We start from the raw sequence: 72,089 nt of genomic DNA, 5'->3' as shown, positions 1-72,089 counted from the left end.
TCTCTCCACCATTCAAAACCTCAAAATTTCATTCTTTCAAATCTCTAGGTTCAAGACTCATCTCCATAAAGGCTGCCCAGTCTAACCCCATCTCTCAGCAATCATTCCCTTACTTGAAACACCTACAGTGCAAATATGGACTTCTGTATCAAATGATTTCCACACTTATTTTAATGTCCTCAAGTATATGATTTGCTTCCATAATTAGATTAAGCAAAGGACCCTTTCGTCTTACTTAACACAGTGTTCAAGATCCAATCGTTTCTTTACAAATGTTTGTTGCAATAACAACAAATATATATGTGTGTTAATATTAATAATCAATAAATAGAAACCTGTGTTGGTTTTAAGACAATTTAGAGTTTATTTGACATGGAAACACAGGCACATTCAAACTTTATATTCTCTATATAGTTACATAACTATTTTAAAATGTCTAAATCCCTTTACTTGCTTCATTTTTCTACGTTGAACTCACTTTCAATTTACTTTCTTTAAAAAAACACAAAAACACCTGTTCCTGTTCTTCATGTCTAAGGACATGAGCAACCAACAGGCCTTAAATATTCCAATTGAGGTACTGCAATTTAACCGTTACACGTATCTGTAGCTTAGTAACCTAGACTGATGAAAGAGGAAGATCTATCCCACCAGGAGGCCTCAAGAAAAAGATTTTGTTCTTTAGACTTGAGTTTCACAGTGATAGTCACTTTCTCTCCCACTTGGATATAAGCACTCTGTGGAGCCTGGAGGATGATTTCATGACTCAAAACAGATGGATTTTTTTCTTTTATGTATTATTCTTTACTTTGACAGGTAAAGAACAGCTGCTTTAATTCCCTTTTTTTTTAACCAAGTATTTTTCTAAACCACACTATTTCTTTTTATCTCTTCTGGGTATTTGGAATTTTAATCAAAGGGAATGATTATTTTATATTCTTTAAAACTACGTTCTTTTTTGTCTCTTTTAAACAGAATACAGCAGGAAGAATTTAAAATCTGCTAGGGCAGTGAGTTGACATGGCAGACAGAGTCCATGATGGTATGACATTTTAAGGGCAGGAAAACTTTCTAGATACTCCTCAGTTTAAATCTAATCTACTTGCCTATACCATAAATTCTGCTTTCTATTGTCTTGTTCCCTTTGGGCATCCTGCTATAAAATTTAAATGTCCCTGAGAGCAATAAGTGAGTCAAGTACATTGTAGTTTAGATTGGTTTATCAAATTTCCCTCTTAACTGATAACTAGCTGTACATTGTGAGAATGGAAATGTAATGGTATGTTCTCCTAATTAACTACTCTGGAAAGCTCAGAATCTGCTCTGATTAGCTATATTAGCTTTATCATCCACATCTTTCAATACATTGACATTATTTGTTATCATCAAAACCAACCATGTATTTTTTTTAAAACCATGTGACTCTATGCCTTTGCCCATGCAATTTCCTCCTTCATAGAGTCCCTTTTATACTTTTATTCCATCATACTTTTTTTTCATGGCCCAGGTCATGTGCTACATTCTTCCAGAAACCTCTGCATGTTTTGTCTGGTATCATCCCTTGTTCATCCTTCCATCATTCATTTTAAATGCTACCTCCTCTACGAAGCATTCTATGACTTTTCAGGCAAGTACAGACACAATTTTCCTGTATGCTCCCACACTGTACCTTGAATTCCACCCCAGCATTTATCACATTATATTGAAATTATCTCATTATGTATCTGTCCTTTAAAACTGTGAGCTCCTTAATGGTATGAATTGTGCCTTATTCAGCTTTACTTCCCAGCATATTTGCTTCTCCAAATAGTCAATATTAGCTGAAAAAATGAATCACAAGATTAGCCTACATAGAAAATTAAACAGGATCCTAATTCACCTCTACAGGTATCAGATGGTTACTTCATCTTAAATCATAAGAACTGCCTCACCACAAGCACATGCTTTATCAGCTTTATCAGAAAAGCAGAGCAGTTAACTGTGCAGGGAAACATCAAAATTTTAAAAAGTTGTTATTGTTATACTGAAAGTGAGTTTCAAATATATATCTTCTGTTTCACTTTTAAAGGCAATCTAGGTCATCTTTTCCTTATCTTAACTTTTAGAGCTAAACAAAAGAGCTAAATGGAGAGCAGTGGTTGTGAGATCAAATTCATTAATTTGTTCATTGAACACATATTTATCAAACATCTACCATGTATAAGACTGCGATAGTAAGCAAAAGAGATATAGTCCCTGTTTTCATGAAACTTACCAACTAGTGAGGGTAAAAGATAATCAATTACAGAGAAGGAGGGGCTAGTGATAAGTGTATAAAGACTCATAAAGATTAAAGTATAACAAGTAATGGGGCATAGATGTAGCTATTTTAGACAGAGAAATCTTGGAGAAGATGAAAAGATGACATGTGAGAAAAATGTAAAGACAGTGAATGAGTAATGTCACTACGAGGGTGAAGAGTGGCAGGATCAGCAAGTGCAAAATCCCAGAATGGAGGTAGAACTTGGTAACCTAGAAATAGCAAAGAAGCCAGAGTTGCTGGAATGGAGCAGGCCAGGCGGACCCTGGTAAAAGATGAAGTCAGAGAAGATGCAGAGATCCAGATCATATAAAATTTTGTAGGTCACGGCAGGCTCTTTGGCCTTTATTCTAGCTATGCTAGAAACCCATTTGATAGTATTGAACAGGGAAATTATATGACTTAATTTATATATTTTTATGAAGTGTCATACCTCAGGCTGCCATAACAAAATACTATAGACTGAGTGTTTTAAGCAACAGGAATCTATTTCTCACAGTTCTAGAGACTAGAAGTCCTAGATCAATGTGCCAGCAAGGTCAGTGTTTGGTGAGGGCTCTCTTCTTAGGTTGCAGACAGCCACCTTCTCACTCTGTCCTTACATGACCTTTCCTTAGTGTATGCAGATAGACAGGAAGAGGAAGACAGCTCTCTGGTGTCCTAAGATCACTAATCCCATTAAAAAGGCCCTCTCTCATGGCCTCATCTAAACCAAATTACTTCCCAAAGACCCCATCCCCAAACACCATCACATCGGAGGTTAGCCCTTTAATATATGAATAGGGGGTGAAATACACAATTCAGTCCATAGCTGAAAACAGTCTGAATATTGTATGGAGAGTAGACTATCGGGGACAAGAGTGGAAACAGGAGAGCTAGCCAGAAATCTATTCCAATAATCCAGGTGAGGGTGATAGTATGTTGGACAAGGGTAATAGTATTGATAGTGGTGAAAGGTGGTGATGTTTGAGGCATATTTTGAAGGAAAAACCCATAGGAATTGCTAATACAACCTGTAGGGTATGAGAGGAAATAGTCAAGAATGACTTCAAGGATTCTGGCCCGAACAACTGGTGAATGGTAGTTCCACTTACAACTCTGGGAAACACTGGGAAAAGAGCAGTTTATGTGGGAGGGGGTGGTTTCAGGAGCTCAATGTTGAGCATGTTAGGTTTGAGCTGCCAAGTAGGCAGTAGAATATATCAGCCTAGAGCTAATGGAACAGGTGTGTGACGGAGATTGAAATTTGGGAACCAATAGTGTTTACATGATATTTAAGGCCAAGAAATGATTTAACCTGTGGAAAACTGTAGATAAAGAAAATAGGTCTATGAACAAAGGCCTAGGGCACCCCAACATTTGGGGAGTAGAGATAAAGAAGCAAAATCCAGAAAATAAGACTGAGAAGGAATGGCTAGTGAGGTAATAGGATAAAAACAAACAAACAAAAGATAACAACGACAACAACAGCAGTAATAACAACAACAACAACAAAAACCCCAAAGGCAGAATAATGTACTATACTAGAAGCCAAGTGAAGAAAGGATAACAACTTGGAAGGAATGGTTGTCTGTGCCAGTGTTGCTGAGAAAACAAGTAAATGAGAGCTGAAAATTGACCATTGGAGTTGAAAACATAAGCTTCATGCCCTTTATTAATAACAATTATAAAAATGTGAATAAACTTGATGAGCAATAGCCACCTTCAGAGGGAATTTAAATGAAAATAGGCTAAAAAGGCAGGTTAAATAGAAAAAAGAATTTTGTACTTACAGTAGCTTATGGAACATTAAACACTAACATTGCAAGGTTGTCTCAAAAGTCTTCTCTGGAGATCTATAAAATATGATGGATAATGATTTAGGGCTGCTGGGGTGGGGGATTATTCAAAGGTAATCCTGCAGGGAGGTGTAGGCTAGATTGTCTACAGATCATTTTCAGCTTTCGTGAAACTTTACCATCCTTTGTACAAACCGATGGTTTTTACAGAGCTGCCAATTAAGACTGGTAGTTCACTTTTATAGATCTCTTTGTGCATGGAAATGTTCCTGGGGTGTACCTCACATTTATAAAAAAAAAAAAAACCCAGGGAGGTTTAGTTAGAAGGAAATGAAAGACTGAGCAGTGGTGTGCAGAGAAAGAAGAGAAGTAATGAAAATACTGGGAAGTCTATTCCTGATAATTGCTCATAATAAGATGCTGCCAAGAGTTCTACTTTTGACTCCTAAATGCATTTGCAATTTCTTGGCTCAGAGATGAAAATAGATTTGACAAAATTTTTTAATGAAAGTAAAAATCTATTATACTTGACTAAATGTTAGTCAAATCTATTGCTTTGGGTCAGTGTAACAACATAATTGGTGTTAGACAAAAAAACAGATTGCTTTACTCATATATCAAGGATGACAGAAATCTAAGGTCATAAAGTCATAGAATGTGTTTATAGTTGGATGTCTTCTTACTGGGAGACAAAGCACCAGAGGAACTACTCAAGTAAAACTTGTTTAAATAAATGCCCATGATTTTTTAAAAATTTAAGTGGTATTTTTTCTGGTGAAATGAAATTCCCTTAATTGCAAAGTTTCTGTGCTGATCATGTCTTCCACCCAAGCATGAATTTTGTCCAAAAAATGTGCTGTCACATCCATCAGTTTTTGTAAAGAAAATAAAAATTTATTAAAGAGTTTTACTTAATGTGAGATATCTAGATTTTATGTGTGTCTCCTATGAAATCTTAGGTTTTGGCTAGATGATTCACCAAATAAGAAATGTAAATGACTAACAAAGACTTGTGTTAAAAAAAAAAGTTAAACATCATTTTTAAAATAGCTAAGATACAAACACTGACAGTACCAAATGCTAGCAAGTATATGATGCAACAGGGTGGGAAAGCAAAAATGGTACAGCTATTTGTTAGTTTGTTACAAAACTAAATGTAGTTTTGTTATATGATCCAGAATTTGTGTTCCTTGGTATTTGAAAACGCGTCCACAAAAAAACCCTGCACATATGAATGTTTATAGCAGCTTTATTCATAATTGTCAAAATTTGGAAACAAGCAAGATATACTTCAACAGGTGAATGGATAAAAAAACCATCGTACATCCATACAATGGAATATTATTAAGAGATTAGTCAGCCATTAGAAAAGTAATAACTGAGTTTTCCATCCATGAAAAGATGTGGAGGAGCCTTAATTGTATATTCCTAAATGAAAGAAGCAACTCTGAAAAGGCTACATAGTATACGATTCCAAATATGTGACATTCTGGAAAAGACAAAACTATGATCAGTGGTTACAAGAGATTCAGAAGGAAGGGATGAATAGGTGAAAAAAGGGGGATTTTTAGGACTGTGAAATTATTCTGTATGATACTTTAATGGTGGACCTATGTCATTATACATTTGTCAAAACTCAGAATGTACAACATAAAGAGTGAACCCTAATGTAAACAATGGACTTTAGTTGATATTAAAGTATCAGTATTGGCTCATCAATTGTAACCAATATGCTACACTAATGTAAGATGTTAATAATATGGGAAACTATCCAGGGGAGGTGAGGGGATATATGGGAATTTTCTGTATTTTCCACTTAATTTTTCTGTAAACATAAAACTGTTCTAAAAATAATCTATTAATTAAAAAATCTCACAAACCTCTAAAACTGACTCAGTAAGAAATAGAAAATCTGAATAGACTTATACCAAATGAAGAGATGAAATTATTAATTTAAAAAGTTGCACAAAGAAAAGTCCAAGTTCAATGTCTTCACTGCTGAATTCTACTAAATATTTAAAGAAGAAATAACACCCATCTTTCACAAACTCTTTCCAAAATAGAGGAGCTGGGTGCGGTGGTGTTCACCTGTAATTTTAGCTGTTGGGAGGATGGGGCAGGGGGAGGAGTGCTTAAGCCCAGCAGTTTGAGGCTACCCTGGGCAATATAGGGAGACTCACATCTCTAAAAAAGAAAAACTAGAAGAGGACACTCCCCATCTCAATCTATAAGGTCCTAATATCAAAGTTATGACAAGAAAATAAACTACTAACCAATATCTCCTATGAATATAGACACATAAATCCTCAACAAAATTAGGGCAAGGCAAATCTAGCAACATATAAATGCCATTGGGTTTCTAATTTTTATTTTTCTAATTCTTATTTCTTATATTCTAATTTTTATTTTTAATAAAAATAAATTCTAATTTTTATTCTAATCTTTATTTTTTGCTATATAGGAAAGTAATTATTATATATTAACCTTACATCCTACAACATCTTTTCTTATTGTGAAGACGAGAGTGATAACTTCCAAACTCCTTACTGCACCAAAAATTGAAAGTAGTATTTTTTGTTTTCTAGGAATTTGTACATTTCATCCTGGGTAGCTACTTTGTTGGCATAAAATTGTACACAGCATGCTCTTATAATCTTTTTTATTGCTGTAAGGTCAATAGTGATGTCCTCTCTTTTATTTCTGATTTTGACTCTTCTCTCAAACTCTTCTCTCAAAAACTTTTTAATTTGATCAGCCTAGATGTGAGTTTGTCAATTTTGTTTATCTTCTCAAAGGACAAACTTCGGTTTTTCTTGATTATCTCAATTGTTTTTCTACTTACTATTTCATTAATTACTGCCCGAATCTTCATTATTTTCTTCATTTTGCTTTCTTTGGATTTACCTTATATTTACTCTCTGTTTTACATTTCATTACTCTCTGCTTTTTGCTCTCATTTTCACAGTGTCTTAGAAGGAATATACAGTTATTGATTTGGGTTCCTTCCTGTTTTTTAATATGGGTGTTTATAGTTACAAATTTCCCTGTAGCCACAACTGCAGCTACGTTTTTATGTTTTTCCAGATAAGTTTTTATATGTTGTGTTTTTATGTTAATTCCTCTGAAAAGATTTTCTAATTGCTTTTGTGATATTTTCTTTGATCCAATGGTTATTTAGGACTGTGTTTTTTAATTTCTACATAGTCATGACGTTCCAAAATTTCTTTCTCTTGTTGATTTCAAATATTATTTCCTTCTGAACAGCAATCATATGCTGTATTATTTTAATCTTCCTAATGTATGGATGTCTATTTTACTACATGGCATATGGTCTATCCTGGAAATCTTCCACATGTGCTGAAGAAGAGTGTGTATTCTGCCCTTCAGAGTATTCTATAGATGTCTGTTAGGTTTATTCGATTTATAGTGTTCATCTCCATTTCCTTCCTGATCTTCTGCCTAGCTGTTCTACCCACTGTGGAAAGTGAGACATTGAAGTCTACAACTATTATTGAATTGTCTACTTCTCCCTTCAATCCTCTGAGTATTTGCTTCATGTATTTTAAGAGTCTCTTGTTAGGTGAAAATAGGTGTCTTAGTCTGCCAGAGCTACCATAACAAAATAACACAAATGATGTGGCTTAAACAACAGAAATTTTATTATCTCACAATTCTGAAAGGTGGAATTCCAAGATCAAAGTCCCAGCATGATTGGTTTCTACTGAGGCTTCTATCCTTGACTACAATACAGGCTCCTTCTCACTGTGTCCTCACATGGCCTTTTCTCTGCACATGTACATCACTGGTGTCTCTTTCTCTTCTAATATGGACACGAATCAGATTTTGGATTAGAGGCCCACACTTATGACTCATTTAATATTTCTTCTTGAGAGACTTTGAATGTTATATTTTATTAAGACTCTTCCATGTCATGTAAGTTATCAAATGTACTGGCATAAAATTGTTAATTACTTCCTCTTATAGTATTTTTAATAAAAGCTGCATTTTTGTTATATATTCTTTTGCATCTCTAATAGTGTGCATCTCTACCATATCTCTTACTTTTATATTCCTTGCTTACTTTTGCCAGTGATTTGTCAATTATCTTTTTTCCTAAAAAACAAACTCTTGGCTGTGTTAGTCCTCTCTATTATATGTTTGTTTTACATTTCACTAATCTACTCTTTTTTTCTTTTCTTACTTATCCTTTCATTGTATTTGTTTTTCTATTTTTTTCTAAATTATTTTATTTTTTATTTTTATTTTTTTTTATTTCAGCATATTATGGGGGTATAAACGTTAAGGTTATGTATATTGCCCATGCCTCCCCTCCCCCCTCCCACCCGCCTAACACCCGATAAATGTTATTCCTATATGTCCACTTAAGTGTTGATCCGTTAATACCAATTTGCTGATGAGTACATGTGGTGCTAGTTTTTCCATTCTTGAGATACATCACTTAGTAGAATAGGTTCCAGCTCTATCCAGGAAAATACAAGAGGTGCTATATCACCATTGTTTCTTAAAGCTGAATAGTACTCCATGGTATATATATACCACATTTTATTAATCCACTCATGTATTGATGGGCACCTGGGTTGTTTCCACACCTTTGCGATTGTGAACCATGCTGCTATAAACATTCTAGTGCTAAGATGTGTGTGTATGCCATTAGTTTCCAGCCTTTCTTCCTTTTAACGTAAACACTTATGAGTATTAATTTCCTTCTAATTACTTCCTTAGCTGGATCAAAGTTTTTTTATATTGCATTTTCATTCTTTATTTCCAAGTATTTCATAATTTCCATTTTTATTTCTCCTTTGATTTGTTCGTTATTGAAAGGTGTATCTTAATTTCCAAGCATATGGCATCTTTGTAGTTACTTATTGATATCTAACTTAATCACATGAGGTCAGGGACTATTGCCTGCATAACATCAATCCTTTGAAATTCTAAAGTTAATCAGTATATTTATTCTCCTACTGAATAATATAAGAGCCTTAGTACACTTTAAGTCTTATCCAATCTGATCTAATCTTCTCTTAACTTGTATGCTATTATTCAGTATTTCGTTTTATCTCTTCTTATTACACATCATCATTATTGCTTATTCCTTATTTATGTTTACCTATGTATTTATCATTTTATTTCTTCATTATTCCTTCTTGTTTTTCAAGCCTTCCATCTTGGATCACTTTTGTTCTGCCTGAAGACATCTTTGTTGGATAGAGAATTCTAGGTTGACAGTTATTTTCAGATCTCTTTGTATTTGTTCTTCTGTAATTTCTAATAATGTTTCTAATAATTTGTAATAATGTTTTTATGTTTTCTAATAATGTTTCTAATAATTTATAGTAATGTTTCTTGCTTATCATTTCCTTGTTATAGTGGTGAGTAACCCCGCCTGTCAACATAATGTTTCTAGGTGTTGATTTCTTTTTTAAAATCTTGCTTAAGATTAACTAGGCTTCTGGAATGCATGTATTGGTGTCTTAGTAGTTGTCTTAGTCTTAGTAGTGTCTTAGGTTGAGCTGCTATACCAAAGTACCATATACTGAGTGGCTTATAAACAACAGAAATTTATTCCTCACAGTTGCAGAGGCTAGATGTCTAAGATCACGGGACCAGCATGTTCTGCTTCTGTGAGGACCCTCTTCCAGGTTGCAGGTTGTATCTTCAGATGGAAGAAAGAGGACAAGAGAGCTCTGTGGGGTCTCTTTTGTAAAGGCACTAATCCAATTCATGAGTGCTCCACCTTCATGACCTAAGTTACCTCCCTAAGGCCTCATTGCCTAATGTCATCATATTGGGGGTTAGAATTTCAACATATGAACTTGTGGGGACGTAAACATTCAATTAATAACAAATAGTTTTATAAAACAATTAAATTGTTATATCTTCAAATACTTTCTCTGTTCCATTTTCACTTTCTTCTCCTTTTGGGTCTCTGTATGTTAGAAACAAAAGTGATTGCCATTTTTCCACTGTGGTAATAGTCAGTTCTGGTGAGAATACAGTGAGACAGATACTCTCATATATTATATTGGTTGCTGTAGAGATAGGTATAATCTCACTGGATACTAAAGTATATGAAGAGCCTTATCTATATTCATATATTTGGGCCCAATCATTGCAAATCCAGGTTTATAACCTAGGGATATAATCCAAAATGCAGGAAATCAAATTTTGTTTATGGCAGAATGATGGACAACATCCCATACATGAAAACACTTAAATATCCTATAGAAGAATTGTAAAATAAAGCATGCTGCATCTATATGACATAACATTAATATAGCAACTATAATATAATTACATTTTAGAAACATATTAGGGGACATGTGAAAAGGAACAAGATATAATGTTAGATAATAATTAGGATATAAAATTATATAAAAAGTATTATTCTATACATAGAAAAAGTTCCAATGAAATAATTACTTGGCATTGTGTTGTGTGACTTTGTTGTGCAAATACAGGTGCTTTAGTTAACTTTTGAAAAATTTTCTGTACCTTCAAAGTACTTTTCACTATGAACTATACTGTTTTTATAAAAGAAAAAAATAAAGGTATTATTTTTCTTTGTTTTTATTTTTCTCTCTGTTTTTAAACAGAAGTCTTAGATTATAAAATGGTTTAAAAAGTTGGTACTCTGAAAAATTGACCTTCCCTAGTGTTTCAATAACACACTTCATTTTGCCAGTGTTTAATGATTAATAATATACTTTGCGTAAAAGATAGCACTTTTAATGAATGATTTGAAAAATTATACCTGACTAAAGGTGATTAAGAAACAGCCTGAAAAATAGTCAGTTTGGTATTTTCAGACATTTTAACAAGCAGAAAGAATTTACTACAAAGGTGATCCCATTGATTATGCAAAACTACAATTATTAAGAAGTCTGAAAACAACAACTTGACCTAAAAACGCTCTCTTCTCTAGCTACCAGTAAATTTGGACCAACTTTGCATGATTTTACCATTCTCCTCTCTCTGTTTCTCTCTCTCTCCCTCTCTTTCCCCCGTTTCTTACTATCTTTTCCTCCCCACTCTCTTTCTTTTTTTAAAACAAAGCTGTTAATATTCTGAAATTAAAAAAATAAAATAAAATAAAAACAAAGCTCAAAACCTTGATATAACGATTGCCATGGCATGGTTTCAAGTACCACTAAATCTTGATGGATCTGTCACATGCAGTGCAACTTGAAAGTGTTTGAAACTAGAGCACGCAAAGTTCACACTAGAAAGTGATAAGAAGTAAGCATGTCCAATCTATTCAGGGAATGAGTTTTGATGGTGATCAAGGTCAATGACAGACAGTAGGCCACAAGAGCCACGGAGGGGGTCCCGAAAGGGGTAGTTTAGTGCAAAATGCAAGGAAGAAGGAGATACAAATCTCAGAAAATAATGAAGGCGTGTTCAAACTAATTCTACATATTTATTGTCAGGGGGATCACTTTTAGTGTCACAACTTTATGTGGCCGTCTTTTGCCCCATGATACTTTAGCACCAAACATATGTTTGTTTACAAATCTAAATTCCATTAAGAGACACAGACTGCTTTATTCTTATATTCAATCAGTAAGCACCGGTACAACCTACTGGACTTCACAGGTTCTAATTGATGGAATCTAGGATGCCCATGTTGTACCAATTGCTAAATATCTGTATATTACCAGTTGCTTTATCTTTTTTTTTTCCTTTCCTTCGATGCCTATTTTTTTTATATTTCCGCATATTATGGGGGTACAGATTTTAAGGTTTCAATAAATGCCCATTTCCCCCCCTCCCCCCAAAAGTCTGAGTCTCCATCATGACCATCCCCCAGATGGTGCACATCTCACTCATTATGTATGTATATACCTGCACCCTCCCCCCTCCCCCCTGCCCAATACCCTATTACTGTAGTACCTATGTGTCCACTTAGGTGCTACTCAGTTAATACCAGTTTGCTGGAGAATATATCTGGTGCTTGTTTTTCCATTCTTGGGATACTTCACTTAGTAGTATGGGTTCCAGCTCTAACCAGGAAAATATAAGATGTGCTATATCCCCATTGTTTCTTAGAGCTGAATAGTACTCCATGGTATGCATATACCACATTTTATTAATCCATTCTTGGATTGATGGGCACTTGGGCTGTTTCCACAGCCTTGTGATTATGAATTGTGCTGCTATAAACATTCGAGTGCAGGTGTCTTTTTTGAAGAGTGTCATTGGATCATTTGGGTAGATGCCCAGCAATGGGATTGCTGGATCAAATGGTAGATTCACTTGTATCGCTTTAAGGTATCTCCATATTGCTTTCCACAGAGGTTGAACTAGTTTGCAGTCCCACCAGCAGTGTAGGAGTGTTCCTCTCTCTCCGCAACCACGCCAGCATTTATTGCTTGGAGATTTTTGATAAAGGCCATTCTCACTGGGGTTAAGTGATATCTCATTGTGGTTTTGATTTGCATTTCCCTGATGATTAGAGATGTTGAGCATTTCTTCATATGTTTGTTGGCCATTCTTCTGTCTTCTTTAGAAAAGTTTCTGTTCAAGTCCTTTGCCCACTTTTTAATGGGGTTATTTGATTCTTTTCTTCCTGATTTTCGTGAGTTCTAAGTATATTCTAGTTATCAGTCCCTTATCGGATGCATAGGATGCAAAAATTTTCTCCCATTCTGTAGGTTGTCTGTTTACTTTCATGACTATTTCTTTGGCTGTGCAGAAGCTTTGTAGTTTGATCATGTCCCATTTATTTATTTTTGTTGCTGCTGTGATTGCCTTTCGGGACTTCTTCATAAACTCTTTGCCCAGGCCGATGTCTAGGAGAGTGTTTCCAAATTTTTCCTCTAGAGTTCTAATAGTTTCATACCTTAGGTTTAAGTCTGTTATCCAGCGTGAGTTGGTTTTTGTGAGAGGTGAAAGGTGTGGGTTCTGTTTTAGACTTCTACAGGTGGCTATCCAGTATTCCCAGCACCATTTATTGAAAAGGGATTCTTTTCCCCAGCGTATGTTTTTGTCTGCTTTGTCAAAGATTAGATGGCTATATGAGGATGGTTTTATATCAGGCTTCTCACATCTGTTCCACTGGTCAATATTCCTATTTTTGTGCCAATACCATATTGATTTAATTACTATAGCTTTGTAGTATAGTTTGATATCTGGCATATTAATGCCTCCCATTTTGTTTTTGTTGCCTAGAATTGCTCTTGATATTCGGGGTCTTCTTTGGTTCCATACAAAGCGTAAAATTATTTTTTCTATATCTGTGAAGAATGCTGATGGGATTTTAATAGGTATTGCATTGAATCTGTAGATCAGTTTGGGTAGTATAGACATTTTGATGATATTGAGTCTGCCGATCCACAAGCATGGTGTGGATTTCCATCTGTTTACATCCTCTGCTATTTCCTTCCTCAGTGTTTCATAGTTCTCCCTGTAGAGGTATTTTACGTCCTTGGTTAAGTATATTCCTAGGTACTTTAATTTCTTTGTTGCTATTGTGAAGGGAATTGAGTCTTTGATTTGGTTCTCCATTAGATTGTTGTTGGCATATATGAATGCCTCTGATTTCTGTGTATTGATTTTGTATCCTGAGACTTTGCTAAATTCATTGATCAGTTCCAGGAGTTTCTTGGTTGAATCTTTGGGGTTTTCTAGATACAATATCATATCATCAGCAAACAGTGAAAGTTTGATCCCTTCTGCCCCTATTTGGATACCTTTGATTCCATTTTCCTGTCTGATTGCTGTAGCCAAGACTTCCAGCACTATGTTGAACAGAAGTGGAGATAGTGGGCAGCCTTGTCTGGTTCCAGTTCTAAGTGAGAATGATTTCAATTTTTCCCCATTGAGTATGATGTTGTCTATGGGTCTGTCATATATGGCTTGTATCATTTTTAGGTATGTCCCTTCTATGCCTATTTTCTTAAGTGTTCGTATCATGAAAGGGTGTTGAATTTTGTCAAAAGCTTTTTCTGCATCTATTGAAAGAATCATGTGGTCTTTGTTTTTGCTTCTGTTTATGTGGTGAATTGCATTTATAGATTTACGTATGTTGAACCATCCCTGAATCCCTGGGATGAAGCCCACTTGGTCGTGGTGGATTATTTTTTTGATAAGTGTCTGGATTCGGTTAGCTAAGATTTTGTTGAAAATTTTTGCATCTATATTCATTAGGGATATTGGTCTGTAATTTTCTTTTTTTGTTGCATCCTTTCCTGGTTTTGGTATCAGAGTAATATTCACTTCATAAAAGTTGTCGGAGAGGTTTCCGTTCTTCTCGATGTTGTGGAATAGTTTCTGCAAGATAGGTACTAGTTCTTCTTTGTAAGTGTGGTAAAATTCAGGTGTGAAGCCATCTGGACCGGGACTTTTCTTTTTAGGGAGATTTTTAATTGCTGTTTCTATTTCAGCTGTTGAGATTGATCTGTTCAGGGAATCTATTTCTTCCTGGTTGAGCCTAGGGAGGCTGTGTGTATCTAGAAATTTGTCCATTTCCTCCACATTTTCCAGTTTGTGTGCATAAAGATTTTTGTAGTATTCATAAATTGTATCTTGTATCTCTTTGGGACTAGTTGTGATATCTCCTTTTTTGTTCCTGATGGAGCTTATTAGAGATTTCTCTTTTCTGCTTTTCGTTAGCTTAGCCAATGGTGTGTCAATTTTGTTTATTTTTTCAAAGAACCAACTTTTTGTTTTATTAATCTCCTGAATAGCTTCCATGTTTTCAATTTCGTTTAGTTCTGATTTGATCTTTTTGATTTCACTTCTTCTGCTGGGTTTGGGGTTGGTCTGCTCTTCTCTTTCCAGCTCTTTGAGTCATTTCATTAGATTGTCTATTTGTGATCTTCTTGTCTTTTGGTTATAGGCATTTATGGAGATAAACTTTCCTCTCAGAACTGCTTTAGCTGTGTCCCCAAGGAGTTGATAACTTGTCTCTCCATTGTCCTTTTCTTCATAGAATTTTTTTATTTCCATCTTGATTTCTTCATTTATGAAGTAATCATTTAGTAGGAGGTTGTTTAATTTCCACGTTTTTGTGTAGAAATGTGAGTTTCTGTTAGGGTTGATTTCTAGTTTTATTCCACTGTGATCTGAAAAGGTACATGGTATGATTTCTATTTTTTTAAATTTCTTCAGATTTTCCTTGTGTCCTAGGATATGGTCAATCTTAGAGAATGTCCCGTGAGCTGATGAGAAGAACGTATATTCAGTCTATTTTGGGTACAATGTTCTGTAAATGTCAGTCAGACCCAATTGTTCTAGAGTTTTGTTTAAGTCCATTATTTCTTTATTAATTTTCTGTTTGGAGGATCTGTCTCGTGTCGTCAGTGGGGTGTTGAAATCTCTGGCGATTATGGAGTTGCTATTAATCCATTTGCTTAGCTCCAGTAAGGTTTGCTTTATGAATCTGGGTGCACCTAAGTTGGGTGCATATATATTTAAAATTGTTATCTCTTCTTGTTGAACTGTGCCCTTCACCATTATATAATGACCCTCTTTGTCTTTCACTACTTTTGTTGGTTTAAAAACGAAATCGTCTGAAATTAGAACTGCCACACCAGCCTTCTTTTGGCTTCTATTTGCTTGGAATATTGATCTCCACCCTTTTATTTTTAGTCTATATGCATCCTTGCAGGTTAGATGTGTTTCCTGAAGACAGCATGTACTTGGCCTGTATTTTCTTATCCATTCAGCCAGCCTATGTCTCTTGAGTGGAGAGTTTAAGCCATTCACATTTATTGAGAGAACTGATATGTAAGGTAGATTACTGATCATTCTGTTGGGTTGGATGTTGTTGCTATGATTTCTGTCTTGAGCCATTGTAATATCTGGCCTTTAATATCATTGGGTCTTGCTTGTTTTTATATTCGTGGGTTATTATTATGATGTTCCATGCGTAACGCTGTTTTAAGTACTTCTTGTAGGGCTGGTTTTGTCTTGGTGAATTCTCTGAGCCTTTGCTTCTCTGAGAATGTTTTTATTTCTCCTTCATATATGAAGCTTAGTTTTGCAGGGAATAATATTCTAGGCTGGGCATTGTTTTGTTTCAAAAGCGTGAGAATGGGGCCCCAGTCTCTCCTTGCTTGTAAAGTCTCATTAGAGAAGTCTGATGTTATTCGAATTGGCTTTCCCTCGTATGTTACTTGCTTCTTTTGTCTTACAGCTCTTAGAAGGGCCTCTTTAGTTGATACTTTGGTCAGTCTGATGACTGGATGTCGTGACGTCTTCCTGTTTGCATTGAATCTCCCAGTGGTCCTCTGAGCTTCTTGAACTTGTATATTGAGATTTTGAGCAATGCCTGGGAAATTTTCCTCTATTATATCTTCAAACAGCTTGTCCAACCCTTGAGTGTTGTCTTCTTCCACTTGTGGTAAGCCTATGACCCTCACATTAGGTTTCTTCACATAATCCCACAGCTCTTGTAGGCTTTGCTCTTTTCTCTTGTTTCTCTGCTCTATTTCTGTGACTGATTTATTTAATTGGAGGGTGTTATCTTCAAGCTCTGAGATTCTTTCTTCTGTTTGATCTACCCTGTTCTTGAGACTTTCCACTGTATTTTGTAGTTCTTTGAATTGATTCTTCATTTCCAGGAGTTCAGTTAAACTTTTCTTCATTGTGTCCATTTCTTTTTCCATATCCTGGAGGCTTTTTGTGGTTTCTTTGTGTTGGTTATTGAGTTGTTGTTGTAGCTGGGTGAGTGTTCTTATGATCCACATACGAAATTCCTCTTCTGTCATATTGGTTGCCTGATTTTGGTCGGTGTCTGTTTCTAAGGGGCTGGTGCTCCTCTTTGGGGGTGTGTTTTCCATTTGGTTCTTCATATTTCCTGAGTTCTTTCGCTTATTTCTTCCAATGTCAATCAGTTGTTGTTTCTTTCCTTAAGTTATTGTTTGTATATTCACACACCTTGTTTAGTTTCTGAGGTGTTAGGTGGTGTCTGTGGGTGAAATTGGACCACTCCCTGTATATTGAGTCAGTGGGTGCCGCGGAAAGGCTGTGCGAGATGCCGTCCCTGTCAGTAGGTGGCGTTTGCTTGGAGGAACAGGCTATGCTGTTGATTCTGTGTCCTGTTATCAGCTCTTGTTCTGGGCAGAGCTGGGTTGGGTAAGCCTGCCCTCAGGCAGTTAGCAGGGGTCAAAGTTCTGTTGTCTGCTTCCAGGGAAAGCTGTCAGGGCGGGGCTGGAATGGTCCAGCTCAGCCACAAAGTCTGGGTGTGGGGGTGGGGCTGTCTGTGACCCGCAGTCTGGAGCGGGCCTCGCTTCTTTCCACCCTCCCCAACACCACAGCTACTCCTGGGCCTCTGCCAGCAGGCCAGACCACAAGCCACCAGGCCTCCCTGGACTGTGATGCCGGGGATGGTGGAGGTTCCCTGCACAGAAACGCCACCTGGGTTGGGCGCACGGCCTCCTCCTGGGAGGAGGGTTACCCTCTAGGAGGCCGATCTGCCCCTGGAGGCACACACACCTCAGTAGGCTGTTCACGTATAACCCTTCTGTGCCCTGGGCAATGCTAGCCCTCAGTACAGGGGATCTGGTCTGCAGGTCCGACCTCTGAGTCCCAGAGTTCAAACTGTATCCCCACCAGGGAGAGGATTTCCGGTCCCAATTCACCCACAGGGAGCCCAAGCTGGGTCTATGTCTCTCAGCCTCTGAGTCGGCACCGTTCTCCTGGGAACACTGTGCCAGCAGCACCTGGGAGGGCAGGCGGGTAGGGAGCTCACAGTCTGAGTTCCCCTGAGTCAGCCGTAGGGTTCCAAAAGGGAAGGTCCCATTCCCTGGAGGTGCCTCTGGCTAGTGGCTGTATTGTCTCTCTGGGCAGCCACGGGTAGGGTCGGCGGAGGGGAGGAGGAGGCAATATGGCGCCTGCCGCGCGGCTCGGGTCTGTGCACATGGAGGTGCCTGGAGGAAGTTGGGAACCTGGTGCCACGTCTGCTACAGGCTCACTGCTGGCTGGCAGCGGCGGTCTCTGGGCTGGTGTCCGCAGGTCTCTCCACCCGCTGGGGAGCCCACCAGCAGTCCCAAATGCAGGGGAGGGGAAACAGCAAATCCACCTACCCTTGCCGCTGGTCTCTGGGCTGCTCCGGTGGTCTCAACCTCCAGTTCTCCTCCGCAGCCTCCTCCCGTGGAGTCTCCCAGGGTCTCAGGTACCCCTCCTTCTGGCCCTCGTCCACTGTATGCTCATCTTCTTGCTTCTTTCCTCTAATTTCTGCTAGAATCTGTCTTTTCTGCAGAGACACTCTGTCTGGCGGTGTTATTCATCCGCCATCTTCAATGCCTCCAGTTGCTTTATCTTCAATGTCAAGTACATTGCCCAGTGCATAGTAAGAATTCAGTAATTTTTTTTCCTTTTGTAGTTTTTTACAAATTCTCTGTTGTTTTCTTTCTGTTCTCACTGCTGCCACAGGATAATTCCATGCATGACTTTCAATGGCTTCATACTTTTTCCAGCTGTCATCTATGCCAACCTCCCTCTACCTCTTGCTAGGTATACTATCACCAGAATAATATGCTGTTTTTGTCATATCTGTCCCCTACTAAAAACCATCAAACCCTGAAGCACAGCAATGACTATCATTCATTAAGCTAAAATTTAAAAGTTCAAGCACTGTAATTTGCATACCAGACTCTCCCAATTCTAGCTGAAACCCATCTTTTCAATTTTACTTACCAAAATTCCTCTGCATCTTTGCTCACAGTGTTCTTCCTTGTTGGAGTATTCTCCTTATTTCATCCATCAGATCAAGTTTCAGTTTCTCTATGAAATCTTGCCTGGTTACTCCAACTCTTTGTAAACTCTTCCTCTTATGAAATCCAACATCACTTAAGTTCCATATTTTTGATGCAAAGCATAACCTACCTTGCATTTTAATATACATATCTTGTCTCAAAATTATAAATTCTTGGAGTATAGGAACTTGCTGTTTCTTTGCTTCTTTGCTTATAATCCTAGAATAATATTTGAAAACGGTAGATAAAATCACAATCCGATGGCCTATCACAATCCTATCTGTGCCACTGGCCACATACAGACCAATCCTGCTGTCACCCTGTTAGGCTTTTAGGAATGCAAAGCTTTAAATTGCTCATTTTATATGTTTACAAATAATTTATGTTGATTTTTCTACTATCACATACTGTTTAATGAGCTTTGAACACTTTTATAAAGGGGAGTAAATAAAATTTAACCTACACAACAACAAAACAGAACACAATCCTAGAATAGTATTTAAAAACAGTAGATAAGAACACAAATACCTACTGTTTAATTGGCTTTCTTTTTTCTTCTTTCTTTCTTTCTTTCTTTCTTTTCTTTTTTTCTTTCTTTCTTTCTTTCTTTCTTTCTTTCTTTCTTTCTTTATTTCTTCAGACAAATACTTTTGAGTGTTTATTCTGTGTCTGAAAGTGAGGACATAAAAATGACAAGACACAGTCCCCTATCTCAAGGAGTTTTCTGTCCAGCTTTCTATCACCAAAGAATTAAATATTCAGTAGATATTGAATAATCAATAATTGATATTAAATAATCAGTAGATAGTCCAATGGAAGAGATCCAAATTATAATTTATTGACCTGATAACCACTACTGCTTTTCCAAATTCAATTTTTGTCTGAAAAATAAAATTTTTGTTGTACTTATTATTGTTGCATTTTTTAATGATGCATCTGCTAATAAACAGAGGTTAAAGCAAGATAAGAGCCACTTAGAAAACTCTAAGCCAGGCCAGGCACAGTGGCTCATGCCTGTAATCCTAGCACTTTGGGAGGCTGAGGGTGAAGGATTATTTAAGGTCAGGAATTCAAGACCAGCCTGGGAAACATAGTGAGATCCTGTCTCTGCAAAAAATAAAAAGAGAAATTTAGCCAGGTCTGATGGTGGGTGCCTGTAGTCCCAGCTACTCAGGAGGCTGAGGCAGGAGATCACTTGAGCCTCAGAGTTCACAGTTACAGTGAGCTATGATCATGTCACTGTGCTCTAGCCTGGGCAACAGAGTGAGACACCATTTTTTTAAAACAAAACAAACAAACAAAAAACCTCTAGGCTGGTAAAGGGTTCAATGGTGTAATGGTTAGCACTATGGACTCTGAAAACTCTAGGCCAGTGGGTCTCAAGCCTGGCCACACTTAACAATCCCTTGGAGGGCTTTTAAAAGATACACAATGCTTGTGTCCAGTAGAAACCAGAATGCACATCTAGACATCTGTGGGTTTTTTGTTTTGTTTTGTTTTGTTTTTTCTTCTTTTTTTTGACAGAGTCTCATGCTGTCATCCCAGGTAGAGTGCCGTGGCATCAGCCTAGCTCACAGCAACCTTAAACTCCTAAGCTCAAGCAATCCTCCTGCCTCAGCCTCCCAAGAAGCTGGGACTACTAGCGTGCACCACCACACCTGGCTATTTTTTTCTATTTTTGGTAGAAATGGGGTCTCACTCTTGCTCAGGCTGGTCTCAAATTCCTGACCTCAAGTGATCCTCCCACCTTGGCCTCCAAGAGTGGTAGAATTATGGGCATGAGCCACAGCTCCTGGCCATAGGCATCTACTTTTTAAAAGCCCTTCCAGAGCTTCTAATATTCAACAAAGGTTAAAAATCACAGCTCTAGTCTGAAATAAAATTGTATTTCCATATATTAATTACATTTACCTTGAAAATAGTAACAAATATGTATAATTTACATATTAATCTGAAAATAAAATCACTCTATCTTACCCATTGTTTAAACAACAAAATTAGTAATGTCTTCTAAGGAAACAGTTTCAAAATTCTTTGCTATTTTTACCAGTGTGGATAAAGAAATCATCCCTATACTAGATAAACTCTCTATTTTGTTTCACTAAATTACAAGGTAAATCTCTCTATATACTTGTTTTAAAATTCTGGTTTGAACTAAAAGGATCTAATAGCCAATGTAGAAGCCAACTATATTACACAAAGCCCTTACTAGTCTAGAACAGTGGTTCTCAAACTTCTCAGGCATTAGAATCCCCTGGAAGTTTTGTCCAAACTCAGATCACTGGACCCCAACTCCAGAGTTTCTGACTCAGTAGGTCTAGGAGGAAGCCCCATAAGTTGCATTTCTGGCAGATTCTTACATGATGCTGATAGTGTTGGTCTAGAGACCACACTTTGAGAATCATTGTTCTATATGGAATAACAACTCATACTCAACATTCAACAAATACTTGATCAATTTAATTGAATCAAAATGGTATATTTTAGGGTATAGGAACCCGTGAGGATAGACTATATATATATATATATATATATATATATATATATATATATATATAGTCTCTTTCTCTCTCTCTCTCATATATATATATATATATATATATATTTAGTTTACTGTTTTTCAAGGTTCTATCTATAAGTCACTATATAAAAATCATCCAAAGGACTTGTTAAAAATAAAGATTCTGGGTTCTATTCTGGACTAATCTAATAAGAATCTCTGTTAGTGTGTTAATCTTCTGTTAAAAATCTCAGAAATTTTAATTTTAAATAAAATCCCCAGGTGTTTCTTGTGCACACTAAAGTTCAAGAACTAATGCTCCCCGCTCTTAAGCATTTGCTTACACCTTTGCTTCTTTCTAGAATACCTTTTTTCTCCATCTTTGTGGAAATCCTAACCCATTCTTCAAAGCCCAGCCTAAATGCAGCTTCCTCCAACAAGTCTCCTTTGATTTCATGATTCTCACACAGAATAGATGGGGTGCAAGGAAATGCTGGGTGCTCTGGTATGGGGCAGCTGAGACAGCTGGATGGGAGCTATGGAGTGGCCTCTGAATTTTGTACATGAGGTTATCATACACCTGTGCTTGTGACACATATGGGAAAACTACAAGAGTTTTAAAGATGGCAAATTGAAAAAGTATTTAACACTGAACCATTTGATAAAAGCAACTATGGTTTGTCAGAGGTGTGGTAGCTATACCTGGATGGGAGAAGCAAAATGGAGGCGGGAAAGGAGACAGATGGCTGCACATGGGATCACTCCAACTGTGCAGTGAGGGAAATGGATACTAACATTTACTGAGGGGCCTTCCCTTACTCAAAGGGAGAACAAAACAGGCAACTACTTCAATGAGTTGGTCTTGGGCCTGTGATGGTGGATGTGAGACATGGAAATGATAGATCAGGTAGTTCACAGTGACATCTGAGAGGGTTGAGGGCTAAGGGCTATGTGTGTAGTTAATAAGTGACAAAGTTAGAAATTGTCTAATTTGTCTAACATCTACAAGAGTATTTCTCTAAGTGTAGTACCTGTCCTACTGATCAGAATTTGCATTTCTAGCAAGGTCTCCAGATGATTTTGGTGAAGACAAAAGTTTAAGAATTATTGACTTACTATGCAGGAAATATGTGTGTGGTGATTATTTACACTTAGACAAATCTTATAGCTACGTCCCATTCAGAAGCTATTAGAAATCACACAGACCAATGCCATATAGAGGAACAGATGATATATATTTGGAAGAACAGAAAGGACCCCATGAAAATTTAGGCAATTTCTTGTACTTTTATTATCAACACTTTACATAAGATCATCAGTCAGCCCATCAATAAGTACAGTTGACTTTGAACAACATGGGTGTGAACTATGAAGGTCCATTTATATACAGATTTTTTTTCAATAAATATGTTGGAAAATATTTTGAATATTTGCAATAATTTGAAAAAAAATTTGCAGATGAATCACATAGCCTAGAAATAGCAAGAAAATTAAGAAAAAGTTAGATATGTCATGAGTGCATAAAATATACATAGATACGTGTCTATTTATTTGTTAATCAACTATGTTAACTGTAAGACTTCCCATCAACAGCAGGATATTAGTAGTTAAGGTATTGGGAAGTCAAAAGCTATGCATGGATTGTTGACTGCACGAGAGAGTTGGCAACCCTAATCTCCATGTCGTTCAAGGTTCAACTGTACTTACTGAATGCTTTCGATATATTTGCTACCTGGGGATAGCAGAGTTTGCAATTTTGTGTCTTAAACATCTCTTACAACTAAATATAAAGGTTGCCAAAGCAATGATTTTTTTTTCTTTGCAATGTGATAAAACCACAGAAGGGCCTTAAAGACCATTTATTCCAATAATCTAATATTAAAGACATAGAACTGAGTAAAGTCTAGAGAGGTGAAAATTTATTCCAAGTCCCTAAATGCAGCCAGTGACTAGATCTCTGGTCTCTTAATTGACAGTCCAGTGTTCTTTCTCATACACGTCAAGACTTAGCAAATATTCTTGCAGCCCAAGTCAGTGGAAGTGTCAAATTCACTGACTTCAATACCATTTACATTTATACATAGTGGTGTTGAGATGGGGTATGGCTTAGAAATTCACAGCAGTATTCTTCTTCTTTTCTTTTTACATACAGGATCTCACTCTGTCACCCAGACTGAAATGCAATGGCACAATCATAGGTCACTGTAACATCAAATTCTTGGGATCAAACAATCCCCCCTGCCTCAGCTTCTTGAGTAGCTGGGACTACAGGCGTGTGCCACCACACTCAACTATTATTTTTGTTTATATTTTTGTAGAGACAGGAGGCTCACTATCTTGCCCAGGCTGGTCTTGAACTCCTGGCCTCAAGTGATCCTCCCACCTCAGCCTCCCAAAGTCCTGGGATTACAGGCGTGAGCCACCACGCCCAGTTGGCAATATACATTTTACAAAACTCTCACATAAAAGCTAAAAATAAGAAATGCTGTAGCAAACTCTTTGTCATATAATTTTATAAGCATGTGCTTTCTAGGTGTAAAATTTATTCACCACACCATCAAAAATTCATTGCCAGATTATTTTGCAAGCTAAGAAAAACAAATCATTAAGTTTAGTAGATCAGTACACTCTCCAGGTGATATTTATTCTCTTCATTTGACAATTGACTGGTCACACCTGCTTTCTTCTCCTTAATATGTGCACAAAATTATATTATATAGAAAAAGACCCACCAGACGTTCAATTAACCCAGCTGTCACACATCTGTTGCTGTCTCTATAAATGTGCAGTTTGCTGGTAATTACCCTTCTGATAATAATCTAAAATTTCACACCTCTTCATTATTGTGATAGTCTCTTACTTCCTCCATCCAAACTACCTCAATGACATTGTTTGTGAGCCAAAGTTTCCAGAGCATATACAACTATTTCTTATCCTCTGAATGGAGGAACAAGTCTGTCATTTACATTTAGTGATTTGGAAACTTACAGATGCAGTCTCGATGTATTCCACCAAATCTTGAAATAAGAATTTAGACCAGCTAATAAAGGTGTGATGTTATTATTCCACTCCAAACATGACTATTGACTTACTGTGAGTGCCTAACTAAATTACTGCGTTGTACATGAGTTTTCTAATCTGTAATATGTACAGGAAGACTAGGCTCTCCATCCTACTTTACAAATCTTTGGAAGACTGTGCAGAGTTATTCAAGTTTTCTGGGAGCATCAACTATATCAGGATACTAGTGCCTCATGGAAATCTGAGACATATAAATCTCCCAGCACAGGTCTTTTTTTCCTTAATATTAATAAATAAACAATAAATGCTATGTATTTACTAACACATTATTCAAAAGGGTTTCAGAAAGAAGGCATGTATTGAGTACCTGCTATGTGTCAGACACTGTACAAAGTGCTAGAACTATTAATATAAAGATGATTAAAACCCAGTCTCTTGCTTTGGCAGTCTTTGAGGCAGCCCCATAAATAAAATATCCCTTTCTTGTTCAAGTTCTGAACCAAGTGAAATGTAGGATTTAGCAGTAAAGTAGATAGATACCAAAATATCAACTTCATTGCTCATAAAAGTGGTATGGAAGAATATGGTACACCTAAGGCCACATCATAAACCAAATGACAGATTTATGGACTTAAACACTTAGCAGAATTAGACCTGGAAAAACAGAGCTAACCTCTGGAGAACTAAGCAGGATACATGCTCCCTGCAGGCAGCTACTCCCAAGAAGGCAGGGGAGAGGAAAGAGGAAAGGGATGCACTATACTTATTTAATTTCTCTATTTGCAAAGTCACCAATCAAGTAATGTACTCCTCTCCCATCCCCAGTTAAAAATGAGTAAGGAGCTGTACATGGTAGCTCACACCTGTAATTCTAGCACTTTGGAAGGCTCAAGTGGGAGCATCACTTAAGGCCAGGAGTTCGAGACCAGACTGAGCAAGAACAAGACCTTGTCTCTACAAAAATTATAAAATTTAGGTGGGTGTGGTAGCATGCTCCTGTAGTCCCAGCTACTCGGGAGGCTGAAACAAGAGGATCACTTGAGCCCAGGAGTTTGAGGTTGCAGTGAGCTAGGCTGACACCACTGCACTCTAGCCCTGAGTGACAGAGCTAGACTCTATCTCAAAACAACAACAAAAAAAAAAGTGAATAAGGAATAGGTCAAGGCCAGGAGTGTTACTCTAATGCTGCGGTCCCCAACCCCTGGGCCATAAACTGGTACTGGTCTGCAGCATGTTAGGGACGGGGCCACAGAGCTCCCCCACCCCCTGTGGAAACACTGCCTTCCATGAAACTTAGGAAGGGGGGCGCACAGCAGGAGGTGAGCAGCAGGTGAGTGAGCGAAGTTTCATCTGTATTTACAGCTGCTCCCCATCGCTGGCATCACTACCTGAACTCCACCACTGCCCCCTCCACACCCCCTGTCAGTGGAAAAATTGTCTTCCATGAAACCGGTCCCTGGTGCCAAAAAGGTTGGGGACCACTGCACTAATGGATGCCTTTCCACCTGGAAAGAAACATCAGAAGTGGAAAGGAAGCATTCCCCCACCCCAACACTTGCCCTCAAGGACTTCATCCAGGTTGATATTCACAGCAACCCTGAGAGGTAAATAGGAAGTTATTATTTTACCTGTTTTATGTCAGAGGAAGCTGAGATCTGGAAGAGTCACACAGCTAGGTTGAAATCATGATAGACTAGCATCTTAATTCTTTATAGTATGAATTTGGACATTGTTACCAATGAAATTAGATGATGGATTTGTCTATACAATGCTTTATTTTTTGCAAGTGAAACAGGCTTTGATTCCACATGTTTTTGTGACTATCTAAGGTTGTGACAAAAGCATCCATCATCTTGTGTATAGATGAAATTATTTGCACATTTGAATCTTCTATCTCTCTTTAAGGGTTAGAAATAAAAGTGTTTTTTTAAGGCAAAAGCAGATAAGCTTTAAAAAATAGATTGTCACCATAGTAAAGTTTTATAGGGAAAACAGCCAAACAAAGGTGAGGCAAACAGATAAGGGAGACAAAATAAAACCAGGCAGTTATCCAATGTTCAATGTAAGAAAGAATACTTAATTTAGTTTACTGGCACTGCATTTCTATAGTAGTGACTAGAGTCACTTATAATACATGGAGCATTTTATATATTTTTGTTTGGGGCCTAATAACTATATGCATAGTACTACATACACAAAGTGCTATGTAAATGCATATACAAGAAAGTTATGTTTATTTTCAAGTAGGAAAACCAAGACTTATTTAGATCAAGTAAATTATCTATTTTCACATAATCACTAGTATGTGATAGTGTCACCATTCGGACCCCAGATGTCTGACTATAGAGCCCATACTCTTAGCCAGTTCATTCTTGTTTATTTTTTAATTTTTTAATTTTTTTTTGTTATTTTTCTTTTTCTTAACCAGTTCATTCGACTGATCTGTCACCTAAGAGCAGAAATTGAGTAACTTCTGGTGCAGCCCATTCCAGCAGGGGAAAATAAAAATACATCAAAGTAGTTACTTTTATTTTCAAGTTTGTATTAAAATATAGTTAGGTGGACATGGCACAAATGTTAAAAAGGCTTAAGCATGTTTACACTGCACAAGTGAACACAAATGAACATATTAACAAGTGTATGAGCCTTGAGATGAGCTGGAACGAAAAAGCGATCAGAGCAGGAAAGAGTTAAGCTGACAAACATGTGCTAACAGTCTGAGGTGTTTGAAGATGGGATAAGCTGCTTCCAGAAGTAGTAATTTTCCATCATGAGAGAGAGGGGCTTCCCATACAGGATGAATGAACAAACACTTGCTATATCAAATTAGGTTGTTTTAAATGACATCTAAAGTACCTCCATCCTTGAGAGTCTATGATTAAGTCAATTTATTTTGAATAGCCATTATGTGCCAAGAACTTGGGTGAGCTCATCTCACACAGGGGAATAAGACATACCCCTCAAGGAGCCCACAGTGTAGTGGGGCAGATAGTATAAGCATAGAAATGTAGAATCCAGTGTAGGAAGGGCTCTTATGGCATGGGAGCACAGAAGATCTGCACCTAACCCAAACTGGGAAGGGGAGTTAAAAAGGGAAACAGAAGATATTTCCTAGACAGGATGCTTAAACTAACTCTTGAAGGAAGAGTAAATATTAGCCAGGTTTCCTTTATCTGTTGCAATGTAACAAACTACTCTAAAACTAAAAAAAAAATTTTTTTTTTTTTTTGAGATAGTCTCACTCTGTTGCCCAGGCTAGAGTGCTGTTGACGTCAGCCTAGGTCATAGCAACCTCAAACTCCTGGGCTCAAGCAATGCTTCTCCCTCAGCCTCCCCAGTAGCTGGGACTACAGGCATGAGCCACCATGCCCAGCTAATTTTTTTCTATATATTATTAATTGGCCAATTAATTTCTATTTTCAGTAGAGATGGAGTCTCACTATTGCTCAGGCTGGTTTCGAACTCCTGTCCTTGAGTGACCTGCCTGCCTCGGCCTCCGAGAGTGCTAGGATTACAGGCATGAGCCACCACACCCGGCCCAACAAATATTTTATTATACTCATAATTTTGTGGGTAAGAAATTCAGGCAGTAGGGCCGGGCGCAGTGGCTCACACCTGTAATCCTAGCATTCTGGGAGGCCGAGGCGGGCAGATTGCTCGAGGTCAGGAGTTTGAAACCAGCCTGAACAAGAGCGAGACCCCATCTCTACTATAAATAGAAAGAAATTAATTGGCCAACTAATATATATATATATTTTTATATATATATAATTATATATATTTATATATAATATATAATATTATATATAATATGATATATATTATATATAATTATATAATATAATTATATAAATATATAATTATATATAATTATAATTATATATATTATATATATAATTTATATATATATATATATATATATATATATAAAATTAGCCAGCATGGTGGCACATGCCTGTAGTCCCAGCCACTCGGGAGGCTGAGGCAGGAGGATTGCTTGAGCCCAGGAGTTTGAGGTTGCTGTGAGCTAGGCTGATGCCACGGCACTCACTCTAGCCTGGACAACAAAGTAAGACTCTGTCTCAAAAAAAAAAAAAGACAAAAGAAATTCAGGCAGGGCTCAATTGGATCATTCCTCTGCTGCTCTCTTGAGGTTACTCAATGGTACTCAGTTAGCAGCTGGGCTAGTCTGTCAAGTTCCAGACAAATTCACTTCACATGCCTGCTATCTTGAAGGGGATAGCTTTAAAAACTGATCGCAACTAGAACCTGCCTCTTCTTCATGAAGGCTCAGGGCTTCTCCGTGTGATGCCTTCAGTAGGATGAGTGAATTCTTACTTGGTGGTTCAGGGTTCCAAAAACAAGTGCCCCAAGAGATCAAAGTGGAAGTTACAAGTCTTATTATAACTTAGTCTTAGAAGTCAAGCAGTATCCTTTCCAACACAATTTATTGGTTACGCAGGGATCGACGTGGGAGGGGACACACAAGTGTGTAAATATTAAGGAGGTATGGTTTATTAGATGCCATCATGGAGACTGATTACCACACCAGACTAAGAGGTTTGGAAGATTGAGAGTGTGCATATTTCAATGGTAGGGAATATCACTCACAGAGGCAATGAAGCATATGAGAGTAAGTTCTGGAAAACACCAAATTAAGAAGCAGTATAGTTTTATGATTAAGAGTACAGGATCTGAAATGAGACTCTAGAGCCCAGGTATTTCCCACTGAAGATTTTGTATCCTAGATCTGAACTAATAAGGTTATTTAAATTTAAATTAATTTAATTTAATAAAATTAAAAATTCTGTTCCTTAGCCTCACCCCAATTACATCAGCCACATTCCAAGTGCCCAATGGCCACATGTGGCTGGTGGCTATTGTGTTGGGAACACAGATATAGAACATCTCCATTATTGCAGAATATTCTATGGGACAGCAGTATACTATCATTTGGGTTTCATCACATACATATTGCAATTATGTAACTTAGTTAAATTTGTCAAGAGATAATATACAGGTGGGAAAAGTCTTCTAGATAAATTAGGTTGAATGTCTCATTAAGAATTAATAAAGATGGCCGGGCGCGGTGGCTCACGCCTGTAATCCTAGCACTCTGGGAGGCCGAGGCGGGCGGATTGCTCAAGGTCAGGAGTTCAAAACCAGCCTGAGCGAGACCCCGTCTCTACCATAAAAATAGAAAGAAATTAATTGGCCAACTAATATATATAATATAAAAATCAGCCGGGCATGGTGGCTCGTGCCTGTAGTCCCAGCTACGCGGGAGGCTGAGGCAGCAGGATCGCTTGAGCCCAGGAGTTTGAGGTTGCTGTGAGCTAGGATGACGCCATGGCACTCACTCTAGCCTAGGCAAGAAAGCGAGACTCTGTCTCAAAAAAAAAAAACACAACAACAACAACAAAACAAACAAACAAACAAAAAAAAAGAATTAATAAAGACAACTTGCTAAATTTATTTGCTGTAGAATTAGGCACAGAATAGAGATTATAAAATACTGTATATCTCATTTATATGTGACGTCTAAAAAAACATAACCCAGTCTTTATCCACTCGTGTAGACTGACCCATTCCACTCTCTCTGAAATGTATTAAAAAATAAAAAATAATAATAAAAACAAAAATAGCATAACTCATAGAAGTAGAGAGTACAATAGTGGTTGCCAAGGGCTGTGGAATGGGGGAAATGGGGAGAAATTGGCCAAAGAGTACAAATTTTTAGCTATAAGATGAACAAATTTTAGGACCCTAATGTATAGTATGGGTGGTAATAGATGTGTTAATTTGATTATAGTAATCATTACACAATGTATACACATATCAAATCATCACATTGTACACCTTAAATATATTTAATCTTTATTTGACAATTAAATATTTTAAAAGAAATAAGATATTGGAAAAAATCATCTAGAATTCTATACTCAGCTCTCCTTAAGAGAGTCTTCAAGCATTTACTCCACAATAAAGAAAAGCCTTCAAATTGGTACTGAGTAACACTATGGTGCTCATGTGGTAGTAATATTCTCCAGGGATGGGGGCTTGGGGGGTAAACTCACAAACATAGGACACATTGAGCATTGTGGGGGGGAAGGGCAGGCCCCTAACCCCCACTAGGGAGAGGCAATGATATAAAATGTAAGCAAAATGTTTATACCTTCATACTATCCTGAAATAAAAAGAAAAAAAGAAACAAACTGAAAAATCTTAGACAGTACAATTATGGATGTGATTTATGCAAGAAAGATGAAGCCGAACTCCAATAAATAGAGCCATTTATCAAACGATGGATAAATAAATACAGATGATATCCTAAGTTAATATGAATATATTTACAGAGACAATCAGACATTATATACTTCCTAATGGGAGAAGGCAACACCACATATGAAGTAGTCGTGGAAAAAAAAATCAAACCTCGAGATCCAACTAATCTCTAGATCCAGTTACAATTTTATAGGAAACACAGCGTACAAAGGTTCTTGTTAAACTACACCATGTGAATGCAATCAGCAAAATTCATACCGTGGGAAACTCTACAAGACAAACTACCTAGTTTCTTCAACATTTGCAAAGAGAAAGAAAAGAGATGGAGGGGTAACTTACGGATTTAAAAAGACTTAAAAGACCAACCAATCACAATGTGTGGACCTTATTTGGAGTCTATTTCAAATACAGTATGTAAAATATATAACATTCATGAGGCGATTGGAAATTGGTACAATTACAGGATATTTGATGCTGTTAATGGAATTATAAATGTTATAGGTGAAATAATTGTATTGTTGATATATTTTTATAAAGGGGCATGTTCTTTTAAAGATGCATATTTACATCTTTAAATATGTAAATATTACATCTTAAATATGGAGAGGAGCAGCAGATGGGGACATGGATGAAGCATGATGGATTAATTATCATTGGGGCTGGGTATTGGATACATTATGGGAATTAATTATACAAGTCTTTTGTGTACATTCTAAATTCTTCATAATACAAAGTTTATTTATTTATTCATTTATTTATTGAGACAGGGTCTTTCTCTGTCACCCAAGCTGAAGTGCAGTGGTACAATCATAGCTTATTGCAGCCTCTAACTCCTGGGCTCAAGTATTCCTCCCTCTTCAGCCTCCCAAGTAGTTAGAAATATAGGTGCTCACCACTACACCTGTCTAATTCTAACTTTTTTTTTTTTTTTTTTTTTTTGTAGAGACAAGGTCTCACTCTGTTGCCCAAGCTGGTCTTGACCTCCTGGGCTCAAGCAATCTTCCTGCTTCAGCCTCCCAAAGTGCTGAGATTACAGACGTGAGCTGCCACTCCCAGTCTACCCCAGCACAGCTATACAGTTTTAAAAGATAAAATATTTAATGTATTTATTATTTTTCTCACCAATAGTTTCTATTAGGAGACAAAGTCAGTTTAATAGCATCAGACAAGGAAAATCAAACAAAGTAATACCAGCCTAAGCAACATATCGAGACCTCATCTCTACAAAAAAATTCAAAACTTAGCCTGGCATGGTAGTGCATGCCTGTAGTCCCAGCTACTCAGGAGGCTGAGGGTGGAGGATTGCTTGAGTCCAGGAGTTGAGGTTGCAGTGAGTTATGATGATGCCACTGCATTGTAGCCCAGACAGCAAAGCAAGATTTTATCTTGAAAACAAACAAACAAAAAGTAATATAATAATGATTAAGAAAGTTCTGATTGGCCAGACGTTCTTCGCCGAGAGTCGCCGCGGTTTCCTGCTTCAACAGTGCTTGGACGGAACCCGGCGCTCGACCCCCACCCCGGCCAGCCGCTCAGAGCCAGCCCTCCGCCACCTCCTCACCGCTCTTTCAGACCGCCCCAAGGCCCCCGCCGCCGCCTCTCCTCAGCCGCCGCCATGACGACCGCGTCCACCTCGCAGGTGCGCCAGAACTACCACCAGGATTCGGAGGCCGCCATCAACCGCCAGATCAACCTGGAGCTCTACGCCTCCTACGTCTATCTGTCCATGTCTTATTACTTTGACCGCAATGATGTGGCTTTGAAGAATTTTGCCAAATACTTTCTTCACCAATCTCATGAGGAGAGGGAACATGCTGAGAAATTGATGAAGCTGCAGAACCAACGAGGTGGCCGAATCTTCCTTCAGGACATCCAGAAACCAGACCATGATGATTGGGAGAACGGGCTGTATGCAATGGAGTGTGCATTACACTTGGAAAAAAGTGTGAATCAGTCACTACTGGAACTGCACAAACTGGCCACTGACAAAAATGCCCCCCACTTGTGTGACTTCCTTGAGACACATTTACCTGAATGAGCAGGTGAAATCCATCAAAGAATTGGGTGACCACGTAACCAACCTGCGCAAGATGGGAGCCCCTGAATCTGGCATGGCAGAGTATCTCTTTGACAAGCACACCCTGGGAGACAGTGATAACAGCTAAGCCTTAGGCTAACTTCCCCATAGCCACGGGGTGACTTCCATGGTCACCCAGGCAGTACATGCATGTCGGGGTTTCCTTTACCTTTTCTGTAAGTTGTACCAAACATCCACTTAAGTTCTTTCATTTGTACCATTCCTTCAAATAAAGAAATTTGGTACCCCCCCCAAAAAAAAAGAAAGTTCTGATTATTTTCCATAAGGCCCCCTTAATATCAAACAATTTTTTTATTTTGACACGGAGTCTCACTCTGTTGCCCAGGCTAGAGTTCAGTGGTGTCATCATAGCTCACTGCAACATAGAACTCCTGGGCTCAAGTAATCCTCCTGCCTCAGCCTCCTGAGTAGCTGGGACTATAGGTGTGCACCACCATGCCAGCTAAGTTTTTTATTTTCTGTGAAGATGGGGTCTCAGTCTTGCTTAGGCTGGTCTTGAACTCCCAACCTCAAGTGATCCTTCCACCTGAACCTCCCACAGTGCTAGGATTACAAGCATGAGCCGCTGAGTCTGGTCGAACCAAATGTTTTAAAATGTGTTTTGTGCCCCTGTTTTGAATATAGGCTGTAGGCGCTAGCAGTCGACCTACTGGGTAGTCCAGCACCGATTCTATTCCTAGGTTTGCCACAAATTGCATTAACTTTGGACAAAGTATTTCATCTCCATAAGCCTCAGTTTCGTCATCTGTAAAATGGGAGTAAGAATAAATGTACCTTTGTCAGAGGTCATTGTGAAGATTCAATGACGATCCAAAATACTACGTTGAGCTGGTCTGCAGGATAGTCTACACTGGGAACTAATAAAAGGATACACTATGGAAATTGAGGATCTGAGTAATAGGGAGAATAGATCTGAAGGTCAGACTAGTGAATTTCAATTTGCTGTATTACATAAATTGTGAACCTTCTAAGAACATGAGTAAGAGAAAATGATGTCTGAGAAAATTGGTTTAACTTCTGTCTGTACAATATGGGCCAGATGGGACACAAAGGGGGCCTAGAAACCACTTAATAGTTATGACTTTTGGCCGGGCGCGGTGGCTCACGCCTGTAATCCTAGCTCTCTGGGAGGCCGAGGCGGGCGGATTGCTCGAGGTCAGGAGTTCGAAACCAGCCTGAGCAAGAGTGAGACCCCGTCTCTACTATAAATAGAAAGAAATTAATTGGCCAACTAAAAATATATATACAAAAAATTAGCCGGGCATGGTGGCGAATGCCTGTAGTCCCAGCTACTTGGGAGGCTGAGGCAGGAGGATTGCTTGAGCCCAGGAGATTGAGGTTGCTGTGAGCTAGGCTGACGCCATGGCACTCACTCTAGCCTGGGCAACAAAGTGAGACTCTGTCTCAAAAAAAAAAAAAAAAAAAAAAAAATAGTTATGACTTTTGTACTATAATGTACACTTGTGTGGTGGCTATAGCAATGGAAAATAGAGGACATCCAGACACTGCTACAAAAAGACATGAAAGTTATGAATAGCAAGGTGTCCTTTTGACTCTGTGGGGAACACCATCTTCAAACTGCAAACATCAGTCTTAGGTTTTTAAGACTGTTGCCTATTTATTCACTTTATTCAAGCTAACACTAAAGACGTCAGAGACTTAGTGTAGCACTGGATAAATGTGTAAAGTATCAACTGAGATTCATAATAAGACTTGATTGTTTAAGATAGAGGTAAGATTTAAGAAAATGCCTGATGTAGTTTCCTGTTGATGCCTGAATAAATTGTCCCCCTGCCACTCTCAGCTTCCTCCCTTGCCTATAACTCCTAACTGTGAATCAAAGAAGTAAGTAGCTAATTGCTCACAAAGGGAAGTACAAGAAAATGTAAAAGTTGTTAAGTGGTTTTTTCAAACTACTGGCAGAAAAATAAAATGAAAAGATAAAAGTCACAACCTCAACTAATATTATTCAACACAATAGACTATTTTCCTCAGGGAGGTAGTAGTCTTTGTAAAATCATAAAATTTCTTAAACATACTTCCTCAGACCAGAGAAATAAGGAATGCATTTAAGATTCCCATTTCTTCCTAACTACAATTGTCCCTGAAGTTATTTTTTTCACTTTAAAACTAAGCAATACTTTAGCTTTTCCTAGATCCTAGAGCCAGTCTTGTGATGTTCAGTTGGGTAGCTCAGGAGGTTTCCCTTGGGCTACTTCATCATTGTTTCCTCCAATCAGCTAAGTAAAATAAGACAAGAAAAAGACAGACAAGCTTTCACATCTGGACTCCCAAGAGAAGACAGGCAGAGATTGATTGGGTCGTCTGTCCCTGACAACCTTGCTGACTTTAGGTTATTGGAGCAAATCACTTATATTTGTGCTCTCAGTTTACCTATTTTCAAAAGAAAGCCTATTAATCCTGAAATCATCATGGAACTTGATTTATTAAACTTATTTCTTCAAGTAAAATGAATTGTAGAAGCATTAAGCACTCTTACATGACACAGAAAAAGATTGAACTACACAATAGAAAAAAGGATGTTTGATTTTGTTGAAAGGGGTATAACCCTTTCAACAAAATGATAGATTTACAGCTTACAAAACGTCTCCTCTCAGATGCACTTTTTTTATTTAATCACTTTCTCAGCTGCGTACATTTACAGTATATTCAAGTGTAAACCAGATCACCAAGACAATGAAACCATTCACAATTCATAGACTGTGTCCTTGACAAAAACCCATTTTGCCAATAATAAATAGGAACAGCCTGTGCATCATTTTGAATTCTATAAAGAAGTATTTTCAGAAGTTTATTTCTGACTTTTTACTTAAAAGAAAAACACCTTATTTATTTAGACCCTTGAGATGCTTACTGTTACTTCATCACTTTAGTTTTGCAAAGTCTGCCCCCAAGTAGGTCTTTTTAATGTATTGCATACCGAGCCCTGCTATGCGAGCATACCGTCACCAGAGGGCAGTTGTATGCCACAGCCCCCAAGGTTTGAGCTATAAGGCACAAACTAAGACTTGATTGAGGTAAGAGACATTCTTTTTCACCTTGTTCAAAAGCATATTATAAACTTAAATAATAACTAAATCTGTAAATACTCTAGAGCAAATGTCAACCAACTGATACAATTTTATTCACCATCTCCCAAAAATTACCACACAACATATCTTACCTCAACCATACACTGGTGTTTAACTAGAATGCTATCTTCATATCTATTATCACTTGGACTTAACTGTCCTTCCTGATTTTTTATCCTTTATTTATAGTTTTGTCGTGCACCCTCCCCCCGCCCCACACACACATTAACTTAGCCAAGCAGGATGTAGCCTAGCTGTCCCTGCCTAGCTGTCCCAGCTAAAAGAACAGCATCTCTTGTAGTCTATTCATCTCTCTGCACCTTTGTGGTTCTCTCATTTTTCTGCCTTTCTTCCTCTTCACTTAGGAAACATAATTTACTCTCCTCAATTCCTAGAAGGTTTTTCTTCAAGTTAGTCTCTAATTTTTAAAATTAGTTTTATTTTTCTTGTTGAGAAGAACTTATATTGCTCCATTGCTGGAGCTGACTGAAACTTAGCAAAAATAGCAATTTACCATCCTTTTGTGGTTCATAATTGTGATGATTGAGTCTTCACATTCATGTGTGAGATGTACCTCCCTCAAACCTTGTTAGGACATTGGCACATTACTTGTCTGATGAAAAGGAAAGAAAGAAAGAGAGAGAGAGAGAGAGAGAGAGAAAGAAAGAAAGAAGCAATTTATTATAAAAATGTACCTAAACAACACAATTCAAAAATGAGCAAAGGATTTAAATAGATATTTCTCTAAAGAAGATACACAAATGGCTAATAAGCATGTGAAAAGATGCTCAACATCATTAGTCATTAGAGAAATGTGAATCAAAGCCCACAATGAGAGAACCACCTCACACCAATTGGGGTAGCTATAATTTTTTAAAAATGGAAAATAAGTGCTGATGAGGATGTGGAAAATTGGAACCTCCATAATTGCTGGTGGGAATGTAAAATAGTGCATCCGCCACAGAAAACAGTTTGGGGCTTCCTCGAAAAGTTAAATATAGAATTACTATATGATCCAACAACACCAGTCCTAGGTATACCTACCCTCCAAAAAATTGAAAGCAGAGACCCAAACATACTTGTACGTGCATGTTCATAGCAGCATTATCCACAATGGCCAAAAGGTGACAAAACCTGAGTCCATTAGTAGATGAATAAACAATAAAAGATGGCATATACCTACAATAGACTATTATTGAACCATAAAAAGGAATGAAATTTCAATACATGCTGCAACATGGATGAACCTTGAAGACACTATGCTAAATAAAATAAGCCTGACACAAAAGGAAAAGGAAAAATATTGTATAATTCAACATATATAAGATACTTAGAATAGTCAAACTCATAGAAAGAGAAGGCAGAATACTAGTTACCAGGAACTTGGGGGCAGGGAAAGAGGGAGTTTGTGTTTAGTAAGTACAGAGTTTCATTTTGGGAAGATGAAAAAGTCTGGAAGTGGATGTTGGTAATGGTAGCACAACAAAGTAAATACACTTAATGCCACAGAACTGTACACCTAAAAATGGTTACAAAATTTTATGTTAAGTATAATTATCACGATTTAAGAAAGAAAAACTTTTTAAAATGAGCCAGCAGGCTGCTTGCTGATAATGAAATCCTACATGGAAATCGTCTCAATTTACAGGACAATGAGGTCATGAAGCAGGATATTTTGAATAGAGGAAAAACAAACAGCTTTACCTGGCTGTATCACAAGCCCATTAATTCAGAACCCATTAATTCAGGCCAATGTTGACCTTTCAAGGTCCAGCAAACCATTTCTTCTCATCAATATAAACAAGAGGCAGAATTAATCAATTTAACAGAACAAACAATTTATAAAATCTTCAGCACATTAGGGTCCACATGTAAGTGAACATTACTACTTATAAGTGAGTGTCCCGCAGTTGAATTTCCCATAAATTTCAGTATTTAGAACTGCTTGTTATGCAATATAACTTTATTCATCCTGTGGGCTCTTCTCATTTATCAGAAATGTTTTTGTTTTATTGTTTCTTTGCCATGACTGAATCTCTCCTACCTCTCTGAAAATTGTCTAACCATTGCAGAGGAACAAGAATACCCTCTTCTGTGGTCCTAGCCTCTCTAGTCCATCTCTCTGGCAAACAACCTGGATTATCTTCACATAGTTAATATTGTATTAACTATGTATTAACTCCCATTGACTGGACAACTAGATCATAAGAGCACTGCGCTAGTGCTTCCCTGCTGTTATCTCTAATTCTAAAAACTCTGCAAGATAAACATTGGTATCTCTATTTTTGAGATTGGGAAATTAAGGTAATAGCAGTTATATGTCTTTGATCAAGACCATACAGCTATTAAGTGCACACCAGGTTTAAAACACAAGTCTTTCAGCACCAAAGCCTGTGTGTGGCCTTTCTAATACTATGCTACCTTCCAAACACTGGCTTGTTGCAATCAGACAAGTTATATGAGAGTTTGTACTAGTCCTGAAAGGAACAAAGATGCATTCCTTCTTAAGGAATGTAAAATTTGAGCTTTTCCCTCAAAGTGGCCTTGCTCTTTATTTTCATTTTTTTTGTGATTTAGTGCGGATTAACTGTAAAACCCTTGTAGTTCAAACGTCCCTCTGCATCTGTAATCTTTAGTTCTCAGGTTAATGTTAGCATGTCTCAGTGGACAGTTTTCTTCCTGATGACCTTGGCAGGAAAAAAAGTTGACCCCTTCATCAACTCAGTTTGTAGACAGCACAAAAATACAAAATGGATGAGCCTCAGGTTTTTGCTTCACATAATCTCTATCCAAATCCCCAGAGACCAGCCAAGGCAGCTTAGAGAGCAAAGCAAATGTCTTCTGTGACTGCAGAGAAGAAAAGTTTCCAGGAAGCCAGGCATCTCACAGGCTGCTCTCAGCCTTGCTGTCAATGAACAAGCAAAGGAATCAGAAACAGATAAGGAACAAGCAGATAAGGGAATTTCCAGTATGGTCTAAAACAAACTAGCAAAGAGATAAGATGTTTGCAGAAAAAAAAAATAACCTTTGGATGTCCAAAGGGTTAGCCTTTGACAAAATTGTGAAGGAGCTGTCTGTTTTCTCTTTCACTCCATCTGCATTCACCTCTCCTATCATTCTACTCCCTCACTGTAAGTAGTCCCAGAGCTAATAAATACCTTTTGAAGTAAATGCATGTCCAAGCCTCCTGGCATGAGGCTGCCTCCTTCCTGCCATCCCCTTAAATGTAGTATTTCATGTTCCATAGCATCCTCCCTACCTAAGTCAAAACTTACTCCCTCCTGTAACTTATTCTCATTTAGAAGCTCTTAATCAAACTCAGTTGGTCAATGTATCTAGCAAAGATGTTGATGGCTAGTAATGATTTAATGCATTCCCTCTACCTTATTACACATTTGCATTTTGACAGAGTTTTCAAAAGACCTGTCTTTCTCTCTAAACTATCTTTTCCTCTTCTTCCCCTTGTGAATCCATAAATTCCATCATGCTGTTTTTACATGGTTTCTACCTCTCCAACAAGTAAAATATGACTGTGTAAGGGAAAGGACTAATGGGCCTAAGAGATGTGACATCTGTTTGTAAACATTAATGAGGCATTGCTTATGAGCCCGGGACTCCCTAACTTGAAGGTGCTTACAATTTAGCTGGGGAGACAAAATGAACACATAGGAAAAGTCAAACAACAGAACCAAAATACAATGGCCTTTCTTACATTTAATTATATGGAACACCAACTGACTCCACTGATCTGACACTATCTAGCAGACATAGGAGGGCTCAGGGAAAGATCTAAAAGTAGTATCCTCAAGGTATGTGGCAATAGCAACAGTAACTAAATGGTGAAGGATGAATGAGGCAGTGACAGAGTCACACAAGCACTGTCAAAACAAGCCCATCGCCATAGCATGCACACCCATGAATCCCAGTGTATGTTAGATTGTTCCAGTGCTGAGGATGCAAGCTCAGGGGAATACCTGGGTGATCCACTGTTTGGTAACTATCTCCTCCAAATTAGTTTCCATCATTTCCCTGTGAATACATTGGAAATAGAATTGATGTTTTTTTAATTAACTCTGTGCCTAATATCCAGATGGTAAGTTCAGCCGTTACAAAAACAATTTCCTTAGGTTGCAGCTCTAAATCATGATTTAGGAATGGAATTTTCCGAAAGATATTTGAAAACACAACTGAGAGCAGTGGTACTCAACCAGAGCCAAAAGGGGTTGGAGGTTTGGGGGCAAGGGAACACATAAAAAGAATTACCTGTTGTGTTTTTCTTTATCCTTCCAAACTATTCAGGCATAGAAGGGACAGCTGCATGTACTGGCCTAAACATGAAGGAAGTGTTAATTGTAATTATCTGTTTTCAAATAACCTGAATTCCTGTCACATTTCCATAGTACCTTTCTCATTTATATGCCCTACAAAAATGAGTATAGTGCTTTTCACTAGAAGAAGAATTTTGATACTTTTCCATTGATCGGTTTGCTCTGATAAAGATTTCAACCTTTTAAAAAGTTACAAGCACAAATTAAAGTTTTCCTAACTCCAAACCCTGTCTCAGAAAGCTTATAATCCTATCTCCAAACCAGACTGTGACCTGCTGACTAAAAGATTCATCAAATGCAAACCACCAGTTCCCCTTAGATGAAGATAAGATATTGATCAGAAGAGAAGGGGTAAGATTGGTGTAGGCTTCTTTGCAAGAGTAAAAGGAGAGGAAAAACAAAAAGACACGGTAGGGTAACAACCTCCCCAATTAAGGCAGTAAAGAGATGTATGATGTGACAAGAACAACTAATAGGTTTATAAATGTGGTTTATGCTATCACATAACTTTGAGTGGCACTGACATAGTCCATAGTCAAGGATATTTTGTTTTATGTTTGTTGTAAGGAATTTTCTCATTAAGACTGTCCTCCGACTCCCTCCCCATTAATTAATTATTAATTGCAGCCCCACCTCATCCCACCCACCCTTGCATCCTGTTCCCTTCTTTTATTTTCCTCCATGGCACTTATCAATACACACTTAGCTATGTACATCTGTCCTTATTTGTTCACTTTATTACCTATTTGGCCGGCTAGAATGTAAGTTCCATGGGGACAATGTCTAAAGTTCACCATTGTTAAAAGGTAATTTTCGAAACAAATGGCAAATTCGTGATTCATACAAATATAAAAATAAACACATGTTAAAATTTTTATTTAACTCATTAATGAGGAAACTGGTAAAGTTGCAACTGGTTAAATGAAGAATACAAGGAACAGACACATTTACAGATCAGGAATATTGAAATGAATGTGCAAATGGAAGGCAAAACTGTGTTTTTTTCCACAAGGTGGAAAGAGTTGTCCCCCCCTCCACCTGACAGAATTAGATTTGTTTGTCTGTAGACAGACAAGCACTGTTGTCTATAGACAAGGATTATTTTGCACTGCTATGTTATCTCTAATTTACAGAATTGCAAAATAGCTGCCAGCCAAACAGGATTAGATAGCCCTGAAGGTATGCTCTGGTCAATGCATAGTTTTCCATGGAGCACAGAATTCTCCCTGCATCACAGCCACGCCCAGCAGTGTCTGGCACAGAGAGAACACTTCAGAGGGCAGCAGGAGGGCCAATACGACCAACATGTACCTAATTCTCCAAACCGGAAATTTGGTCATCATCCCTGATTGCCCTTTCTTTCATGCTGTTCTCCTCTCATATCCAACCAGTCACTGTGTCCTATCATTTCTCCCATCTGCAAATACATCTTTATTTTTTCCACTTCTCTCTAGCCCTGCAGCTACTCCCATACTTCAGGTCACCAGTAATCTTTCCCTTGGATTACTGTGACAAACTCTTAACTACTCCCACCTCCAATCCATTCTCCACCTTACATAGGGAAAATCCAATCTATTATGTAAATCTCATCATTTCATTTCCATTATAAAAACCTTGCCCTCAGGCCAGTGTGGTGGCTCAGGCCTGTAATCCTAGCACTCAGGGAGGCCAAGGTAGGAGGATCGCTCAAAGTCAGGAGTTCAGAAACCAGCCTGAGCAAGAGTGAGATCCTGTCTCTACTACTAAAAATAGAAAGAAATTAATTGGCCAACTAAAAATATATAGAAATAATTAGCCGGGCATGGTGGCACATGCCTGTAGTCCCAGCTACTTGGGAGGCTGAAGCAGGAGGATCGCTTGAGCCTAAGAGTTTGAGGTTGCTGTGAGCTAGGCTGATGCCATGGCACTCTAGCCCAGGAAACATAGTGAGACTCTGTCTCAAAAAAAAAAAAAGGAAAAAAAAGCCTTGTCCTCAGAATAAATTCTAAAGTACATTAGAACCTAAAGTACTTCACTCCTGGGTATCTCTAACAAAGGAGAAGAGAACAAAAAGGTCCAAGGCAAATCACCAATTTAGCATAGTTGCTAGAACATAATGGATGTGCAGTAACTGTTCAATGAATGAATAAATTAATTAATTCATGAAGTTATTCAAAACTGGTTCTATATAACTCATCTTCCCTCTGAATGCTTTTTTTTTCCTGATAAATACAGTTTATTCTATAAATATATCTTGTTTTACCTTTTCTGTTTGGAACTCAGACATTTTTATAAAACAAGTAAAATAATTAATACTCAGATTCTATGAAAAGTTGTATCTTGAATCTAAGGTCCTAGTGTGTTCAAATTATATAGTTAACATATCCAAGCTGACAATGTCTGACCTAATTATATGTCCCACCTCCAACCCTAAGGGAGCCTCTAGATGGAACCGCCAAAGTCGCAGTTGGAACAGCCAAGGTTGTTGCAATGAAAATCAAAAGCCAATAAATAGTCCTGTAGATGGAGAAATTGTTTCTAAATTAACTGGAGCTGGCCAGAAGTGGTGGCATCTCTGACCTTATTGTGACTGATGTTATTTGGCATATATTTTACTTTCTTTGAAGGGGGGCTGACTTCTAAAGAAACTTTCACAATCAAAGGCTAAGGTGCAGCTCAGCACTGTGGCTCTGTTATCTCCAAGAGATAACAGATGTTTTTGTTTTTATGGCAGGGGCAGCTTCTTAGAATTACCATACACAAGAGCTCACCAGGAAAAGAAGATGCTAATTCAAAATTTACTTTTTTCTCCTTAAGATAAGAGGGTTAGGGGGGAAAATTTACTTCTAAGATATCCATCACCATGAATTATTATAGTGGAATTCTGTTATGGTATTTACATTTAGCAAAGTAAAATCCTTAAGTAATTGCAGAAAACACTGTAATAGGACCTTTTTAAATGCTGTAATGTAAGGCTGACATTAGAAAAACTGTGAAGTAAATCAAGCTTGCTTTGGTATGTTCCAGCCTTCCCTTCATTGTCTTATCCCCAAGGATACTTCCTCCCAAGCTGCCCTAGCAGATAACCAGGGTCTTTCATGTGGTAGCCATAAGAGGTCTGCCTTCTTTGAACACTGCATGTCCTTGGTTTTCAATCCACCCTTACCCCATCAAAATTGGCCTTTTATGGTCCTCACTGTGATCTTTCATGTTGGGAAAAATCAAATAAACTTTTTATCAATAAGGCATAACTCACTTATTAGATTATGCAATTCTCTTTTCAAGGACAGTTGTATTTTGCCATTCTTTAAATCAAAGACTTATAACAAAAGGACAATTTTAGGCATCAGCAACTGGATGCTATCTGGAGGGCTAGAGTCCTTCCCAGTGTTCCTCAAAACACAACAAATAGGTCTACTCATTGGGACAACCTATGATTAACAATTACACTGTGTATACTATACTTGCTATAAAATTGTCCTGTCATTTGCCCTGTTCTTTTAAAATTCAAGTTCAGAAAAAAAAATCCTGTTAATTGAGAGTTCAGGCTAGTTAGATTCAGGTCAATCAAGGTTTTCTCAAATAGAATTTACATAATGTGATGACTTTCAGCTGTGAAAAAAATTTTTTGACTAATCAGTTCAGTTAGCCTATAATATTGATTTAATGACCTGTTGGAATGAGTCACACTAATTGAACTAAACTGTGTTGTTTACAAGAGCAGCTGATAGTGAAAATAATGTGTCCTATGTCCTTCTGCCAAAGTAGACACTGCAGCTGATTTTATTAAAATTGAAAATGTTATTGTACTAACAGCTTAAAATTTCATTTTATCCAAAGTTTAAAAGTGGCTTGCATAAACTTCATTTTGCATGTACATTAATTTTTCATTTTACTTCATTGAATATATATAAAAGAGTTTTTATACATCCCAGGATGAGCTGATTTCAAGAGGAAAACTAGTGCAATAAACAAAAAGAGATAAGGCCTTTTAAATCTTGATCACTCCAAAATTTAGTTTTTATTGCTGTGATATTTCTGAGAAAAAGTGGTTCTTTGGGCTAATATGAAATAATATCTTGGCAGGTATCAGTTTGAGGACATACACTAATTTCTTAGAGTATGCTGTGGGAATATTTTAAATGTAGACAAAAATGGTAGGTACATCGTTTCTCAGGTTCTAATTGTAGACATTTGAACTATGCTAAAATACCATTTCAAATGTGTTATTTTGGCCAGAAATATAATTAGTCGACAATAAAGCATTTGAATATTAAGGTCATGCCCCTAACGCTTAACAGTTTTTAATCATCTACTATTTTGCTTGGAATGTTATTGTCCCTTCCAGCCCATACCCAACCTCACCTACTATGAAAATGCAAAAGTGTGTTTTGTACATCAGTCAGTAAATATTTATAATCAACCTATTCTATGTCCAGGATTGTGCTAGATACTGTAAACAATACCCATATATTAATAAAACATTCCCGGCCGAGTGCGGTGGCTCACATCTGCAATCCTAACACTTTGGGAGGTTGAGGTGGGAAGATCCCTTGAGGCCAGGGGTTTGAGACCAGTCTGAGCAACATAGCAAGACCCCTGTCTCTACAAAAAATAAAAAAAAAAAATTACCTGAGCATGGTGGCATATGACTGTAGTCCTAGCTATTTAGGACACTGTGCCAGAAGGATCACTCGAGCCCAGGAGTTTGAGGTTGCTGTGAGCTATGATGACACCACTGCACTCTAGTCTGGGTGACAGAGCAAGATCCTGTCTCAAAAAAACAAAACAAAACAGCAACAACAAAAACAAAAACACTCCCTACTTTAAAGGAACTTGAAATCTATTTGAGGAAGCAAGAAAAATATACATAAGCAGTAAACCTCAGTATAAAACAAAAGAAACAGTAGATGAGAGAAAGGCACTGAGGGGAGGCTTTAAAGAAAGGATGGGAACTTCAGCTACGTCTTGAAGGAAGGCCAGATATTGATAGAAAGGTGCAAGGGGCCATCCCAGAGCAAGAGAATGGCATAAGCAAAAGGGCTGAGAATAAAACTGGCTTGGAATGTATTTGAATGTGGAGGAGAAGAACAATGAACCTGGCATGCCTCTGATTGTTGTATTGTCCAGCAGTTGGAAAGGCCACATGAGCAGTATGTTTTATGTCACTTGTGAGATTATTTGCTCCTCAAAAGCAGGAATTATGTCTATTACATCTTTCTTCATACTTTTGAACACCTGCTTCAGTGAAATCCACATAATAGATGTTTAATAAAGCCTGGTTGAATAAATGAATCTGAAAGGATATGATGGCAGAAACTAGAAATTGGCCTAACAAGGAACACCTGACATTATGATACAATGAAAAAGCCATAGACTGGGTTGCCATGTTTGGAAATTTTACTAGTAATTGACACTAAGAGAAGGCTTATAAATACTTTGCTGATGAAAAAGAAGTATAGCATCTTCCTAACGAGCTTCTGCTTGCTTTTTCTCACATGATTTATACTTTTGCCCAATTAACTTTCCTAGCTTGGTACTTGTCCCTACTGCTACACATTCCATTTAAAAGTTTTCAGAGCAAGGCAAAAAAGTAACAAAACTCAAGAACTGAAAATTGAGTATAAACTGCATATATAGGTCCATAAATATTAGGACAGCATTTCCCAAAATGTCTTACAGTTAGTTCTGAGAGATATTAATAAGTGCACAATAAACATGTCACAGAATCAAATAAGTTTGGAAAGCACTGCCTACTTTATCACCTGCTTGGAGATTTGCAATGCATATTTATATATCAAAGCATTCTGAAATGTCCTACAGTAATCTGTTTTAAATTGCTTATGTTGTTTAATGCATTATTTCCCAACTTTATTTTGCCACAGAAATCTTTTTGTGTGTGGACTACCCATTCATTAAGCATCATCCTTTAAAACACTGGTGTCCCAGTTTGTGAAAACCTGCAATAGCAATACCAATAGCAAACTTGACCGTGCCCATTTTATTTATTTTTTTCTACTTTTTTTTTTATTTCGGCATATTATGGGGGTACAGATTTTAAGGTTTCAATAAATGCTCTTTCTCCCCTCCCCCCACAAGTCTGAGTTTCCAGCATGACCATCCCCCAGATAGTGCACATCTCACTCATTATGTATGTATATACCCACCACCCTCCTCCCTCCCATGACCGTGCCCATTTTAAATCAGCAGTTACCTGTGCTTTGCTGTCATCCTAAAGAATGTGTCCTCAAAAAAAAGAAAAAAAAAAAGGTCATGACTCACAAGGAGTTATCACTCCTCACCTCCACCTACTACAGTTTGTCAATCAGGCAGTCTGAATTGCCTGTCTACTGGTGAAATGATATAGGAGTTCTCAGGAATGAAATAGTTAAGTCAATCTATGATAGTTACAAATATAATCTTTATATGTGTGTTGTAATGCATAGCACAATTCTGAAATTTGGCTCTTTATGGAATCTTCTAGTTTTAAGTATTTGATTATGGTCCCATGAATATGGGCCATAAGAGAGTGGAATATAACTTCTATATGGATCAAAACTCCTGGGAACTAACAAGAAAAATCTGAAAATTGTTTTAAGATAGTACTTTATAAAATGCATCACTTTCTTTATATTTTTATATCCTTCCACTCTCCAACCTTAAGGAATTTTGTCTACTGCCTTTCTATGCTAGAGTTTCAAATGGGATTGGTCAGATTACATTTGTGGGTTAATCACCAAATGTAATCATTCTTTACAGCATTGCTTCCATTGGAAAATGCATTTGGCACTTTATGAGAAGTGGTAGCATGACATGGTAATACAGTTTGACTTTTTAGAAACAGAAAAATCTGACTCCAAACTCTGGATTATCTTCTGTTATTCATGAGATTACATGCAAAGAAGGTAGTGTTGTATTTACTACTTTACAGATAAAGAAATTTATAGCCAGTGTGTTCAAGAATTGGAATTCTCTTCTAGGGCAGTCTGCATCCAAAGCTCATTGCTTTTTCCCACACCTCTGCATTTCACAGCGCTGCTCAGAAGGTGATCAGAGTTACTGATGGTAACAGAGAAACTAATCACAAAAATAAGGACTCTGTGTAAACAATACAAGTACAACAGGTCCTCAAATAACATTTTGTTCAACGCCGTTTGGTATAACGTTGATGAGAAAAAAATCAATCCTAGGTGAGGCCAATGTCCACGTGAAGTTTGCATATTCTCCTCATGTCTGAGTGGGTTTTCCTCCCACATCCCAAAGCTGTGCCATTAGTTGAATTGGCGTGTCTACTTGGTCCTGGTCCTAGTCTGAGCGAGTGTAGGTGTGCGTGTGAGTGCACCCTGCTATGCAATGGTGTCCTGTCCAGAACCATTTCCACCTATCACCCTGACCTGCCAAGAGAGGCTCTAGCGACCCATGACTCTGAACAGGAATAATTGGGTAAATACTTATTTTACTTGTTTTTATTGATCTTTCTTAATTGTATGTATAGCTCACATTTCAAAGTTTAATGTTAGAAGTGTTTTAAGTCATCATTTAGAAGTTTGGTGATATTTTTTGTGACCAGAAATATGCCCTGGGAATTTAACTCTTGTTTGTATTAGTTAGCCTGTAGGAAAATTGGTTTTCTTACACATCGTTTCACTTAAAGTCACAGTTTCCGAGAACCTATGGACGACGTCAAGTGAAGACTTACTGTATGTCCACTCTTGTCCTATAAAACAGAGCCAGGGCCCTCTTTTGAGTCAAAGACTCATCAACTTGTTTCACTCTGAAGGTGAGCAGGTAGGTTTGTGATACATACTGATAAGGGACAACTGAGGAGGAGAGGAAAAAAAGAGGAAGTTAAATGTAGTATTTTTTTCCTCTGCATTTTCATTTTTAAAAAATGTTGCAGAATTTTATTAAAATATGGAAAATTATTTTTTAAAAACTATTATTTCACTTAAATTACAGAAATAACAGAAAGTGGGTAGAGAAACTTCTCTTCACCTTCAGTTCCAACACTGTAAATCTTCACTACAGAATTAACTACAGTTAAGAGGTTGGTATACATGTTTGAAGATTTTCCCTATGTTTCCATAGATAATATAATTTTCTGTTTCCACAGATACACATATAATACATATGTTAATACATATATGTATAGTATACTTATACACATATATACACATACATATATAGACCTATATATGCATATATAGATACACATACATATATACATATATGTGTATATACACGCACACATATACAGACCTACATGTCGGAAATATGTTCCTTTAATCTGTTTAAAAATATATATGTACATAGACATATAGGCCTATATGTCTCTACAAAAAATAGAAAAATTAGCTGAGCCTGGTGGTGTGCACCTGTAGTCCCAGCTACTTGGGAGGCTGAGGCAGGAGGATTGCTTGATCTCAGGAGTTTGAGGTTGCAGTAAGCTATGATCACACCACTGTGCTCTAACCCAGGCAACATGGTAAGATCATGTCTCAAAAAAAACAGTATTTGCTAATTCCAATAGCTGAATTATCTCAGTTTTAGCATCTGCTTATTTTTCTTTTGACTTAGCCATTTTATCTTTGACATTCTGGTCTTTGCAATGTAAAAACAACCAAAAACAAATGCACATGACTCTATTCCAATAAAACATTATTTGCAAAAATAGATTGTGAGACAATTTTCACCTATAAGCTATTGGATACGATAGAGAGAATTTTATCAGCAACTGTTTCAAGTCCTGATTATGGATAGTGCTTACCTTTTTGTTGAGGAATAAATCTATATACATGCAAAATTTAGCTACTGAATAAGTTCTCTTAAAAGGATAAAATCAATTTTATTCCTTCCAATACTCTTTGCATTTTATAAAGTGTTTTCTCTATACAAGCTACTTAAGAGTTATATCACTTTTAATTCTTAGAATCAACTTATGAAAAGGTACTAGTCTTTTATCCACTTTACGGAAGAAGAAACAGAGGCATATATAGAACTAGAAATTTGCCCAAACTCACACAGCTAAGTAGCAAAGCAATAATTTGGACTTATGTTTCTTTAACAACAAATATTTTAAATATTACACTACTGTATATAACTTCTCAAGTCTCAGATTCTCCTCAAAATAATGACATCAATAAGTCAACTATTTGTAGAGTCTGTTCTATTTAACTGACATTACTGGATTCAGTGGTAGATCCAAAAATAAATTTATAATGTATTTGGGGCTACAATGAAATATTTTGCATAAAAAATGTCCATGAAAATCAATTTCTTTGGGAAGTATATGAGGATATTAAAATTGTTGCAATAGTTCCAACTTTTTATATTTTAACTTTTTGAGAACTATATTGGGATATAAATTATATATACTAAAATTCTAATATGTCAGTCAAGACTGTATACAGTCATATAATCACCACCACCATGATCATTGTATAGAACATTTCTATGGTTCTAGAGCATTCTCTTTTGTCTCTTGGTAGTCAATGCCCTACCGCAGCCTCAGATGCTGGCAATCACTAGTCTGCTTACTGTCACTGTAGCTTTTCCTTTCATGAAAGTCATATAAATTGAGCAGTTAAGTATGTAATCAGTGTCTGGCTTCTTTCACTTAACATAATGCTTTTCAGAATCATTCATTATTTTGTTTTTTATCAGTAACTTGTTCATATTTATTTCCAAGAAATTTTCCAATTGCTGAATGTATCACAATTTGTTTATCCATTCACCCATTGAAGGACACTTATATTGATTCTAAGTTTTGATTATTTTGAATAAATTCTCATAAACATTCAAGTATAGACATTTTTGTGGATAAATGCCTTTAATTCTCCATGTAAAAGCTGACAATATATAGCAGAAGTTAATGTGAGAGGGAATCTAAAGGTAGGAAGAAGTCCATAATACAGAAGTTCCTCAATATAAAGAGAAAATAATTTTAAGAAGGATATGAAAGTCAACAGAATATATGCCTTATAGATAACTAAGAGGATGAGAATTGGAAAAGTTACTATATAAAACTATTATCAGAACATTGGAACTTTGGAGAATGAATTTCAGCATAGTTAAGAGACCAGAAGCCAGATTTTAAGGAGTACAAACAAGCAGTAAGGAATGGAAACTGCAAATATAGCATAAAATATTGGCAATAAAGGGTGTGTGAGGGAAATTAAATAGCAATCTTAGAAAATATCTAATTTCAAAGAAGATTGTGGAGGATTCTGAGAGAAGCTGATCTTATTTGTGGGAATGAAAGAGAGGCTGACATTGCAGAGGGGTGCCAGAGGAATATGGAAAGGATGGAAACAAGAGGCACCTGCCTTGAAAAAGTGCCTCTTCTAGGACAAAGATGGGATGTTAGATGATCAGATATTGGTGGAGAAGAGAGTTTGGCAATAAGAATCTGCTTAGAGATAAGCCAGGGAGAGTCAAAGAGCCCATATTCGATGGCTTCGATCTTGTCCAAGGAATTAAGTAGCCATGTTTAGGGCTGAGATAATAGAGACTGTACAAACTTTGAGCATCAACTACGGGGAATTATCAGAAAAGGTCAAGAGAAAATGAAAGAACTAGTAAGCAAAGTGCAAACTCCAGCTGAAGTTCAATAGCCTAAATTGACTGTTGAACTTGGTCATCATGGCTTTGTGACTTGACTGGGAAATGTTTCACAGCCTAGGGATACAATTAGGAAAAGAAACGAAGTTTCTTTCCTGGGTTGAGAATAGGCTTTGCCAACTTAACAAAAGATCAAAGAAATAAGGGATTATTTGAATTAATAAGGCAATATCATGAATCCTATGATGGGTAGGCAAGCAAAGTAAAGAGAACTAAATGAAAAATTTACCAGGAGAGCTAAAGAGAATAGAGCTTATTTGGGGAGGGGGTAGGAGGTAAAAGGAGAGAATTCAGTAGGTAATGAAAGAAGATGAGGAAAGAAATACTGTGGTCAAAGAGTTGTGGAGGCTGGTCTTTAGTACTGACTTACCAAAGAAATAGTTAAATGGGCCGAAGAACATGTTGGGGAACAATTTGTTGGAAATGGAATGGCTACAGATCCCTTATAAACGATAAACTACTGCAAGACACAATGAAAGAAGAAATCTGATGATAAATTCAAGATCTATTAAGATAGGTTTACCTGTTTCTCCAACAACACAGATTGCTTCCAGAAAGACTAAGGCTCTATCACCAGTACCACATCAAATCAGAGAGCAGAGACAAGCAGTTACCAGTTCTTTGATTGTATACTGCTTCTCTTTACAATCCATTTATCAGTTTTAGTGCATATTGCTGCCATGCTTACCCTTTCAATTGCAACCACAGTCATAAAGAAGTTGCTGCACAGAACATTTCCACCGTCTGTCACATCCCCCAAGTGTACACTGGCAAGTTAAATAGAAAAGATTTAATTTCATAAAACTCAGCTACAGTGATACCCTCATTATAAACACTGACATACTCTGGCAGACTCTGGCAGAAACAAAAGCATGTGGATATGATAATAAATACAGTTGCAAAATTGGGGGTACAGAAGGGGAACTTGGAGCCAAAGATTAAAGACAAAGCCCAGTTCTATGAATGTAGGAATTATAAGATTCAGCCCAGATCCACAGCAGCATTGATAATATTTGCTTGATATAATGAAAAGGATGTGGACACATCAAATTATTTACAGTTATTATCTCTGGAGAGTGGAGGGAGGCTGAGGAGGAAAAAGAAACTTTCATTTTAACACTTTAGACTATTGTATCATTTAGGTTGTCAATGCCAATTATGTATAACTTCTAAGAATTTTCTCAAACTTACAAAAGAAAAAAAGGAAGGGAAGGAGAGAGGGAGGAAGAAATTTACCACCTGTGTAACCTTGGGCAATATATTTAACCTATCTGAGCACCCATTTCTTCAATTATAAAATGGGTATACATACAAAGAACTATTAATGCTTTGCATGTTTGTTCAATCAGTCAACAATTATTTTTTGAATTTATTGTCTTAAGTGCTGTGCATTGGCAATAATTAGGGTTGCTGTGAGGAATCAAATTAAATGATTTGGATAATATGTCTGGCACAGAGAAAGTACTCAACAGATGTTATTATTTTCCTTCCATTTCCCTTATATAAAAGCATAATTGGTCTCAGAATTTGAGACAAGGTAAAGAAAGCAGTCTCGGCTGTGGGGATTAGAGAATGAAGAGTCAGAGTACTGGGCACATTCTAACTGAATGAAATCAGTCTAATTTCATGTCGCCTGGGGGAGAGGATTCCTGCAAGTCCTGAGAAAGCCCCAGAGTTCTTGCCTCTGCTCTGAGCCCATTCTTGCATCACTAAAATTGGGCTGCAAGCCTGAAGTCTCTTTTCATCCCTCAGAACTTGCCTTTTGGAGTAGATTAATCTTCATTTCATTCCATCAAAAACTGCACTATACAGTTAAATTTATAGTTTCTTGAAGTGCCTCACTTATTTGTGAGATTAAATCTCTCTAGATCTTAGCTGTACATGTCTAATTTTAAAGATTAAGAGATAGTAAAAAGTAAAGTATAATATTAAAGAATACAAATGTCTCTGAAAATTAAATACTATTAATGAAAAAAAAACAGATGATTTTTCTTCAACGACCGTCTGTGGAATCTCCTCAGGGAGGGAGGCGGTAGTAAGGTTGAGGAGAGCCAACTCACGATCTATCAATCATCTCATGAAATAAGGTTGCTATGACAAATCACATGAAATAATTTGGGTAACGTGTCTGGCAAACCGATTATTGTTAAGATGTCAGATTCAGGCTGCTAAATCTGGTCTCCTCGTCAGTTACCTTATGGTTCTGTAATAAATGACCATTAAAAATCCTTTCTTTTTTTGCAATTTGGTATAAGCATCTACTCATAACTACATTTGGGAAAAAAATGACTATAGTACATTACAACATGACCATATTATCCTGTTTTTCAGGACATTAGAGGGGACAAAACTCTGAGCTAGAGAGCTTTAATTGTATGAACAATGTAATATAAGGATTAGATTTGGAGCTGTAGATAAATATGGTTGGGAGGAAGACTTTTAAATGAAAATGTTTTAAGACAATCAAAGTTTTAGAGATATTTTCTTACTTATGAGAGAGTCCACATTTTACTGATGCTCTCCTAATGGAATCAGAATGCCTTGCTTTCTGATTTGCAAATTCTGGCTCTGCCAAGATTATATCAACTAGTCATATAATCTTGACAATTCACAGACTCATGTTTACCATCTGTAAAATGTGTGTAGCGCTAGCTAACTTGCCTAACCCATGGGAATGTGATAAGGCTTAAATGCGATAATACATGCAAATGCATTTGGAAGAGTGTAAAACACTATATAAATATAAAGGAGTATTATCTAGTTTTCCTCTACCTATTCAATGCAAGCCTTCTTCTACAATTCTAGCACATACCTTTTGGCCCTTCTCTCTACATTTAAAATAGTAGCATTCAAAACTTCTGTGTAGCAAAGGAAACAATCAACAAAGTGAAGAGACAACCCAGAAAATGGAAGAAAATATTTACAAACTACTCATCTGACAAAGGATTCATAGCTAGATTATATAAAGAGCTCCAACAACTCGACAGGAAAAAAACAAATAATATGATTTTAAAAATGGGCAAAGAATCTAAATAGATATTTCTCAAAAGAAGACATACAAATTGTGGGGCGCGGTGTTAACGCCATTGCAAGATGGCGCCGACTTCCTGGTCACACCCATACCACAAGACTGATAAACAGGGTGAACCGCGCAGGTGTAGGGGCTTTTTCCTGTCTCTCATCAAGTATGCCAATGAGGGCTCTTGCGTGAGCCAATCAGATTCTGCCTAATGTACTTAGTGCCTATATAAGCCCGCTCCGAGAGCTCCTCGGGGTCTTCCACTTTAGTCATCTTCAGATTCCCCAATAAAGCGCTGTCAGAAGAACTCCGGTTGCCGCGTCTTCCTTGCTGGCGAGGCGGGCGCGACAACAAATGGCCAACAAGTATATGAAAAAATGATCAACATCATTAGTCATAGGAGAAATGCAAATCAAAACTACACTGAGAAGTCTTCTTACCCCAGTTAAAAAGGCTTTTATCAAAAAGGCAGGCAATAACAAATACTGGAGAGGATGTGGAGAAAAAGGAACCATTGAACACTGTTGGTTTGAATGTAAATTAGTGCAACCACTATTGAAAACAGTATGGAGGTTCCTTAAAAAACTAAAAATAGAACCACCATATGACCCTGCAATCCCATTGTTGCATTTATGTCCAAAGGAGGGGAATTCAGTACATAGAAAAGATATCTGCACTAACCCATGCAAGTACTAACCAGGCCCGACCCTACTTAGCTTCTGAGATCAGATGAGATTGGATGAGTTCAGGATGGTACAGCTATAGACTAGATATCTTCACTCTCATGTTCATTGTAACACTATTCACAATAGCCAAGATATGGAATCAACCTAAGTGCCCATCAGCAGATGAATGGATAAAGAAATTGTGGTGCACATACACAATGGAATATTATATAGCCACAAACAATAATGAGATCCTGCCAATTACAACATGGATGAAACTGAAGAACCTTATGTTAAGTGAAATAAGCCAAGCACAGAAAGACATATCTCACATGTTCTCACTCATATGTGGGAGCTAAATATTAAAAACAATTGATATTATGGAAACAGAGAGTAGAATGATAGTTACCAGAGATTAGAAAGGGTAGTGGGGAGGTCAGGATAAAGTGAGGATGGTTAATGGATACAAAAATATAGTTAGATAATTAGATAGAACAATATCGGATAGCACAACAAACTGACTATAATCAACAGTATGTTAGGGTATACTTAAAAATGACTAAAATAGTAGAATTGGAATGTTTCTAATACAAATAAATGTTAAATGCCTAAGGTGATGAATACCCCAATTACCCAGATTTGATTAATTCACATTGTATGCCTGTATCAAAACATCACATGTGCCCTATAAAGATATACAACTATTGGCCGGGCGTGGTGGCTCACACCTGTAACCCTAGCTCTCTGGGAGGCTGAGGCAGGTGGATCACTCAAGGTCAGGAGTTCGAGACCAGCCTGAGCAAGAGCAAGACCCCATCTCTACTAAAAATAGAAAGAAATTAATTGGCCAACTAAAAACATACAGAAAAAATTAGCCAGGCATGGTGGTGCATGCCTGTAGTCCCAGCTACTTGGGAGGCTGAAGCAGAAGGATCACTTGAGCCCAGGAGTTTGAAGTTGCTGTGAGCTAGGCTGACTCCATGGCACTCTAGCCCAGGCAACAGAGTGAGGCTCTGTCTCAAAAAAAACCATATATATATATATATATATATATATATATATATATATATATATAGTGTACCCATAATAATTTAAAACTAAAATTTTTAAAAAAAATGAATGTGAAAAAATTTTGTAAATAGTAGCTTTCAAATATTTGTGAATTTTAATCAATAGAATTCTTTATTCAAATGAAATAATGGGAAGACCAAGGTAACTCAAAAAGTATAGGTCATTAAATATGAAATGTCCTATTTGGAATCAAAACTTTAGTTTATTATATCTCATACAAGAAGCATTACAATTAATCAAAGTATGTGCCTAAACTATCAACACAGCTTTGCCATCTTAACAGTAGCTTGCTTATGCCAGCAGTAAAGAAGCCTGGAAAGCGAGTGGCGATGAAATCATGAAAGGCATTTTCCACAGCTTGTTGAGAATTAAATATTTTTCCTTGCAAGAAGTAGTCCAAAGCCTGGAAGAAGTGGTGATCAGTTGGTGTAAGGTCTGGTGAAGACAGTGGATGACAGAAAGTTTCCAAGTCCAGCCTCTGTAGTTTGAGCACCATTGTTTGTGTGACTTGTGGTTGAACATTGTCTTGCAAGAGGATTGGCCTGTCTCTATTGACCAGTCTCAGCTGCTTAATTGCAAACATCTTCATCATTTTGCTCAGTTGATTACAGTAGACAGTTGTATTACTTTTTGTCAGGTATATTTTGAAGATCTGTTGTTATCTGCATATACATATATGATTGTTATATCTTCTTGGTGTACTGGTTCTTTTATAATCATGTGATTAACTCTTTAGCAATATACCTTGCTCTGAAGTTTACTTTTTCTGATATTAATTAGCCACTATTGCATTTTTAAATTAGTGTTTGTATAGTATATCATTTCCCATTGCTTTATTTTTAACATACATGTGTCTTCATATTTAAAGTGCATTTCTTGTAGACAGCATGTAATTGGCTCTTGTTTTTGTTATCCAGTTTTCTATTTCTGTTTTTGAATTAATGTGCTTTGATTATTTATATTCAATGTCATTATTGACATGATTTGATTTAGGCCTGATATTTTATTATTTGTTTCTGCTTGTTCCCTCTGTTTTTTGTTCATTTTTTACCCTTTTCCTGCTTTCTTTCAGATTAGTGGAATATATTTTACTATTCTGTTTCAACTTACATATTGGCTTTTTTTTGCTATTTCTTTTTGAATTATATTTTTAATCATCCCTCTGGGATTTATATATGTGTATATATGTATACACATATATACATACATATATGCATATATACATATGTACATACCTATATGTATATATACGACTAACCTTTTATAGTTTACTTAAGCATTAATATTTTAAAACTTCAAGTAAAATATAGAAGCCATATAACCATATAGGCTTCTTCTTTACCCTTTTATGTAATCTTTTTATCTTTTTTTTTTTTTGCATTGAGGGGTCTTCCAATGAGGACTGGAAAACCTGCTAGACAAATTCTAAAAGAGCTGTAACACTCCCTTTTATGTTATATTTTTAAGTTTAACATCTACTTACATTAGAAATTCCAATGTTATACCTTTGATTTCAATAGAAATATATAGATAAAAGAATTTAGGAGAAAAATAGTCTTTTATATTTATCCATATATTTGCCATCTCTGTTACTCTTCATTCAATCTTGAGGATTCCAGTTTCCTTTTGGTATAATTTTCCTTTATCTTAAATAACTTCCTTTAGAATTTTTTTGTAAAACATGTTGGCGATAGATTCTCTTAGTTTCCCTTTTTCTGAGAATGTCTTTATTTCACTTTCAGTTGTGAAGAATAATTTCACTGGCTACAGAAGTCTAGGTTGACAGTTCTCTGCTTTCAGCACTTTAAAGATGTTGTCCCACCATTTTCTGGCCTTCATAGTTTCTGATGAGAAATCCACAGATACACAGATCTGTGGATGTTTTTTCTTGACTGCTTTTAAGACTTTTAAATTTATCTTTGGTTTTCAGTAGTTTGGTTATGATGTATCTAGGCATGGTTATCTCTGAGTTATTCTGTTTGGGGTTCACTGAGCTTCTTGAATCTGTTAATTTATGTTTTACCATATGTGAAAAGTTTTCAGTTATCATTCCTTAAAATATTATTTTCTGCACTAATCTCTTTCTTCTCTTCTTTTGAAGCTCTAATGACATAAATGTTAGACTTTTTTTATATTATCTCAAAGGGCCCTGAAGCTTGTTCATTTGTTCAACCTTTTAACCTTCTTTATCTGAGTGCCCCTCAGTTTGGATAATATTTACTGTCCTATTTTCTAATTCACTGACTTTATCCTCTGTCATCTCCAGTCTACTGCTAAAATCATCTGGTAAATATTTTTAACTCAAATGTTGTATTTTGCAGTTCTAAATTTCCCATTTGGTTCTTTTCATGATTTCTATTTCTCTGCTGAGAAAATTTATCTGTCTTCTCCAAGTGTGTTTTTTTTTTGTTTTGTTTTGTTTTTGTTTTTGTCTGATAATTCCAACACTTGAGTTTTCTCAAGGTTCATATCTTCTGATTATTTTCTTCATTGATATCTGGTCACATTTTTCCTGGCTTTTAGTATGCCCAGTTTAGATCATCTCTGACATTTTGACTATTATGTTTAGATGCTGGATGCTGTTGTACTCCTCTGGAGAATGTTGATGCTTTGGTTTCATCAGATAATCATGTTGTTAGGCTCAGATCATAAATTATGTCTTGCCTTCTATGTGTGGTAATTCAAATCTTCTATGAGTGAAGCAGCCAAACAACGGAATATTTTTCAGGCATAATAACAAAATACCCATCTATGCTACAATATGGATGGACCTAAAAAAACATAGTAAATGAAAGAAGGCAGATGCAAAGACCACATATTGTATGACTCCATTCACATGAAATGTCCAGAAAAGGCAAATCTACAGAGAAAAAAAAGCAGATTTGTAATTGTCTAGGGAGAGGGATGAGAATAGAGATTAACTATGAACAAGAAAAAGGATCTTGTTGGGGTGCTGGAAATGTTCTAAACTGAGCTATAGTGATGGTTGTACAACTCAATAAATTTCCTAAAAATTATTTAATTATAAATTTAAAACAGGTGAATGTTGTAGTGTGTAAATAAATTATACCTCATAAAGTTGCTATTTTATTCCTCTAAGAATCTGCTCTGCTTATCTACATCTGTCTCATGCACGTAGTTCTGATCTCACTTCACTTCTCAAAGCCTTTATTCTGCTCATTATGGTCTGTCCTATGCATGAATAGCTCAGGGTATCAGCTGCGATTTATGAAGAATAGAAGACCCGTTCTCCAGCTTTCTCCCTTTGTGATTCCTCTTGCATTCTCCAGCCTTGTGGTGTTCCTTTCCCTTATTCCTCTGGCCAGAAAGTTCATGAGATTTCTATCAGAGTTTTAACCTCCAACATCACCACAGCACTATGTAACGGAGACCCAACCTTGGCACAAAATAGCACAAGGAAAAAAAAACGGGAAAGTTACTTCCATGCAGGTTATTTCTCCAAATTTTGACTCCTACTCATTATCTTCCTCTTTTTATTAACATTTTAGAGTTCTTAGGTAGCTGTTTTTGTGCTTTTTCATATTTTTCAGTTGTAATCCACTGGAAGGATAGGCCGTAGTCACCTGACATTGCCATAAAAGGACTGCAACTATGAATCCTAGTTCTGTAACTCACTAGCTATATGACCTAGAATAAATCACCTAACTTCTCTGAATCTATTTTATTTTCATCTGTAAACTGGGATTTATAACCATATTTTTCTGAAAGTTATTTTTGACATGAAAAATGATAGAAAAATAATGGGCCAAGGCAGAATACATCCTATTATCATTTGCTACCAGAGAGGAGAGGTTTCCCTTGCCTAAATGTATTTCTTTGTTTTCTGAAAAGTAACACTCATTATGCTTTATTGCAAGTACCTAACTATCTATGTCCTCTGCTACAATAGAAATTTTATGAAGTCAGGAACTATATTTCCTCATTTATGCCTATATCTCCACAATACTTCAACACAATAGGCCCTCACTATTTATTCAATTAGTAATGATTCCTATGAATAGTCAGTTCCCCTAGCACCTTGCATTTAAATTTCTTAAGCCTCTAACTCCTGTGATATTCACTTCCTCCCTACTCTGCCTATCCACTGCCACGGTAGCCCTCTCTATCTTGTCATCCTCCACAACTGGTCTACATCAGAAATCTTTAACCTCAGTATTCCACTCTCTGACTTTAATTCTTTACCCTTCCACTTTCACTTTAACTACACATATTCTTGACTTATAGTGACTCTTGTCCTTTTTCTCTGTCTTTTGGTAGAAGGTTTGTAGTCCCTTTGAGGGTGTAAAACATCCCATAGAAATTTATCAGGCTGCTTCTTTCTCTTTCCTTTGAGCTACATTCATTGTACCTTGAGGGTACATGTCTCTATAGATATTTGATGTGTTAGGGATAGATAAATGTTATCGATTTTAGACAATCTCTTTGTTGGAGACTTATATGCTCAGTGTGCTACATAAAGTGCCTGCTTTAAAAGCCATTTTAGGTTGTTGTGTTATTGTTTTATTGTTACATGACAAAACTACATTTTTTTAAAAAGTGGTTCCCATTATGGAAGATCTTCTCTTATACCATACATATTCTCCATATCTTCACTTATACATGTAAATAGTTTCTATTTTCATGAAAAATATAAGCTAGTAATGATATAGAAGTTTTGATTTTTAAAAAATGGCATGGTGGGAGATGTTTTGAATAAGTAATTTTCACTCAATCATTAGGAACAAATGTTTCAATGAAACTAGATGAATCAATATAGTCTGCCTTTTGAATCTGGTCTGGTGTTTGGGGAATAAATTCCTCATTAGTCTCTTATGATTCTTTAATCTCATTCACCTAGGGCACTGGAAGATTTGCAAGTGATTTGTGTTACTTGGTATAAATTTACATGTCTTTCTACTTTCATGTGTTAATACAATTTTTACATGTTTTTTTTTTAAAAAAAATAGACAACTCTCTGTGCTTAAGAATAGCAATTTTATGATGACTTTGAGTCATGAATTGTAGTTAATGATAAATTCTTTTCTATGCAGAGAAGGGGAGGATTCCTGGGGTGTAGGGAGGTAAATGAAGGGGAGAGAGGGTGTGAGGAAAGTTACTTATCTTTACTTCTTGGCAAAATAAATGCTGGCCCTATTTTATGTAAGTTTCATTCTACTCTTGAACTAAACACTCTTTCTTCAGTTTCTCTTTGTCTCATCATTGTTAGCTTCCTTAAAAATGTTGAATTTTGTTTATCCTAGCCCTAGACCCATTTGGTCTCTCTGAGAATAGATCATAGTGTTAGCCACCCAAGACAGAAGCCACATATATTAAATATATACTTTGGGAACCCCCCAAAAGGCACCAGTTGGTGACTACTAAGATATCATATCCTCAGAATTCACATCATACACATGTTGCCACTTTGCCAACATAGGCTGAAGTATGTAATCTAAAAACCATAAAATGATAGAATTGAGAACAGATAATATAATCCAACCCTTCATTTATTTTACAGATGGAAAAACTGAGCACTTGAGATATTAATTGACATGTACAAGGTCACAATAGCTACATCACTGTTTTAATTTGAACAATTAAAAATGTTCCTATGACAGTAGAACATTTTGTAATGAGATATTTGTTATGCTAACCATTGCCATTGCAGTCACACAATGATACATTTTCTTCTTTCATCTTCATTTTATAAAATACAAAAGTAATCACAAATATCTGTTCATTGTCAGAACACCCAGTCTACTATGTTAGATCATAGGCATGAAATTGCATTCATTTGATGTTTTGCTTTTCATAGCTGCAAAATGCAATTTCATTACATATCATTTATTTCATTTATTTAGCAAGTATTTGAAATTATGTTCTTGAGGCTAGGGGCCACAAGTGATATGGGAAGGGTATCACAAAGTAAGAGATGCATTCCTCACTGCCATGGAAAAGCTTTGAAACTAGTTAATAGAGGGGGTAAAATATACAGAAAATGACTCAAGAACAATAAAAGCTATATCTCTGCAGGTATAAAGTATTATGCAAACTGATTACATGAGTGCTGAGAAGAGGCACCAGAATAATGGTGGGACCTAAATCAGATGGGGTTAATTTGGCAATTTCCTGGAAAAGGTGAGTTTTGAGCAAGATTATGAAAGTAATTAAAATATTATATGCACATATAATAGTAACATTTGATGGGTGTCAGGCATGTGGGGGGAAGGTGGGGATGGGTATAGTCACACCTAATGAGTGTGGTGTGCACCATCTGGGGGATGAACACACTTGTAGCTCTCACCCGGTTGGGGAAAAGGCAATATATGTGAGGTGAACATTTGTACCACCAAAATATTCTGAAATAAATAAAATAAAATATTATGACATTGAAGAGTAAACAACCCTTTCTGTGGAGTAAAATCACAGGATTGAGAAGCTGAGTAGTGTAGAGGGGCAGAAAGAAAATTAGTTTGGCTATAACAAAGGGACCATCCTAACCAGGCTTGGGAAAAATATGGCAGACAGTAGCTGGGAGTTCTTGAATGGTAGGCTGAAGGATTTACATTTTACCTTTCAAGCACTTGAATACCTGGTATGTACCAGGGCTTACCTCATGCCACACACTATGATAAGATATTTAAACATTGTCTCATTTATCCCTAACAGCCATACTATCAGTGAAGTTTTGATATATATCCCCATTTAATTTATAAGGAAACTGAGCTTCAGAGGAAATAAATAACATTCCCAAAGTCTCACAGCTAGCAGAAGGTAGAGACTCAGACCTGACCTTCTGTCCCTAGATATCCCACTTGTAACCACTAAAGCTATAGGCGTTCTCTATAGGCTTTTAAGCAAGAGAAGAATATAATGAAAATACTATTGGTAAGAGAATATCTCAACAGGTATGTGAAGGAAGAACATAAAAATAAAGTTCATAATATTTAAATGGCTCTTATGAAATAGTCACCATCAATACCGTGACCATTAATGTTAAAGTGCATACCACTTCCTCTGCTTATATTTTTTAAAAAAACATATGGATAAATGTTCTGGTGTGAATGGAGAAAGATTAAAACTTAATACCACCTGTTTCCTACTCCCAGCTGTATTGAACAATGAGATCAATACTCTGACAGCTCTCAATACCCTTTAAACAGGCGAAGGAAGTCTAAAGTTTGATGAGGTTTTATGTATGTATTTGTTTTATGTATTTATTTAATTTTGGTAGGACATGAAATCCCAGATAAAAAACTAATTATTATATATATCTAGTAAAACTTATATCAAAGTCAAATATAACCTTTTACAGCAGTTTTGTGATTGAAAAAACTATCAAAATGAATTGTTCAATTAATTTCTGCCTCAAAAACAAGTGTAGGCTTCAGTCAAAGAACATTTAATATCACAAAGTTATTCCACTGCCAGTAGTTAAACATCTACACTAGAAACATGCAAAAAAAAATCTACAGTGACAATCATCACTGCCTATGGCCACCAAACACATATATGGAGTGCCAATAATAAGCTAGACAGTGAGCTAAGGGCATTTGGTTTCTTTGGTTTGCTTCTTTCTACATAGATACACAAGATATGATAGAATTTGTTTAAGAATAAAGAAAAAGGTATGCTAGAGAATTTATGTCTAGAGTCTCAAGTACTAGGCAAATTCTGCTCATTTATTTAAAATGCTATGTGAATTGTTGCCAAATTTTTGTTACCCTAATTCATCTTGGTATTTTAATAGTCAGCTCCCTTTCCCCTGAGAGATTGGTCTATAGTAAACATAGACTTTGACCCTGGGCCTCAGCTGTCCCGTTTGTCAAGTGAGCTATGAAGGGTCTTGGAGATAACTAGTCTAACTCCCTAAGAGGTTTAGGACAATTGCTAAAAAACTGCTAAAGTCCCTTCCAGCTCCAACATTTTCTAATCTATGGAATGTCAATGAGATTGTATTAATTCTCTGCCTGTGGTCATTCTTCTGGCTAATATATAACCATCTCTATTTACTTTTGCTAAAACTGCAACCTACAACCTAGAAGAAACTCCAAAAGAAAGCAGTATAAAGTTATTTTCTTTTAAGATAATATACTTATTACTCTACCCCCAAAGAAGTTGTAACACAGAACACCAACAAAGTTAGAAAGAAAATATGTATGTCTTAGATTGATGTCCAACCTAGTCTTAATGCCAATCCAGGATGGAAATTCCTATATTCTCCTGAGTAATCTTGAGAAGCTGATGAAATAGTGCCAAATATTTTCATTCTTATTTGAAACTGACTAAACTATGGACCCTTGTAAATGTTACCTGTCTTTAATATCCCTTCAGTACTTCATGCTGTGCTATGTCCAGAGTGAGTTCTTCACACCTATTTTTAGATGTTAATCAAGACTGATATTCAGTATAAGTCTCTGGTGACCCGGGAAACTCAGAGCTCTTGCAATAAAACTTGAAAAGAGTTTATATTGTTTCCATGTACTGGAAGGGGCTGATCTAGTTCATTTTCATTCTTGTCAACATGTAACTTCTCAAAAGTATTCCTGGCATACAAGATATGACCAAAACAAATTAAACAGTCATTTCAAATTCTAGCACAGGCAGAAAAAAATTTTAAACTATTTACTTTCCAAGGTCTGGCTAGTTTAGGGAATTGGATTCTCTCAAAACAATGAGTTCATTGTCCAGTTTTCCATGTTTTTCAGCTAAAATTGAATATGAGACTTTTAAAATTTTTCAGAAATCTCTAACATAAATTTATATATTCTATAAATTCAGAAGTAGATGTATATCAATTTAAAATATCATGTAAATTCCATATATCAAATAAACATATATCTATTCAATAGTATGTATGCAAATTACAAAGTCTACTATGCTTCTAAATATACACACAGATAATTATAGAACAAAGCTCTTAGATAAGTTTTTTAAAATATATCTTTGTTCTTCCAAAATATTAGTAAAACCTTGGCGTTTTGCTATTTCTTCCCCCTTTTACTTTTCACCCTTAAACATTATAGAAGATAGTACTTATAATAGCATTGATTTCCAGAAAAAAGTTGGTATTAGAATATCTATTTACATGGAGTCATTATTCTAAATAACAAGAGCTTGAATGAGTCATAGAAAGAATATTGGCCAGTCATTGGCCCAGATCTAGCCCACATAGGACTACTTTGCATTTTAATTGATCTGATATTTAAAAATCAAGAGATACCACTTTTATAAAATCTGATTTTCATATTTCTTTTGTAAATTCAAAAGGTAACACCAGGTCTACATTCCAGTGTGACCACAATCAATAGGGACTGAGTAGCTGTCACTCTCTCTAAACAGGGCTGCACTCTTCAGTATATCACAGCCAAACAGACCACCTCAGTTATTTGTTGCATGCTTGATCCTTAGGCTCAATTGAGTTGACAAGCCCTAATTGGTCCTACTGTCTCACACTATAGAGGTGGGCTACCTCAGAAGTCAAGTGACTTTCCTAAAGTCATTCAAGGGGAGAGTAAGATGAGTAGAAATGGTCCTCGCCCTCAAAGAGTTTATAATCTGCATCAGGGAAATACAAATATTTATAATAAAGTAGAGAATATGATGATTACCATGACAGAAGCATGAATAGAATGCAGAGGAAGTTGCAAGAAGAGATCACATCTTGTTGGGAACATCAAGAAAAGCTTCATGAAGGAAGCATCACATCACAAAGTAGAACATACCAGAAACCAGTTTGGCAGGCTTCTAGGCATAAACTCTAGCTCTGACACTTACTAGATTTGTGGCTGAAGCTAACTTACTTAAAACTTTCAGAGCCTGAGATTTCTCAACCATAAAATGAATATAATAATAGAATTATTGAATAGAATATTCATGAGGATTAAATGGAAAAATAGAAGTAATAGACTTTGCACATAGTAAGCAACTAGCAAAATATTCTTTTTTATGAAGAAAATAGAGTATTTACAGATGGAAAAGGTGGTTCTACCCTGCAGAGTGAGCATCTAGTTTGGAAAGTATAGGGTATGGTTGGGAAACAGCAAGTACGAAACAGGGTTGAATTATAAATAAAAATGGCAGCTGGGTGAGCAGCACACTCTCCAGGTCCTTCCACCACACAGCAGCTTGAATCGCTCCCCACTGACACCTTAACCAGGAACAACAAGCTGCCCACAGACAACAGAATCACATGATCCCATGGAAGCCCTGACCTGCCTCCCTGACTCCTCCCTCCCTTCATCCTGCTCCTTCCTAAGACTACCTGGGCCACTGGGACTCTGTAGAAAAGGACACATGGGACACATGCAAGACAGAGACCAGTGATGAAAATCAGAGTCCTCCCCAAAGCTGAGAGTGTGGGAATGGGGCGTGGTGTTCTCTCCCAGAGACAACATATGAGGACAAAAGGGAAAGTAAAAGCCACTCCACCCAACTGACACAACACCTTCCACCCTGCCACTTGCAAGACTGGAAGCCCCCACATTCCCAAGCCACACATGTGCACATTCCTGGCCCACATGTGTACAACCCCACACATGCACATTCTCACCAAAACATGTGCCACCAACAGCTGAGAACCTATTTTATTCCCACCACAGAAACTGCATCTTTCCCAGACTCTGCAATGGTGAATCTGTGAATGCTGAAGCAGGCTGCAAATTTCCAACGGTTTCTCTTATACAATCAGCTCTGCTCTGAACAACAGTTAGGTCACGCTTAGATTCCAGTGTTGGGGCTCAGAAAATGATTCCTTAATATGAAGGCCTCAGAGGTAGCCAAATTTCTCTCTGACCTTCTCCTGCCCTCCTCTCTCTGACTCCTCCTTCTTCCCTGAGCCAAACCACAGAAACTAGAATTCCTCTTCCTTAAGACTGATCATAGAAACCAGATCCCTTTTCCCCAAAGCCAGCCATAAAATCTAAATATATTACTCTAATTTTCTCCCATCTTTTTGTAAGAACAGGCCACAAAGAAATTAACACGTTCATTCCAGAAAGTTCCTACCCCATATATGGGAGGAAGAAATGCTACAACAGAGAGGCTAAGAAGAATCTGAACAGAGAGGCCTTACTAAGTTTCCCCACTCTATTTTTATTAGCTCATCTCCTTTTTATCTAAGTATATTTCTAGTTGGCTGTCCTTGGCTGTATAACTTAAGCATAAAAATGGACAGTTTTTGCTGTATCTGTGGGTCTTCATTCTGAAGGCTTCTGTGTCATGAAAAGCTATGATCAAATAAATGTTCTGTGCTTTTCTCTTGTCAACCTGTCTTTTGTTATAGGAGTGTCAGCCATGGCCCTTATGATGGGGAGGAAGTGGATCAGGCCCCAGTCCTTACTCCCACTAACCAAGTATTCCAAAAGCACACACACATACATATACACACACACTTACCTCTCACAAACACACAAATAGATACAACAGACACAAGTGGGTACAAACATGGCATCTCACCCAACACAGACAAAACCAATAACTGGGAACTTAAAGTAACGTCACCATAGAAAATTTTTATTTTTTCTCAAGTTTTGCAACAGTGAATCCCATAAAAGACTATACTATAATTGTACATCTTGGAAAGCAAATTTTATTTTGAATAACATACATCATAAGTGATAGACTAGGATTTCACAATATTTGTTCGATATGACCACACACCCTTCTGCCTTAGTTGATTCACAGTTTTACACATGCACTTTGCCATTTGTTTTGTTTGACTATTGTTATTAAGCAGATAATTACTTCAAAATAGCCAAATTGGTTATTCATTTCAGTTAAAACTCCACTATTTCTGTCTATTCAGTTTTCCTAAAGAAATTATACAGCACTTTCTATGTGTAGATATAAAAACAGAATCACTTATTCAACAAATACATATTAAGAATCTACTTTATTTTCTATTTCACTAAACAAATAGTTCATGAGTGTCTACCATGTGCAAGGCACTTTGGTAGCACTAGAGATACAGTGGTGAACAAGACAGATATTGTCCCTAAAATAGTTGGAGTAGGGAAACTGTTGTTGGAAACAAACATACATTGTATATTTCATTCTTATGTAACAGTATCAATGGGCCAACAGGCTGGCATGGCAGTGGTCCTCCATATATAGTGGGTCAGGGGCATAAGTTGACAGAGGCTTGACCTTTTATAATATATAGTTTCCAAAATCAGTCTCAGGGTCATCTCCATTCTGGCCAGCAGGAAGATGAAAAGAGAATGGAGGAGGCCACTTTCACTTCGAGGAATAAACATAGCTGAGGTCTGTAGCTACCACACATCACTTCCAATACTATTCCATTGGCTAGAATGCCATCACACAGCTGCACTTGTGATGCAATAGTCTAAGAAACTTAATTCTTCTTAGTATTAAACTGCAGTGGTCTAAGAAATTTAAATTCTGACTGGATAGTCAGAATAGAATTCCACTCTAAATTGTGGAAAGTGGGTGGGTAGCTGCCTCTGCCCACAATCCCTGTCCTCGTGTGGCTTAGGCTCTGGTGGAGGAAGCAGATATTAAAGATGTATTATTGAAAACGGTGATAAGCATAATAAAGAGAAGCACAACAGAGTATGAGAATGCAAGATAGGAAGAGGTGACCAAGTTGAGGAAGTCATAAATGTCTTTCTTTAAGAAAAATAAGCTAAGATCTGAATGATGAGTGTGAGTTAACCAGACAAAATCAGGTAAGTGCATTCCAAGCCAAGAAAAGAACCTGGTCAAAGGCCCTGTGGTAAGAAGGAGTTTAGACAGAACAGAGATTAACAGAAGGCTAATGTAGCTTGGGTGCAGAGAGCTAAGGCAGGCACAGGATGAGATAAGACTGGAGGGAGTGAGTATGAGTCAGATCCTTCAAAGTTTTGTAGGTCCTGTTAAGATTTTTAAACTTCTCCCAAGATCAATAGCAAAGAAAATCACATGTTCATATGTGTAATTTGAAAAGGCTATACTGTGAAAAATCACTGAAATAGAGCAAAAGCAGATGCAGGAAGAAATTTACACAGTTTTGAAGTAGTCTAGGTAAGAGAGAGTAGATTGCGCTTGATTAATAGTGGCATAGCCAGAGAGGAACAAAATTGAGAGATATTTGGGAGGAGAAACTGAGAGAGTTAGTGATGGATTGAATATGGCAAGGAAAGGAGAAGAAAGAAACATCAGAGATGATTTAGGCTTGCCTGCCAGAATAGATAGTGGTGCTATTGGTAGAGACCATTATTTGGAAAGGTAAATTACAATTTTATTTTTGAACATGGTGAGTTTGAGGTGGCTTCAGGACAAGAAGATATATCATGTAGGCAGTTAGCTCTAAAAGCCTGGAGCTAGAGAAACAACATATGCTAGAGATAAAATTTTGAGAGTCCTCTGAGTAAGGTGGGATTTAAGTGTTAGACATGGATGGGGTCTCCTAGGGAAAGAGTACAGATTGAGAAGTACTAAAGCTGACTAGGTAGTATAAGATGAACCTGTAAACAAAAGAGCAAAAGAAAGAAGCCAAAGATGTAGAGCATTTCAAGAAGTCAATGGTCTAAACTATAGAATGCTGGCAATCAGGGTCAAAAAAGCTGGCATAGTTGTTCTTTTTGCTGTTAATCATACAAGCTCATTTCTTTTTTTTTTTTTTTTTTTTTTGTTTTTGAGACAGAGTCTCGCTTTGTTGCCCAGGCTAGAGTGAGTGCCGTGGCGTCAGCCTAGCTCACAGCAACCTCACACTCCTGGCTCGAGCAATCCTCCTGCCTCAGCCTCCCAAGTAGCTGGGACTACAGGCATTCGCCACCATGCCCGGCTAATTTTTTGTATATATATTAGTTGGCCAATTAATTTCCTTCTATTTTATAGTAGAGACGGGGTCTCACTCTTGCTCAGGCTGGTTTCGAACTCCTGACCTCAAGCAATCCGCCCGCCTCGGCCTCCCAGAGAGCTAGGATTACAGGCGTGAGCCACCGCGCCCGGCCTCATACAAGCTCATTTCTAAACATTGAAGCTTGCATCTTGTTGGCTTTATAATGGTGAAAGTTTTAGTAAGGAAATTCCTTCATTCCTCCTTCAATTTATTTAAAGAACAGAACTCTGAGGTATAGGCAAAGAAGGTGGGAGCCAAGAGATAATAAAAAAGTACTGCGAGTTCCCCCATGTACACTTGAACATGGGTTTCTATATCCAAGTTTGCTATAGGAAAAAAAAAAACACATAAACTGTACTCTTAATGCAGTTTGTTGGGAGCATTTTCACTTTTCCTATTTCTGTAATTGTGATTGCCTTTCCTTAAAATGGGACCAACTAATCAAACGGTTGCCTCTTATAAAAAGTAAAAGCTGCTGTGCACATTACAATAATCACCAATTAATGCTAACACAAGTTTTGTGACTGGATAATGTTCTCCCTTCTTTGCACACAGAATGAGGTAAGGACATTAGTTTAAAATCAGCATCTATTTGCAGAGTCAGTCTGATTTCCAGTTATACCATTGCACTCCAAAAGAAGAAAGAACAAAGAAATAACTGCTATCAAATGGTCCCAGGTTTTGTTTTTCTGTTGTTAAGTAAATTTAAAGTAAAAATGATAATCATAATAATAAACTCAGGTTCTGCCAACAATCCACACTTTTCTTGTTTTGGAGGCTATCAGCTTGGCAAATGTAACCTTTGGTCCCCAGACTATACCAGTCACAGAGAATAATTAAGGACCCAGATTACATTGATTGGGCTCAAATTTTCCTTTTGATTTTCATTCTACTTTCAAATTTTATTGACCATCTGCCATGTGCCAAGTACTCTTGTAGGTGGTAACAATAAAGCAATGAAGCAAATAGACATGAAGCTGGGCCATGATGGAGCTTATGTTTTACTTTATTTTGATTTTGTAAGGCTAACTTCACCAGCACTGCTTTCTGACTTTGCTCATATGAGATTTGGATAATTGGAAAGAAAAAGAAATCCTCAAAGATCCGTCCCTTTCCCTTTTCATTTATTACTCCTGCTGCTAGGAAATACATCCTGAGTCTCTTAGGAATTAAGGCAGAAAATTATTTGAGTGGCCTGGCTCTCTGCATAACTTTTATCCTTCCTCTATCCTTCCTCTATATTTTAAACCAATAGACTTAGCTTTTAATTCCCCACCACAACAGGGTGAATTCCTCTACTTCCCAAAGGGTTTTGGTTTTGGTTTTGTTTTGTTTTGTTTTGTTTCTTTTTGGGTTTTGTTGTTGTTGTTGTTGTTTTCAGTGGTGGGGGAAAAAGCAGACTTCATCCTCCCTTCTATATTTGAAGGTCTGTCAACCTATGTGCCCCCTAATTCCCTTCAGAGTCTTCTCCAAGCCTGTGTTAGCATGTTCTTCAGCAGACAGGACTCCTAATAACCTGACATGCCAACACTCTCAAAGTAAACCATTTGCTCCACTGTTAAAACAACAAAATAACAGGGAGGGTGGCTACCAATTCTTTAGACTCTGCCCCAGGAGTGGGAGCTATCATATTCCTGTCCCTTCCACTTCCTGTTGTAACCAATAAAGGCCATTCCTACCATAAAATAATGAATAAATAAATAACAGTAATGACAACAATGCAGTACTGGCTCATGCCTGTATTCCTAGCACTCTGGGAGGCCGAGGTGGGAGTGTTGCTTTAGGTCAGGAGTTCTAGATCAGCCTGAGCAAAAGTGAGACCCCTTCTCTATTAAAAAGAGAGAGAGAGAGAGAGAGAGAGAGAGAGAGAGAGAGAGAGAGAGAGAGAGAGAAAAGAAAAAAGGGAAAAACAAGCACCACATGTACTCACCAACAATTTGGTATTAACTGATCAACACCTAAGTGGACATATAGGAATAACATCTATCGGGTGTCAGGCAGGTGTGGGGGAGGGGATGTGTTTATGCATACATAATGAATGTGATGTGCACCAACTGGGGGATGGACACACTTGAAGCTCTGACTCGAGAGGGAAGGGGGGCTAGGACAATGTACGTAACCTTAACTTTTGTACCCCATAATATGCTGAAAAATAAATAAATAAACCAATAACAATTCAGAACAACAAAAATTCCCCCGTTTTTGGAAAGCTTCATGGTACTCTCACCTCCAGACAGCTACTGTGGGTTATAGTAGAGAACATAAAAACAAAAAAGCATAAGGAGAAATATGATTTTCTCTCCCTCCCTCCTGAGACAGCAGAATTGTGATATTGTGTGTTTTGGGTGTTTTTGTTTTTGTTTTTGTTTTTGAGACAGAGTCTCACTTTGTTGCCCACGCTAGAGTGAGTGCTGTGGCGTCAGCCTAGCTCACAGCAACCTCAAACTCCTGGGCTCAAGCGATCCTGCTGCCTCAGCCTCCCGAGTGGCTGGGACTACAGGTGTGCACCACCATGCCCAACTAATTTTTTCTATATATATTAGTTGGCCAATTAATTTCTTTCTATTTATAGTAGAGGCGGGGTCTCGCTCTTGCTCAGGCTGGTTTTGAACTCCTGACCTCGAGCAATCCGCCCGTCTTGGCCTCCCAGAGTGCTAGAATTACAGGCATGAGCCACTGTGCCTGGCCAAAATTGTGATATTAAAGGGCATGCACATTTTTAAAACTTTCAATGTTGCCAAATTGCCTCCAAAAGTTGTGTCAAGTGACAT

The 72,089-nt window shown here is 37.1% G+C and overlaps 2 non-coding genes and 1 pseudogene across 2 annotated transcripts; 2 read left to right on the top strand and 1 right to left on the bottom strand.

Moving 5' to 3' along the window:
* The first annotated feature begins 32,045 nt into the window (after positions 1-32,045).
* LOC142865879 (ferritin heavy chain pseudogene) lies at positions 32,046-32,928 on the top strand (annotated as a pseudogene).
* Positions 32,929-36,308: 3,380 nt separating this feature from the next.
* On the top strand, positions 36,309-36,412 carry LOC142866143 (small nucleolar RNA U13). Its single transcript, XR_012916203.1, has one exon. It is a non-coding gene; the product is annotated as a small nucleolar RNA U13 (small nucleolar RNA).
* A 20,446-nt stretch (positions 36,413-56,858) lies between these two features.
* Positions 56,859-56,920, bottom strand: LOC142866096 (U7 small nuclear RNA). The gene has a single exon (XR_012916159.1). It is a non-coding gene; the product is annotated as a U7 small nuclear RNA (small nuclear RNA).
* Between the last annotated feature and the right edge of the window lie 15,169 nt (positions 56,921-72,089).

This window comes from Microcebus murinus, chromosome X (assembly GCF_040939455.1).
Source record: "Microcebus murinus isolate Inina chromosome X, M.murinus_Inina_mat1.0, whole genome shotgun sequence".
NCBI lineage: Eukaryota > Metazoa > Chordata > Mammalia > Primates > Cheirogaleidae > Microcebus > Microcebus murinus.
Note: the sequence above shows the minus strand (reverse complement) of the source record. Positions and strands in the feature narration are given on the sequence as shown.